Here is a 72089-nt window from a genome sequence, read left to right on the forward strand (position 1 = left end):
AGGAAATTTGATCCTCCTAAAAGGTACCATAGACAATAAAGTCATTTCAATATTGAATGTATGTGCACCCAGTGGGACAGCACCCAAATTCTTAGAGGAGAAGCTGAAAGAATTACAGGAAGACATAGACAGCAAAACTCTACTAGTGGGAGACCTCAACCTCCCACTATCAGATCTAGATAAATCAAATCATAAAACAAACAAGAAAGAAATTAGGGAGGTAAATAGATTGTTAGAAAAATTAGATATGGTAGACTTATGGAGGAAAATGAATGGGGATAGGAAGGAATATACCTTTTTCTCTGCAGTACATGGAACTTATACAAAAATTGACCATGTACTAGGACATAAAAACCTAATGATCAACTGCAGAAAGGCAGAAATAGTGAATACATCTTTCTCAGATCACAATGCAATAAAAGTCATATGCAATACTGGGCCAAGGAGATATAGACCCAGAGCAAATTGGAAACTGAATAACCTCATCTTAAAAAATGAGTGGACCAAAAAACAAATTATAGAAAGAATTAACCATTTTATCCTAGATAATGATAATAATGAAACAACATACCAAAACCTATGGGATTCATTCAAAGCAACTCTCAGGGGATATATTATAGCTCTAAATGCTTATATGAATAAATTAGAGAAAGAGGAAATCAATGAACTAAACATGCAACTAAAAAAATTAGAGAAAGAACAAATCAAAATCCCCAAATTCCAAATTAGAAATTTTAAAAATTAAAGGAGAAATTAATAAAATTGAAAGCAAAAAAAACTATTGAATTAATAAATAAAACCAAAAGTTGGTATTATGAAAAAAAACAATAAAATTGATAAACCTCTTGTCAATTTGATTAAAAAAAAGAAGGAAGAAAACCAAATTGCTAGTATTATAGATGAAAAGGTGAACTCACCACCAATGAGGAGGAAATTAAAGTAATAATTCGAAATTATTTTGCCCAACTTTATGCCAATAGATTTGATAATCTAAGTGAAATGGATGAATATTTACAAAAATATAAGTTGCCCAGGTTAAATGAAGAAGAGATTAAATATCTGAACAACCGTATCTCAGAAAAAGAAACTCAACAAGCCATTAGTGAACTCCCTAAAAAAAAATCTCCAGGGCCTGATGGATTCACAAGTGAATCCTACCAAACATTTAAGGAACAATTGGTTCAGATCCTATATAAACTCTTTGGAAAAATAGGGAAAGATGGAACTCTGCCTAACCCTTTCTATGAAACCAATATGGTACTGCTACCTAAACCAGGAAGAGTTAAAACAGAGAAAGAAAATTATAGACCTATTTCCCTCATGAATATAGATGCAAAAATCCTAAATAAAATCTTAGCAAAATGACTACAACAAGTCATCACTAGGATAATACATTATGATCAAGTAGGATTTTTTCCAGGAATGCAGGGATGGTCCAATATTAGGAAAACTGTTAGTATGAATATATTTATTATATTATATCAATAACAATTATATCAATAACAAACCTATCAGAAACCATATGATCATATCAATAGATGCTGAAAAAGCTTTTGACAAAATACAGCATCCATTCCTATTAAAAACACTAGAGAGTATAGGAATAAATGGACTGTTCCTTAAAATAATTAGCAGTATCTATCTGAAACCATCAACAAGCATTATACTCAATGGGGAGAGGCTAGAGGCATTCCCAGTAAGATCAGGGGTTAAACAAGGGTGCCCATTATCACCATTACTATTCAATATTGTATTAGCAATGTTAGCCTCAGCAATTAGAGAAGAAAAAAAAATTAAAGGAATTAGAATTGGGAAGGAAGAGACAAAACTCTTACTATTCGCAGATGATATGATGGTCTACCTAGAGAATCCCAAGAAATCATCTAAAAAACTACTGGAAACAATTAGCAATTTAAAACTCTAACTATTCGCAGATGACATGATGGTCTACCTAGAGAATCCCAAGAAATCATCTAAAAAACTACTGGAAACAATTAGCAATTTTAGCAAAGTTTCAGGTTATAAAATAACCCCCCATAAATCCTCAACTTTCCTATATATGACTAGCAAGAAACAGCAGGAAGAGCTAGAAAGAGAAATTCCATCCAAAGTAACCTCAGACAGTGTAAAATACTTGGGAGTCTATTTACCAAGACAGACTCAGAATCTTTTTGAAAACAATTATAAAACACTTCTCACACAAATTAAATCAGATTTAAATAACTGGGTAAATATCAACTGCTCATGGATAGGTAGAGCTAATATAATAAAAATGACAATTCTACCAAAACTAAACTATCTGTTTAGTGCCCTACCAATCAAAATTCCAAAAAAATTACTTTAATGAGCTAGAAAAAATTGTAAGTAAATTCATATGGAGAAATAAAAAGTCAAGAATTGCCAGGAGCTTAATGAAAAAAAAATGCAAATGAAGGTGGCTTAGCACTACCCGATCTAAAATTATATTATAAAGCATCAGTCATCAAAACTGTTTGGTATTGGCTAAGAAATAGAGTGGTGGACCAGTGGAATAGACTAGGTGTAAAATCAGGAGAGGATTATAGTAATCTGCTATTTGATAAACCCAAAGAGTCAGGCCACTTGGATAAAAACTCCCTCTTTGATAAAAAACTGCTGGGATAATTGGAAGTTAGTATGGAAGAAACTCAGATTAGACCAACACCTCACACCCTTTACCAAGATAAGATCCAAATGGTTACAGGACATAGACATAAAAAACAATACTATAAGCAAATTAGAAGATCAAGGACTAGTCTACCTGTCAGATCTATGGAAAGGGGAACAGTTTATGACTAAGGAAGAGTTGGAGAACATCACTAAAAACCAATTAGATGATTTCGATTACATTAAATTAAAAAGGTTTTGCACAGATAAAACCAATGTAATCAAGATCAAAAGAAAAGTAGTAAATTGGGAAACAATCTTTACAACTAATGATTCTGACAAAGGACTCATTTCTAAAATATACAGAGAACTGAGTCATATTTTTAAAACAAAAAGCCATTCCCCAATTGACAAATGGTCAAAGGATATGCAAAGGCAATTTACAGATGAGGAGATCAAAGCAATCCATAGCCATATGAAAAAATGCTCTAAATCATTAATTATTAGAGAAATGCAAATTAAAGCTTAGCTGAGGTACCACCTCACACCTCTCAGATTGGCCAGTATGACCAGGAAGGATAATGATCATTGTTGGAAGGGATGTGGGAAATCTGGGACACTATTACACTGTTGGTGGAGCTGTGAACTCATCCAACCCTTCTGGAGAGCTATTTGGAACTATGCCCAAAGGGCAACAAAAATGTGCATACCCTTTGACCCAGCAATACCACTACTGGGTCTATACCCTGATGAGATGAGGAAAAAGGGTAAAAACATCACTTGTACAAAAATATTTATAGCAGCCCTGTTTGTGGTGGCAAAAATTAGAAATCTAGTAAATGTCCTTCAATTGGGGAATGGTTTGGCAAACTGTGGTATATGTATGTCATGGAACACTATTGTTCTATTAGAAAGCAGGAGGGACGGGATTTCAGGGAAACCTGGAGGGATTTGCATGAACTGATGCTGAGTGAGATGAGCAGAACCAGTAAAACACTATACACCTTAACAGCAACATGGGAGTGATGTTCAACCTTGAAGGACTTGCTCATTCCAGCAGCGCAACAATTGGGAACAATTTTTAGCTGTCTGCAAAGGAGAGTACCATCTGTATCCAGATAAGGAGCTGTGGAGTTTGAACAAAGTACAAGGACTATTCCCTTTAATTCGGAAAAAAACCCCAGATGTCTTATGGTTTGATCTGGTTACCTCTGAGAATTCTGTTCTCTTTAAGGATATCATTTCTCTCTCATCACACCCAGTTTGGATCGAGGTACAACATGGAAACAAAGTAAAAACTGACGGAGTGCTATCTGTGGGGTAGGGGTGGGGGGAGGGAAGCAAGATTGGGGGAAAACTGTAAAACTCAAATAATATCTTTAATAAAAATTTTAAAAAAAATTCTGAGTTCCAAATATTCTCACTTTCTTCCTCCCCTCCTTCCTCCCTGAGACTATGAGCAATTTGATATACGTGTAAACTGCTCTATTTTCATTATTTTTTTTTTTTAGAAATCAACATTTTTAGCATATTTTGTTTTTGCTGTTAGATCCTACTTCTTTTTCTGGACATATATGCCTGACCCCAAATCTACAATTTGTCAGGTTTTTTCCTTGAGGTGCCTTTAGGGTAGAAACAAGACCAAGATTGGGCTTAAAAATTTCATTCTCAAGGCTGGGGGAAGTGTCAATAGCCAGGGGTAAAGTTCCTATATGTGGAACTTAAAGTTCAATTTAGTAGCTAGAACTACTTAGAATGAGGCTAAGTAAAACCTTATTAACATTTTTAAAAAGATAACAGGATTGATACAGGCCCACAGAGGCATTTTTAAAATCGCAAATTATCATAAAAACTCTCAACTTGGGGGAAAAAATGTCACAGCATTACAGTATCAAATTAAAATATGCAAGAAAAATTCAAAATAGAATCAGGGGAATGAAAGGAACTAATAAGAAAGAAACTTAAGTTTGAATTCCTGGTCCCCTAAAACATCCCTTGTACCCTCCCTAAAGGGGCTTCTTTAGAATCTATTCACTCAATGAGCATTTATGGAGTGCCACCTCTGGGGCAGGCACTGTGCTAGCTGCTAAGGATAAAAGAACAAAATCAAAAAAATTTCCTTTCCTCAAAAAAAAGTTTTACATTCTATTGTGGAGAAACATATAAAAAGATAAATCCCCCCCTCCCCCAGTCAATGCTAGTGTTTAAAGACTTATAGAGAAAGACTCCTATTTGACAATATAGATGATTTTATAACTCCATCGAGCCCCCAATGAGGGCTCCTCAAGGGCAGAGACTGTTGTCTGTCTTAGTATCCCCATCGCTTAACAATGTCTGGCATACAGCAGGTGTTTAATAAAGGTTTAACTGACTGATATGGTCCTTCCACAACATAACTTGTGCTCCACAGGACTGTACCTGCAGAAGTTAAAATTCAAAATTCTCAAGAAAAATGTGCAAATCTCCTCCTATAGCATCCCAACTCACTGCTTCATGAAAAGTCATAAATATAATAAAATAATTATATTTTCTTTTGTGGGAAATAAAAATATATAGGTTGAACTTTAAAGATGACCTTTAGAAAGTGGTTCTTTTGCTCACTGATCACTTACCAAAGAATAAATAATATTTTACTTATGCATGCAGATCTTGCTTTTAATGAGGGTCTATGAAAAAAGGGAAAATCATGTCACCTGTACTTTCCCTCCTCCTTCCTCAGAGACATGATGATCGTATTGCCAAAGTTTAGGAGGAAGACTAGAAGAGATTCTTTCATATGATATTGCTGATTTTACTATAATTAAAAATTGAGATGGGGAACTGGAACTATGAGTTAATCATCATGGTGAAATTAGGTATGGAAATTTCTTCGATATGATGCAATAGAAAGAAATCTGGATTTGGGTCAAAGGACCACATTCAAACCACAGCGCCACCATTTATCTCTTATGTGACTTTGGGCAAACACATCTAACTGTTCTGGATTTTATTTTTTTAATTGTAAAATAAGAAGAGTTGAAGTAGATGACCTCAATAAACTCTTCCAGTCCTAAATTTATGAGATTGATCATAACATTAGTAATTCATCTTGACTTCCAATCCCTAATTCTTCCACTATTTGGGGGAAAAAAATCTTACTAAGTCTACTCTATCCATGGTGTCATGAAACATATTCTATACCATTTATTTTGTGACTAACACAATGCTGATTCACTCTATATGTAAACACTTGATGAATTAATCTGAATTCTGGGGTCAGTAAAATTATCTTTGTAGATAAAAATGATAGCACATTCTGATAATCAAAAGTTATTATTGGCAGGGTCAAGTGCAAGAGAGGAATAGAAAAGAAACCCAGTACCTTTTCAATGGGCTAATTAGCAATCTTAAGAACATGACCAGTTGTGGAATCATAGTTGAAAGAAAAAAGGGATGAAGGAAGTTTGTATGGAAGAACTAAGTGAAATTGGTTGATGAAACCAAACTATATTTTTACCCTTCTTTTTATTGTTTAGCCATTTCAGTCATGCCTAAATTTTGCCCATTTGGGGTTTTGTTGGCAAAGATACTGGAGTAATTTGCCATTTCCTTCTCCAGGTCATTTTTATGGATAAGGAAACTGAGACAAATTGGGTTAAGTAGGTAGTAAGTGTCTGAGGCCAGATTTGAACTCAGGAAAATAAGTCTTCTTGACTTAAGGGCCGACATTTTATCTATGTGGTATGTAGCTGCCTTAAATTACTTTAAATTTTAATTTCAGCATTGTTGGAAGGCAGTGATCTTTATTAATCTGTTTAATGTTATAGAAGCGTTTTTTTTTAAATGATGGTGTTTTTTAAGTTGGTTTTTTTTTTTTGCAAGGCAATGGGGTTAAGTGGCTTGCCCAAGGTCACACAGCTAGATAATTATTAGTGTCTGAGGTCAGATTTGAACTCAGGTATTCCTGACTCCTGGGCCAGTGCTCTTTCCACTGCACCACCTAGCTGCCCCTTAAATAATGTTTTAATGGTGTTTGGAATCAACAGAAGAAAATATTCATAAAGAAGATAAATTCCTAAGTTGAGTAGAAAATTCATGAACAAGATTAAAATTACATGGCCAAACTTCATGAGTCCCATCCCAAAGTCCAGCACAGATACAACCAAAATTCTTAGGATTTTTCTCCAATATTTCCAAGTGAGTCTTTTCTCTTACTTTTAGCTATTCTCAGGAAGGTTTTGCAGATCATGCAAAATATGTGACCCTTGTTTTTGTGATCCCCCTTCTGATAATATCTAGGTTTCAAGAAGAATGTATGAAGAATTTTCAAATGTAAAAAATGTCAACAAAAACAATGGATAATATTAATGTAGGGTTCCAAGTATGCAAAATACTTCACACATATTTTGAACAGTTAGGTGGTAAAATGGATAGAGTGCCAGGCCTGGAATCAAGAATACTAATTTTCCCGAGTTCAAATTTGATCTTATAAACTAACTAATTGGGGCAGCTAGGTGGTATGGTGGAGGGGCAGCTAGATGCCACAGTGAATAAAGTACTGGTCCTGGAGTCAGGAAGACCTGAGATTAAATTTGACCTCATACACTTAATAATTGCCTAGCTGTGTGACCTTAGGTAAGTCACTTAACCCCATTGCCTTAAATAAAAATAAATTTTAAAAGAAAGGTTAGTAGAAACTAACTGTGTGACCCTGGGCAAGTGATATAACCCTATTTGCCTCAGTTTCTTCATCTGTAAAATGAACTGGAGAAGGAAATGAATGGCAAACCACTTAAGTATCTTAGCCAAGAAAATCCCAAATGGTGTCACAAAGATTCAGACGTGCCTGAAAACAACTGAATTGAATTTATATAATTTTCTTATTTGATCCTCATAACTATCCAGTTGGGTAGATTCAGGTTGTATTATTATTTCCTTGTTACCTTCAAGAACAATGAAGCTGAAAAAGATGAGGTATCTAGAAAGTAAAGTAGATAGAAACTAACTTTGGAATCTGGAAGACATGAGTTCAAAGACTTCTTTGGCACTTAATAAATGTGTGACCTTAGCTAAGTTTTTACCACATCTAATGGGGTTGTTGACAGAGTCCTGTAAAATCACATGGATTTTAAGGCTTTGCAAGTCTTAAATTGTTATATAAAAACTAGATATCTCTATTAAGTGAAAGATACATGACTAGATTAAGAGTAGGATCTGAACACAGATCTTTCTTGAATGCAAATCTAGAATGTGGAAATTTTTCATTCAAAATATTAAGACAACATATTTTATAGCCTAGGATCTTAATTGCCTAAAAATAGATGCTGTTGCTATACATAGAATTCTTCTAATGAATGATTTTCCTCGTACCATGTCACAACTCTGCTCAAAAATCTTCTATGGTTTCCCACTGCCTAGTTTATAAAGTACAAACTTCCTTGTCTGTCTTTCAAGTCCTTCACAATCTGACACCAGTTTTTTTCTCATATTTCTCTCAGCTCCAGTAAAACATTTATTCTTCTCCTGAAAAATACTAGCCCCCTTTCTCCACTTTACTTCCTTTGCTCATAATATTCCCTATGCTACCTTAATCCTCCATTCTTCCACTGAATGCAACTTATCTTTTAAATTCTAATTCAAATGTCTTGAAACCAAATAATCATGGAACTGCTCATTATCCCTAATAGTAATGACCTTCCCCCTTGGACCTTACATGTATTTTATAAAGCACTTCTCTAAGACATTTAACATAGATGATAATGTATGTATCATATTCCTCTATTAGACAGTAGGCTCCTTCAGAGAATGAATTATGTCTGTCTAATCTTTTTTATCTCCCTTAGTACCCACATTCTGCATTCAGTTAGAACTCGATAAATACTGGAATTTCTTTGACTTGTTTGAATTTATCTTTTAGGATATATGAATATATTGCAAAGGTCTCACTGCTGGGGTCAAGCAAATGCCTGCCTTCATAGCTTCTGCTCTTTTTCCTCCTCTGAAAGGGATCTCTGAAGCTTCCATGTATCTTGGGTCCTTTACTCTTTTACCTCCTATCCAGTTATTTGGTCTACCCTAGTCCTCTTAAATTTGAACTTAGCTGCTAATTAGAATTCCTCTTCTCCAAGTCTCACACCACCAAACTCATACAGCCAATAAGTCACTTAACTGAATCTTGCAAGTGTGCATTTTTTAATCTACTTATTACTGCTTGCTCCAATAAAAACTCTTCCCTGTAACAATTCTCATCAGTGAACACCATCACTACAGCAACCATCACCATTTATACCAGAAGGTACATATTTAGAAATTCATGAATGTATTGAATGAAAACTGAAAAAGACTAAGGGATATTATACTCACCATTACCTTCTTGTTAGAATTCTGATGCTAGTTTCATGGTTATTGGCAGCAGCAATGACATTTGGGGAATTCCAAGGTTTAAGATATACATGACATCAATAAAATTACTGCCCCTTAAGTATTTATTCAAGAAACAATGCAACATGAACCTTGCCAGGCTTGAGCAGGTCAGTATAAAACTTTCTCAGCAAATATCTCTCTTCTGGTTCTCAATCCAACTGTGAAAATGTGCCTGGAGAACTGTTGAAAAAATAGGGAGCTGACTCCCTCCAGCTCACCTGCTGATTAAGTCTTACTCCCTTTCTATTTCCATCCCATGATAAGATAGAATCAATGATAAGATGAAATGATGGGCCATCAAGCTCTGACAGCTTTTGCAAAATCCCATGGGGGAAAGTGGCAGTTATTTTAGTGATATCTCAGTTGGAAATCAGCCTATAGGTGAGGCTGATAACTCCCTAACTTTTTCTCCCTGTGTATATTGCTTGGAAAAATGAAAGATTTATAGCATCAACTTAGAAAGTTCTAAGAAAGCACCATGATCTAGTGATTAAAAAACATTGGGCTAGCAGAAATCAGGAGATCTCAACTCCAAAACGGAAAGAGAACTTCCCACAGAGGTCCTAAGACCAGAGAATTGCTTTGTTTTTGTGGGGCAATGGAGGTAAGTGACTTGTCTAAGGTCATGCAGCTAGTATGCATCAAGTGTCTGAGGCTGAATTTAAACTTCAGTCCTTAAGACTCCAGGACCTGTGCTCTATCCTTTGCACCACCTAGCTGCCCCACCTAAGACAAGAGAATATTAACCTAGAAGAGTTCTTTAGAGCTTAGTTCAGCCTCATTTTCCAGATGAAGAAACTGAGCTAACTTGATCACATAGATAGTAATTACCAGAGCTGGGATTCACATGCAAATCTTTTGATGCTAAAACCTTCCCTGTCCAGTTATAGCTCTGATGTTAACTAGTCAAGTTACTTAGCCTCTCTATGATTCCTCATCATTAAAATGAATAGATTCAGCTATTCAGGTTCCAGGATTCCCTTTAACAATGACATTCTATGATTTGATGGCAACAAACTGAAATCTGTGGCATAATTCATCAGTCTTTCCCAGGTCACCAGATACCTTCTTAGGATATCTTGGAATTTTAAATGAGTAGAATTAAAAGTAAAATCATTCCCTTTTCTTTGCTCCATAAATTGATTATAAATTGAACAGATTAGTCATTCAGTGCTGCTGCCTTCCTACAAGGTAAAGGAAAACTTTCTTTGAATTTGTTATTCGAAAATAAAATGGACTGTCTCTGGAAATGATGAGCTCTCCTTCAAATTGGTCTTTAAACAGAAATTGGATCACTCGTTGGAAATGTTTTATCTCAAAAGTTTTTTGAGAATTCAATGAGGTAATATGTATAAAGTGCTTTGCAAATATTAGAGCACTCCATTAGACATTTTGATGATTATAAATTAAGTATAAAAGACCTATGAAGAAAAATGCTATCTGGATCCAGAGAAAGAACTGATAAATAGAAGCATATATGAATGATTTTATATACATACATATATGTATATGTATATGTATATATATATGTGTGTCTGTGTGTGTGTGTGTGTGTGTGTGTGTGTGTGTGTAATGGTAATCATCTCTAGGGTGGAGAAGTAGGAGAAAAAAAGGAAGTTATATGATAACTTTATTATATATAAAGGAATAACAAGTTGTACATAATAGACCTGCAGTTTCATTTGCAATTATCTTTTTTAAAAATTCTACTATGTTATGGCAATGTTTGTATTATTTCATAAACTAAAAATAAAAGGCATAGAGACACTAGTTGTGAGCAAGTCACTTAACCCTGTTATCCTCAGTTTCTTCATCTATAAAATGAACTGCAAATGGATATGGCAAACTACTCCAATATCTTTGCCAAGAAAACCACAAAGAGTCAGACATGACTGAAAACAACTGAACAACAGCAACAAAAGGATTTGAGATAGCTGTCCTCTGAGGACCTTTCTACCTGAGTTTCTATGATTCTATGGTAAAAGAAATTAATTATGATGATGCTTGTATTATAATGCATATATGACCTACAACAGTTAGGAATGAGTATCAAGAGTAGAAAGTGAGTATCCTGCCACAAGATGATTATATAAGCTCAGACAAATTAAGTCTCAGGATTTTGTATGGAGTCTTAAGTTTCTTCATTTTAAAAATAATGAGGTTGGATTAGCAGGTCTCCATGGTCTCTTTCAGTTCTACTCTGCTAGGATTCTAGGATTCTGTAAATAAACCATCTGTTACACTAGGCTCTTATTACATATGTATTTTATGAACAAGGCACAGAAACCAAAGAGAATATAAAGAATCACTAATGCAATGATTTAAAAAGATAGATAGATGATGCTTTTGAAGCAAAGATCTGGGATCAAGAGAAAGAAGAATATTTTATTTTTTATTAGGTTTTTGCAAGGAAAATATGGTTAAGTGACTTGCCCAAGCCACACAGCTAGGTAATTATTAAATGTTTGAGGCTGGATTTTGAACTCAGGTACTCCAGGGTCAGTGCTCTAACCATTGTACCACCTAGCCACCCCAAGAAGAATATTTTAAATTAATGAACTCAAAGGTTGTGATGGCATACTGGAATGACTGTGATCCTTGAAAGATAGGATACTTGAGTTCAAATTCAGATTTTACTTACTGCTTTGTGACTGTGTGATGCTGGGCAAATCACTTTATTATTTCAAGTGTAACTTTCCTCATCTGCAAAATCAAGATAATCATACTTTGACAACCTAGTTCACAAAGGAATTACAAAGAGGTTTGATCATATTAAAGTATTATAAAAATAAATCAAACAGACTGCCCCCCTAGACTGAGGTCTCCAGCAACCCTTCCCCCAAGATTCACTGGTGTATATAAGTGGGTTTGGAGGTGTTACTTTCTTTGCCATTGGCTCAAGCTCCAATTTTAGAGATCCCTTGCATTCCAGTTCCATTTATTTACTTAATAACTAGATTAGTGTTAACAGAAGAATATTTACTTCAGGGGAACAAACAATATGCACATCCTCTCCGGTGGGGAAGGGGGATAGAACATAATCTTCTCTTATATTACCTCATTTTCTTAGAGTAGTGTGGGAGGGAAGGATTAGTTTTACAGTTGAACCCAGTTCCTATATGGATGATGGTCCCACCAGACTTTCCTCTTGTGCTAGCAGCAGCATCCAACCTAGAACCCTACCTAATAGGTTTGGGAATTCAGCTACCTGACCCTAAAAGTAGAAAGGACAAATGAAATAGACTCCATCCTTAAGCCTCTTTCTCTAGGCCTCCAAGTGCGTTGTGATTAGTTCAGGATATCCATGCTCAGATGAACAGAACCTTCAACCCATCCCCACCCTTCATCCCCCTGCCAGAGGCTGTTAGAAATAGCCAGTGCTACTATCCCATATATGATAAGAATTTTTTGTTTGTTTGTTTGTCTGTCTGTTTTGTTTTGGCAAGACAATTGGGGTTAAGTGACTTGCCTTAGGTCACGAAACTAGTAAGAGTCAAGTATCTGAGATCAGATTTGAACTTGTCTTCTTGATTCCAGGGATTCTAGGCCCTATCCACTGTGCTGCTTAGCTGCCCATATTCCATAGTTTCAAATTCAAATTAGTTCCAGCTCTTCATCCAATGGAAAAAGGAAGCTTCTACCTCATCCCAATGTAGATCCAGTCCATCTCACACATAAGTGCCTTCAAATTAGGTGATTTGAGCATATACACAAAGCCTCTTAGAGTAGATTTTTTTAAGTTAAATTAAATATATGTTAAGTATTTATGGTGTGCAGAGCACTGAGCTACATTACAATACATGGTCAGAACAGGAGAGTGAAGCAGAGAATGTAAATTAACATGGAAATAGAAGAGATAGCTAAGAAGAGCTGCAGAGGTTTCATTTCTGGGACCAAATACAAAATGGTGTTTTTGGTCTTCTAAGCCTTTCATATCCTATTCCCTTCCTCCAGTCTTCTTACACCTTACTTCCTGACGTGTACTTTTTGATCCAGTGACATTGGCCTCCTGGCTGTTCCACAAACAAGACTAGCTCTGGGTATTCTCTCTGGCTGTCCCCCAGGCTTGGAATGCTCTCTCTCCTCCTATCTAACTGCTGACCTTCCAAGCTAAATTTAGTGAAATTTCATCTTCTACAGGAAACCCTCTCCAACCCCTCCTATTTACAGTGTCTTTCCTCTGTTAATTATTTCCTATTTTTTCTGTACAAAACCTGCTTTGTAGATTTTTTCTTTTGTCTCTCCCATTAGATTATAAACTCTTTGTAGATAGAAACTATGTTTTGTCTCTTTTATAATCCTAGCACAACACAGTATCTGACTCTTGATAAATGTTTACGGATTAATTGAATAAGGCACACAAGTATCTGTTTTGGGATAGCTTAGATGAAGACAGCTAAGTAGTATAGTGGATAGAGTGTTAGATCTGGAGTCAGGAAGACTCATCTTCTTGATCCCTGGAATCAGGAGTTCAAACCTCAGTATTTTTATTAGCTATGTGACCCTAGGCAAGTCACTTAACCCAGTCTGCCTCAGTTTCCCCATCTGTAAAATGAGGTGAAGAAGGAGATGGCAAACTATTCCAGTGTTTTTGCCTTGAAAACTTCAATTGGGGTCATGAAGTCAACTGAACAACATCCAGAATTTTTCTGACAACCTTGGGTTTCCTTTCATTTACACTGAAGCATCTTCATTATGAAATTAGTTACAGCTCTTCATTAAACCAGAGAGCCATCCAAGAGAAAAAAACTGGTGATTAATCCTAAACCAATCAAGATTATTCTTTTGGTCATCCTTGCCTCTACATTTAGGTATCTAGTAATAATAAAAGTTAATATTTATATGGTTCTTCTTATGTGCAGACACTGTGCTGAAAACACTTTACAATTATTATCTCATTTGATTCTCACAAAAACCCTGAGAAGTAGGAGCTATTACTAAACCCATTTTAAATATAGGGAAACTGAGGCAAATAGGTCACAGGGTCACACAGCTAGTAAATGTCTGAAGGCAGATTTGAATGAACTCAGTCTTCCTGACTGCAAGCCCTGTACTTTCTCCAAGATCCACTCAACTATTCCCTTTCATTCCCTTGTTTATTTCTTTTTTAAGCACCCCCACCCCAAAAAAAGGCTTTTTTTTTTGCACACACAGCAATTGGCACTTTGATAGGAGATAACAATTTATCAACAGAATCCTGAAAGTATTACTCTCCCCATTTTACAGAGGTGAAAACTGATAATAAATTGCTGGACCTCTCTATAAAATGGGGGAAATAGCCCCTTCAATCTCAGAAACTTGTTAATTCAGGTCATCTAAATAAGGTAGGAAGACTTGAAAGGAACTATGCAAATGTCAATTGTTTCAATTGTTCTTGCTAAATGGAATTGTGTATTAACTTGCCCTGACAGACCAAAATAAATTATGCTGTTAAGGAAAAGTGGTCCTGGATGTGAGATCCATTCATTCCACTTAAATTAATGTTCCCCTCTTACAGTCAGCTTCAATGGGGCTGTAAAGCAAAGAAAATCGCAGCTGTTTAATCCTCTGGTCCCTGTGCCTATTTTTTTTTTTTTAACACACTGGCTCATGGTTAGGGACACTGTTTTTTTGTTTGTTTTTAATTAACTGGCTTGTTGCTTGAGAAGTGTCAAAAGGAAGCTTGGCCAGTTCTGTCTTCCACGTGTTCCTGAAATGAATTGACTTTCACAGCTTTGTAATTATTTCCCTCCTCTGCAGGGCCTTATTTCTGCAACCATCCAGGTCCCAACAGGAAGGAAAGTGTGAATTCTGTAGGCTGCTGGTGGGCCCGAGGCTATCCCATGATTGCCTGAGCCTTTGACACATGATGAGGAGGAGACACCCATATTATCAGATGTGGTTAAGAATTCACAAAGAGAGTCACCATGGGGCTTGTTCTGGTATCCTCCATTTGACCAAAGGAAAACCCCCTGAGCCTTAAAATAGCCAGCATCTTTGAAAACCTACTCAGGGACCTGCTATCTCTGTTTAATTAAGGAGATCCACAGAGAGGGAAATTGTTTTGCTGTTAGCACTGCTATCTGTGGCCAAAAAGAAAAAAAAAAGAGAAACATTTGGAGTGGGAGAAGTTATATTTAATTTGGCACTTAACATATGCTGCCTTGGGTTGTTGCTTCTTTTTGGCCCATTTGCTTCAACTTTCCATATAGATCATAAGCTCTTTGAGGACAGAGCCAGAGTTTTTTATTTGTATGAAGAGTGTATATACAGAGAGAGAGAGAGAGAGAGAGAGAGAGAGAGAGAGAGAGATCTATATTTGTATCCTACACAATAAAAAACAAAATTGATGAATAAAGGGCAGGCCTTGGTATCTGGACAATGGTAGATTCAAGTTCTGTCTCTGACACTTAAAATTTTTTGTTTCTGGACACATCACAACCTTCTAAGGCCATACAGTGAGGTATAGTGAGGGTTTCTTCAATGAGAGGCTCCCATGGTGAAGAAATACATTGAAAAATTTTGTTACAGTTAAATCCAGAGAGACAGAGATGAGGAGAGAGAGAAAGAGATCTCCCAGAATAGATATTTTATATGTAGAAGACTTTCATTAAAGAGATCTTGATAGTTTAATTGTGATTTCCTCATCTCTGATGGCTCAATATAGTAGAAGTCTTGTAAAGATTTGTATACTGTGGACTTTGCTAAGACTGAGTACCAGTTGAAAAGCAAACCACAGCACTGCTGGGGGTTCCAAAATTTAAGGATGCATATTTTTCTGGACCTAATTCTTGCTTCCTTCCCTCTCCCTCCCTGTCCCCCAAGCTGCTTATCTTCCACTTGTCCTCCAGATTCCTAAATAAATACAAATTCTTTATGTTTTGTCACAGTTGAGGATTGAGACAGTGTAGCTGGAAAAAGTAACAGACGGAGCAAGAAGATTCTGTTTGTTGATTCTGTTCTGGAGTTTGCCAATCACTCAGACTCCTGACCCTCAGATAATTATAATTCAATCCCTACCCTCAGATAATTTACATTTTTTTTTTTTTGCCAGGCAATGGGGTTAAGTGGCTTGCCCAAGGCCACACAGTTAGGTAATTATTAAGTGTCTGAGACCGGATTTGAACTCAGGTACTCCTGACTCCAGGGCCAGTGCACTATTCACTGCACCATCTAGCCATCCCAATAACTTACATTCTATGGGGGGAATGCAACATGATTCCACATAAGAAAAATGAGGAGATACATAAAGATCTACATTCAGTCATCTCTTACTCTTTGTGATCCAATCTGGGGTTTTCTAAGTAAAGATATTAGAGGGGTATGTCCTTTCTTTATCCAGCTCAGTTTTCAGATGAGGAAACTGAGGCAAACTGATTGCCCAGGGTCACAAAGCTAGGAATGCCTAAGGTCAGATTTGAGCTCAGATTCTCCTGATTCTAGGCCTGGCATTCTACATACTATCTAGTTTCCTCCCACATATAGAAAAAGATGTAGATTAAATAAATAAAGTGATTTACTAGAGTAACCTAAGAGCTGGAGGAATAAAAATGTTCTCATCAAGAAGGTGACACTTGAAGTGAGCCTTGAGGTAAACTAAGAATTATAAGGGGCAAAGACAAGAATGAGCATTCCAAGAATGAGGGATAGCTTGGGCAAAGGGAGAGGGGCAGAAAATAGAATGTTGTATATGGAAAGAACATAGATTGATTTGGCTAGAGCATAGTGACTATGAGGAGATGTGTGGATAAGCTGGATCCAAGGTGTAAAGGATTTTAAATGCCAGAGGACTTTATTTTCCCCAAGAGTTAATGGGGTTATTGAACAGAGAAGTGACATATTCAGACTTAAGATTTTGGACTACAGGCAAAGAGATGGCATAGTGTATAAATAAATTCCTGCACTAAGAGTCATGAAGATCTAATTTCCAATCTTTCCTCAGATCAATCGTTCTACTTGTGAGACCATAGTCAAGTTACTTAATTGCTCTGTGCCTCAGTTTCTTCACATTGTCAAATGAGAGGGCTGGACTAGATGACCTGGAAACCCTCTTCCAGCTCCAAATCTAAAATCACTGACACTACTATCATTGGGTCCATTGTAGGGAAGAGAGATGATGCAGGGAGGCTAATTAGGAGACTTCTGAAAAAGGCTTTTTTCAGGTGCGAGTCTATGAGCACCTGAAGCTGTGATCATGTGAGTAGAAAAAGGGAAACAAATATGAGAAATATCGAGGAAGTCGAATTCTTGATTGTTAAAAGACCATGCTACCTAAGGGACTGGGAAGAAAAGTCTCAATGTTTGAAAGATTCTATATAGGACATACTTTGTGCCTATTTTTTTTCATCTGTCTCTTTTGTACTAACCAGACTTGACTATTCTATGACTGATTCTATGCAAACCTTCCCCTTACTGTGTAACAAATCCATTCTTTCCTTGCTAACATTTCTCTTTAATATAAATATACCAAGAATCATGATTTCAATAGGTGTTGACCTTGGTAATCAAAACTATTTATTACCTGATGAACAATGTTCTGCCAGTGAGATTCTCTGAACTTAGCTAGGTTGGTCCTTAGATGAAAGACACACAGCCTTTTATCATGACCCTAATGACAAACTTATCAACTCATTTGCTTATTGTTTGGATTTTGATGACTCAGAATAAGTTCTGTTCTGGTCAGAAATTCTAAGAGTCTTACCCTCCCTGACTGAATCTTTTATGAAAGCAAACTAGGTCATCTTTTGTCTCTCTTCTGCCTTAGCTTTTAATCACTGAGTGGGTATTTCCACAGACAAATAGAAATTGGGAAAGTCCTTTGTTTAAAAAGGTCAAAGTCTCCTATTGCCTCCAGGGCCATCTCCAATTGTTCCTACCTATGTCTTGTCTCTGGACTACACTGACCCTGGAAGAGAGAGTGAGGTTAATGACTTTGCACACAGCTCTAGTTCACTTAAATCCAAGTGCAAGTCAAGATGCAAGTCAAGACATCACCCTTCTGATGCCATTTCATCCTTCAGTCTCAAAGAGATCGAAGGATGAACAACTTGGTAGATCTGGGCAGAGCTCATCTTCACTGGCAACAATCCAGGAATCACCTGCACATCACAATTAAGTATTGGAAAAGGTTGTAAAGATTTCGGTAATCTACTACCTTGTTAAACAAAGAAGTCCTAGGGAAACTCAAATATCCTTGAGTCACCTCCCAAAATGAGACCTGTGGTGATGACAAAAGCCCCTTTTCAGTGCTGGTCCAAATGTTCCACCACCATCCTCCCTTATTCACTTGAATCAGCAGCAATTCCTGAACCTTGTTCTGTGCACCAGGTTCAGGATTCCTTCTCCATTTCTCCCCCACTTCATCCTTGGTTCTGCTTGACCCAGATAAGAACCCTATAAAAACTCACAAGACTTCACTGGTTTTGACTCCAATTCCCCCAGAATCCCAACAGACATGACCTGTATCCATCTTTCCTGACTGCTCCTTCTTGCTGTATTTACCCTCAATAAAACTGGCTGAATTTACTTTCTTTCTGTTGATTGTATTCTATTTTATATTCTTTAATTTCTCATGCCACACTTTGGATTAGAAGTCTCAAGTCAAAGAGCTTTTGTAGAAGACCTTTTTCTCAAGCATGAATTTGCTTTTCTGAACTGGGGTCAAATCACAGATCAAATATTTATGATTTCTGTGATTACTTCCCTCTCCAAAACCCATCTCTCTTCCTCAGTTTCCTCATAAGCAAAATGAGAGAATTAGTTTGGATGGATTCTAATTCCTTTCCAGATTTAAATATAAGGTCCTAAGAACCTCTACCCCCCCCAAAACAATGGTCACTTTAGGAAAAAATGTTTACATCATCGTAGAAGTCTAGAGGGGAAAAACCCTGATTGTCTCAGCCTCTAAGTGTTAAAATATCCCTTAGTATCATGGAAAGAACACCTGGTGAAACTCACTCTAGTCATTCAAAGGATCACACCCACTGATCTCTAAATGTGTTGCTGGCATGAGTCAAACCTCAAGATAATACCCAAGTGATATATTTCTTTTTATCTGCTTTCACAGTATTGTTTAAACTAGGTGTTGATGTTTCTTTTTGTGTTGATTTTTTAGAAGAGAGAAAAAGCATAAACAGCCTGAACCAGAAGTGGGGGAGCAGATAAATAAAACAAACACCAGAAAGCAAACCCCACATTTAAGCAGAGAGTAACTATGAAATGGACTGGACAGATTCCGAGGTAGTTTTTTTTTAGGAAAAATCCATGGATCCATGAAATCCCTACTTCTGGGTAATCTCTAACCCCCCATTACACAGTCCTGAATGCAAATTTGTGGTGGATGCAGAAAGATCAGCAGCAAGGTGAAAGCAGGATAAAATACCATGGAAAGAGATGACAGAGTGGGGCTTCCCACACAGGGCTGGCTCCAACCTCCTTGTAGCCTGTGCTAGTCCTTTCTGCAGTATGGTAAGCAAATAAAGGTTTCATGAATCCGAAGAAACAATCTGCAGAATTGAGAGAGGGAGTTGCTGCTGCTGCTACTGCTGCAATCTGAGAAGCTGTGAACTCCACTCTGGCAAGCAGGCTCTCCTTCCTTCCCTAAGGCAATGCAAACATACCCTGGGGCTCTCAGCCTTAGGGATTTCAAAACTGAGGGTTCCATTTTTGGCATCCATCAGAAAACAGAAGGCATAGTGGAGGGGAGAGGGAGAAGGGAAGATTTCTTAACATTGATCATCTGTACTTGGCCTAGAGATAGCTGATTCTGATGTTAGACCAGGAACCTTCACAACTACTGCTATTTAGACTTTTAAGAGGCTAGCAGTCTGTTCTCCACTTCCAGATGCAAGCTGAGCTGAGAATTATTCTGACATTTATGAAAAGACTTGTTGCTCTGGGGAAGAAGAGCTCTGCATCCTGATGTCTGAAATTATCTTCAAGGAAAACAAATAAAAATAACCATAAAAAGGCAGACAGGGTCACAAGGAGACATACTCTTTAGGGGAGGTGTGAATAGGAAAGGTTTTTTTTAATTCATTAGTCTTTCTGGAATGCTAGTCTAGAGTATTGCAGAAGATGTGAGAAGTATGAGCTGAGCCAAGCTGATCATGTGAGAAGTCGAAGAACTGTATTACTGGTATAAGATTGGGGACATGGAGGGAAGAAGAGAGGAAAGACTAAGGATCTTGCACTCTTGCCTCAGAATGAAGAATTCTAGTCTTAATAGCTCTGTAGAACTTCTAATGGACCAGTTATAGGAAATGCAAAAGAAGACAGTGAAGGGGGAAAATGGAATATGTTGGGACACCTTTTGGAGCAGCTAACAGAAGGAGTGGTGAGTCCTTCTCTCTCCCTAGTTCCAGGCTACTCATCCATTCAAACACCTATAAAAGAATACATGCCTTAGGGTCCCTTTTTCCCTACTTTTCTCATAATGATCCCATTGATCATTACTTTCCTAATTGGACAAAGACTATATATTCAAACCCATTCCTGTGGGAGGAAACAGAGTCTATTCTATTTGTATCATCAGGTTGGACTCTTTCAGGTCACCTGTTCTCATAGCTACTCATACCATTGAGATTGGCAAAGAGTCATCAACTACAACACTTCTATTAATAACCAAGATTATAATTTTCCTTGCCACTGTATCCTAAGGGCATCTTGACACTGTTCTTTGCCCTCCAGACTCCTTGGCACAGAAGTCCTCCTTTAAGATACCTGGACTTAGTATCCATCCTGCCACTGTACCTCCTATATGTTGTTTCCCCTAATTATGATCTGAGTTCCTTGAGAGCAGGAATTGTCTTTTTTATTTGTATTCTGAGGGCTTAGCACAGTGCCTAATACATAGTAATTATCATACATATCTTCCTACTTGCCTACTTACCTACCATCATGTGTGTGTATAAAGAGCTATTAGTTCCTGGAATTTGTATAGACAGAGATTCTGTAAATTTTTCATCCTAAACTCTAATTTTTGATATTTAATAAATTACTGGTCAATGAGGGTTGGAAGAAGAAATTGAAGCCATAATATTGAAAGGAATCTACATATGGATTGCTCTGGCAATTCTCTATGACCACCAATCATTGCCTTCAAATTCTTAGTGAACATTAGCACTAAAATAGAATTTACAATGTACAATAAACAGTACAGGTTCTGTTCCCAGTGAATATATAATCTAATTCAAAGATAAAACCAGCTTTAGCCCTAGTTGGCTGAGTTAAAAGTACTCTAATTTTAGAAATACAGGGTCTCTCTACCTCCTCCCACCCTACACCATCACCCATAGCCAAGTACCAATGCAGTAAGCCAATTCAGGCTTTTAATGACACTGTAAAAATAGATGGTTATTCTTCTCCCGGGAGGAAGCTCATATGCACAGAGTTGGGGGGGGGGTGCAGGTAGGAGAGTTGCTGGAAAAGGTATGTAAAGCCCCAGGATGAAAGGGGAGAACTGGTAAGGAATCTCAGCAGCGAATGACTAGCTGGACAGGGTAAACTGAAAGAAAATGGAAAAAAGTAGGGGAGGGAGAGAGGAAACAGAGACAGAGAAACAGAGAGAGAGACAGAGACAGAGAAAGAGACAGAGACAGTCAGAAAAACAGACAGAAAAAAGAGAAATAAACAGACAGAAATAGAGAGACAGAGGAAGGGAGACAGAAACAGAGATACATAGAGAACAGAAAGAACAGAAAGAGAAAATCAGAGAAAGACAGAAAGAGAAATACTGAGGGAAGGAGAAGAAGGGAGAAAGATACTGGAATGGGAATATGGTAGAGAGAGGGAAAGGGAGAGAAGAAAGGAATGGGAGAGGGAGGGAGGAAAGGCAAAAGAAAAGAATAAAAATGGAAAGAAAAAGAAAAAAGTGAATTACATATTGTAAGTCTTATCAGATGGTAGGCAGACACTCAAAGCAGGAGCTATCTGACTCTCTCCCCAATTCTCTACTCAAAAGGAACATTGTGTGCTCAGCAAGAACCTAAAAACAAAATATCTGTCAGATTTCTGTTTCGGAAGAAAAAACCCAGCAACAACCTTATTTTCTCCCTTGTCAAATCTCCTGGAATATGCACATGTGGCCAACTGCAATGTGACTCTGGATGCAGTATTAAGGGAAATAAAGTGCTGGTAAGAATTTTTGACCTTCCTGTTTCAGTAGGTATGATGGCTCCCCACAACATTATACACTCAGGAAAGATGATCCCCTCTTCTCATGGCTCTTTGCTTGACAATCAATAAAAACCCCCATTTAAAATTCTGTTATTTCAGGCTTGTTCTACGGGGGAGATAGATACTTATTGTCTGACTGATTGTAGACACTACTTTGTTTTTATTTATCTTTTCAAGTACATCTTCCACCTCCACAACTAGACTAGATGTTCTGTGAGGGTAGAGACAGGGTCCTTTTTCCCCCCCATTTATTCCTCAGCTGTACTTATTTGGACTTCTCCATTAATCCATTGCCCCATGGACTTTGCTGTTATCCTTCTCCTTTTCAACTTCTTTTTGTGTGTTGTCTCCCTACCTCAGGTCCTGTTGGATTGTAAGCTCCATGAGGACTGGAACTGTCTCTTTTCTCCCTCCTTAGAGAGCATAGAACAAAGTAAGTCTGGAATGGTGTATTAGTTTTGGTCTGCTCACTTTAGAATAGATGTTGTCAAAATGGAAGTTAGCTAGGATGAAGAGGGGACATGAAAGCATGTCTTATGAGTCCTGGTGGAAGGCACAAGGGATTTTTATCCCCCCAAATTAGGGGGTGACATACAAAATAGCAATTTTCAATAACTGAAGGTCTGCAAAATGGAGGAGAATTTAGGTTTTTTTCCTTGATTGGTTTCAGAAAACAGAACTGGAGCTATATGTAGAATCTGACTTCAACTCAATATGAGCAAGAATCTCCTAATAATTAAATTGGAATGGAGTTCCCCAGATGGTATTAAGCACCTCAATGATGGAGGTATTCCAGTAGAACCTGACTGATCACTTATTTGTCTGGTGGGTTGTTAGGGATATTTTGTTTCTTGCAGTGGGTAGACTAAATCAGGGCTTCTTAATCGTTTGGAGGGTCATGGACCCTTTTGGTAATTTCATGACTCTGCAGAATAATGTTTCTAAAAGCATAAAATGAAATAGATAGGATTATAAAGGAATTCCATTAACAAAATATATTTTTAAAATCAAGTTAAAAAATAAATAAAAATCGTTTGATAAACCCAAAGAGTTCAGCTATTGGGATAAAAACTCCCTCTTTGATAAAAACTGCTGGGATAATTGGAAGTTAGTATGGAAGAAACTTAGATTAGACCAACACCTCACACCCTTTACCAAGATAAGATCCAAATGGTGACAGGACTTAAAACATAAAAAAAACAATACTATAAGCAAATTAGAAGATCAAGGACTAGTTTACCTGTCAGATCTATGGAAAGGGGAGCAGTTTATAACTAAGGAAGAGTTGGAGAACATCACCAAAAACCAATTAGATGATTTCGATTACATTAAATTAAAGAGCTTTTGTACAGATAAAAGCACTGTAACCAAGATCAAAAGAAATGTAGTAAATTGGGAAACAATCTTTACAACTAATGATTCTGACAAAGGACTCATTTCTAAACTATACAGAGAACTGAATCATATTTTTAAAACAAAAAGCCATTCCCCAATTGACAAATGGTCAAAGGGTATGCAAAGGCAATTTACAGATGAGGAGATCAAAGCAATCCATAGCCATATGAAAAAATGTTCTAAATCATTAATTATTAGATAAATGCAAATTAAAGCTTCTCTGAGGTACCACCTCCCACCTCTCAGATTGGCCAATATGACCAGAAAGGATAGTGATCATTGTTGGAAGGGTTGTGGGAAATCTGGGACACTATTACACTGTTGGTGGAGCTGTGAACTCATCCAACCCTTCTGGAGAGCTATTTGGAACTACACCCAAGAGATTATGAAAAAGGGTAAAAACATCACTTGTACAAAAATATTTATAGCAGCCCTGTTTGTGGTGGCAAAGAATTGGAAATCAAGTAAATGTCCTTCAACTGGGGAATGGCTTAGCAAACTGTGGTATATGTATGTCATGGAACACTATTGTTCTATTAGAAACCAGGAGGGATGGGAATTCAGGGAAGTCTGGAGAGATTTGCATGAACTGATGTTGAGTGAGATGAGCAGAACCAGAAAAACACTGTATACCCTAACAGCAACATGGGGGTGATGTTCAACCTTGAAGGACTCGCTCATTCCATCAGTGCAACAATCGGGTACAATTTTGGGCTGTCTGCAAAGAAGAGTGCCATCCGTATCCAGATAAAGAGCCGTGGAGTTTGAACAAAGTTCAAGGACTATTCCCTTTAATTTAGAATAAAACAGATATCTGATCTTGTTATCTCTTAGACTTCTTGTCTCTTCTTTAAGGATATGATTTCTCTCTCATCACACCCAATTTGGATCAAGGTACAACATGGAAACAAAGTAAAGACTGACAGATTGCTTTCCGTTGGGGGTGGGGAGTAAGATTGGGGGGGAATTGTAAAACATCTTTAATAAAAATAAATTTAAATAAATAAATAAATAAAAATCAAGTTCATAGATCTCAAGCTAAGAACCCAAAATTATTTCAGAGGTTCTTTCCAGTATTTAAGGATTTATCTGCCAAACATTTGCTGAGCTCCAGGGCTGATGATATAAATGAGGAGGAAGAGGAGGAGGAGGAGCAGGGAGAGGTTAACAAAGGTAAATGATGATACCTCCAATTCTGGAATGGTCTTTAGGATGATACTGCATGATACCATAAAAAAAGACACTTGATTTTGGAATCAGAAGACTTGGGTTCTAATTCTGCCTCTGGAATTTACCATCTGTGTGACCCTGGACAAGTCTCTTAGCATTTTTGGCCTTGGCTTCTCCTAAAAAATGAGAAAGTTGAACTAGACATCTTTGATTCCTTCTAGTTCTAAATTTAAGATTCCTTGGTCTTCTTTGCTTAAGCCTTCTTTAAAGGAGTTACAGCAAACAAACTATGTATGATGGAAAATCATGGTTTCATATACATTGCTCTCTGTTCTTTTATGTATTGAAATGTGTGTTCATTGAGTTTGTAATAAAAATATTTTTAAAGGAGCTAGACCCTTCATTTAATATTAAAATAAACTCTAAATTTTACTTGGTCCTTGAGCACTTAATTTTTCAAAGCATATTGTTTCAGGCCATGATTCCAACAGACGGCTTGGTTTCCACTATTGTGGGTTGAGAAAGATCAGGAATGTTTTTGAAAGTTAAAATAAGCTCACTGGAGTCTTATAATCTATTTATAAGTTTTTCCTCCCTGCCTGCTTGATTGTCTCTTCCCTAAAGCATCTTTGGTCCCAGTTTATATAATACTGAGAACTGTTCACCTGTAGTTTGTAGCTCTTGATAATGTCTAAGCAGCTCATAGGAGTCTTTTATCAGACCAAAGTACAGGTGGATTAAAATCACCTTTGGGGGAAAAAATAGAAAGAAAAGAAAAGAAAAGAAAAAGTTCCATATATTTTTAAGAGCAAGTTAGACGCAGAATCATGACTCGTCATCAGGGATCTTTTCCTTTGTCCACTGGAGTCATGGGGTTGATAGATAAATTCAATGCAGAGCCTGGAAGGCATGGGATTAATATTCCCCACCTCAGCTACTGTCTCATCACAACTTCCAACACACACATACACACATACACACATACAGACAGATACACACACATTCACAAATACACATATATACAAACTCATATATTCACACACACACAAACAGTGCCTAACACATACACACATATACACACTCATACATATTCACACACATAAACATTCACATATGCACATACTCATACACAAACATTCATACACACAAACACACATAGACATGCTCATACATATTCACACAAATAAACACATACACACAATCACATATATACACATTAGCACACAAACGCATTCACACGTACACATACTCACAAACATTCATACTAATGTATAAATACACACACACACACACACACACACACACACACACACACACACACACACAAATGCACATCACACCAGAACCTGGCTTACTGGGATTCAGAGCCACTGTTAAACAGCCACGCAGCAAGTTCCTAATTGGTACCAAGAGCTCAGACTCAAGAACAATTTAGAGAACTAGGATCCTCTGGTTTCCTAAGTGGAATGAAAGAATAGAGATTTTCAAAAAAGTAGTAGAGAGGTATGCAGGATCCAGTTCTAATCAGCTGAGAGAAGAACCTAAATATTAAATTTTCAATGTGAGTATTTACACCTTCAAAAAATGCAAATACTACAAATTAGTGCTTGATTTATTATTTTTTTAGATTAAAGAAAACAAAAGCAAAGCAGCAGCTAGATGGTGAAGTGAATATAACACTGGTCTTGTTGTCAGGAGTCCCGAGTTCAAATCAGAGCTCTGACTCTTACTAGATGTGTGACCCTATGCAAGTTACTTAATCCTTTTTTGACTGAAAGATAATATAACCTGATGGAAAAAAATGTTATTTTGTGTTGTAAGGATTACATGAAATAATATTTGTAGAGTACTTAGCACCAAAGTCAGGTATTTAATAAATGTTTTTCTTCCTTTGTAATTTTATTAAATGCAACAAAGCTGCCAGGTAGGGAGGGAGATTATCTATCTTTCAATTTTCTCAGACAAAGGAGTGCAGATTCACAGAAAATTCAATGGGATTATCATTTAAGTGACTGGTCAGAATGGTCAATTAAAGAAAAAGCAGTGGTGGGAACCCATTTTTTTTTTCTTTCTAGAAATTCAACTCTTACCCATGTAGAGTTTACCCTATGCCTAATTCATATATTTCTGTATTTTTGTTCACAACAAAGCCTACTCATCCTTTAAAACCCAACTCAGATGTCTCCTACCATGAAATTTTTCCAGATTTTCCACTTGATAAGTATTTCCTCCCCAATGTAGCCCCTGCCACATACTTTTATTGCAACTGTCTAATAGGTTTACTCCTTCTTTTTGTTTTTAATTCTCCATTAAAATCCTGCTCAAATACTTGTTGTGGCATGGATGTAACACTAAATCAAAAAGGCTTTGAATATGTACCCAATAACAGATAAGTAGGATGGAAGCTCCTAGAGGGCAGGACTTTATATTTACATCTCCAGAGTTTAGCACAATGCCTGATACATAGTTGGGGCCATTTGTTTGATTGATCTAGTAACTCATTCAAAAATTAGCATTCAAAAATCATCAGACTGGGAACCAGGAGTTATTTTGACTACAATAACCCATAAATATTGTCAACTAAAAAGTGGCATATCAATACCAATTAAGTCATGACTCTCTTGAAAAATAAAGTATTAATGTTATGTAACCTCTCCCTATAACAAATAGTAAGCCCTATAGAGAATTAAATAAGCCTCGATGTAATTCAATTCAATAGACATCTAATAAGCATTCCTTATGTACTCACCCCTGATTCACTTAGGATACAAAGAGAAAATAAAACTTTTCTTGTACTCTAGTATAGCTTATTTGGAGGAGCATGGGAAGAGAGGAGGGAAGGGAGAGGGCTATGAAGCAGCTGATGCTATGTAGTTCTGAGGAGTGGACAAGCTATCAAATAATCTATAAGTTTATATTAAGTTCCTATTATGTGTCAGAAACTATACTAAACACTGAGAAAGAAAAGACAAATACATAACAGCCCCTGCTCTCAAGATGCTAACATTCTAATAGAGGGACAAGGTTTTAAATAGGGACATGTGTGTATTTGTATATAAAAATATACATATATATGTATATAAATTTTGAAATATTGTACTGTATGTATACTGATTAATATATTTTTATATAGGTTTAAATATTTTATTTTTATAAAATATATAGAAAGTAGTTGGAAGGTAACATGGGGGGGAGATGGGAACAGGTAGATGGCACAGTGGATAGATGGCACAGTACCAGGCCTGCAATCAGAAAGACTCAGCTTCCTGAGGTCAATTCTAGCAGTGTGACCCTGAGCAGATCACCTATCTTTGTCTGCCTCAGTTCACTATCTGTAAAATAAGCTGAAGAAAATGGCAGAGTACTCCAGTATCATTGCCAAGAAAATTCCAGATAAGGTCACTAAGAGTCAAATGCTGAAAGAATAGCAACAACTGAAACCTAATAGGGAAGTCATCACTAGCAGTGGGAGTGGGGGTTGGAGGGAGATAATCAGGAAAGACTTCTTGCAAAAGAATAGCTCTACCTATCACACCAGGAAAAGTCCAGGTGTAAAGATAAGTCAACCCCATGACAATGAATGGAAATGCCCTTAGGGGTAATAACCTTTCTGGATCTCTGATTTCTTTCCTTATTTTTAACCTGCTGGTTTCTCTTTCTTCAAAAGAGCTAGAGAATACTGGTGGAACTCACCTTCTGACCTGCAGCAGAGAACAAAGATTTGGAACAAAGGCAGGAAAAAGGAAAAAAAAAAGAAAAAAGAAAAGAAAGGGAAAAAACTACTTGCATCCTATAGAGGGCTCCCATGTCAGGGAAATTTGACACTTTGCCAGATTGTCAGTCTCCTAGGCAGCAGTGAGTTTGGAAAAAGAAGAAATTCATTCTTCAAATGATATTTTTGCTCTACTATAAAATTAACAGCTATTATGTGGTATTTTGATCTGACGATAGGCTATACTCTTATAATAAGATGCTTTTTAAAAAAACTAGAAATATAACTAAAAAAATAATACTAATTACAGGTCCCACTTAGGTATTATGGTCGTTGAATTTGGAGGGGGAAGTCTACATTCAAGTTGATTAAGTAGTTTGATTCTGTCTGTACTGTACTGTACTGTCAAACTTAACAATGTTCTGAATCATCATAAAAGATGATTTTAGGGGGGGTAAAATCTATAATGATATTGTTGATTTTTTTAGTTTATCTTCTCCTTCAGTAAGTAGAGATCCCAATATTTGCTGAATTAAAACCCTCTGACAGCTGTTTTGTTCCATATGCACATCTGGCCTTTGCCTCTGGTCCTTCAGAAGTGTTATGTCCTCCTCCAAAGCTTGAGGAGTTTGAGGACTTATGGTGGAGCATCTAGACCTCCTTGAGACTGCTACCAGATCTGCAACTATGGTCCCTCCAGACTGGACATCTATCATCTAATTGAGGATAATGAACCAGTTATCTTCTGTTTCAAACAACTTAATTCTTTATTTTTATGTGGAAATTATATTTAATAAATGAAGACTTTTATAAATCAAAAGTGTATTTGAATTTTAAAGCATTTGTATTTCATGCCAGAGAACCAAGCCTAATTAATGCTTTCATTTTTTAAAAATATCACTTCTGATCAAGGTTGATTAATAAAGCCAATCTTAAAATAACATTTAAGCTCAAAAACTGCAGCATAAACCGAAAGCAGTTCATAACCTGGATGATTGTTCTTGTCTGCTGAATGTACACACCAGGACCTTTAGCATCCCCTCAGGTGCCATGAAACCCCAGCATTATTTTATGACAATGAATAAATCAAATCACATTCTCCAAAGGGCAATAGGATAGTCAAGATATTTCCAATTTCTGTCATTCTTCTCTTCTGTAAGAGAAGTAGATTCCCCTTAATATCTAAACATTGAAGCTCCAGGTGCCATGGCCTCTTTTACCGCATCTATCCCTTATACATTTTTTTTAAAAAAAAACTTGGTTGATTGTAAAATATGACATAAAGATACATTTTTTCACATGCATCATGCTTCTAAATTCAAGGCAGTTTCAATTTGACAGCAATTTTATTACTTAAAGATATCTTTCTTTACATGACAATATATTGCTTTCTCAAGGACACTATTAGAAGACCAGTGCTATCTTCTGATTTTTTTAAAAATAACTTTGAAATCCCTTGATGGAACAAAATATCTCCTTAGTGGTACAGAAAACAAATAAAACAACAATAATGGATAAAAAATATCTCCATGGCCTAAAGAAACAAAAGGCCTGCCAATTATGGCAGAAAACCTCTAAAAAAGGTATGACCTAATGTTCATCAAAATAGAAACAAGAGGGGACACAAGCAGACAAAAACAAATTCCCCCAGGACCAAAGGGTGAGTCAGACCTAGGAAATGACAAGTCCAGGAAATGGGAAAGTGATGATTTTTCTCTGCCAGCAAGGAAGCCAAAGCAAAGAAGTCTCATTAAAAACTCAGCAGGAATTTCTTTTGCCTCTTGTCTGTTTTGTAAGTATAATCCAGGAGCTTTTTAAGCTTTAAAATTAAAACATCTGTTTTTTTTTCCCTGAAAGAATGAAAGAAGGGAGCTCCTTAGTGGTGGCAAGACTGAAAGAGGTGGCAATATGCACACTATAAGAAAAAGCAGAAATAAACTAAGTGTAACAAATTTCTTGATAGCCTAGGAAGCATCAACTGTGGAATTCAATCTATAGAAAAGCAGAGTATTTACACTCATATCCTTTTCATTTCTAAGGTTGTTGCTTCCAAGGCATATTTTTTTCCATATTTAATTTTTCCTAATCATACTGAGTGAATATTCTTACCTCAGTTCCCTTTCAGAGTCCTGTCTGTAGTGAAAGGGTAATAGGTAAACTTCCAAAGGTTATCATCACTCCAAATCACTAGCAATCTCAAAGCATCTCTGAGATTCCATTTCACACCCATCAGAAAAACAAAGTCAAAAAAAAAAAAAAGAAAAGAAAAGAAAATGGCAAATGTTGGTGAGATTATAGAAAAACAGGAATATTAATATACTATTACTTTGTGTCATTCTGGAAATATACTCTTAAAGTTATTAAATTCTGCATATCCAATGACCATTAATAAGCCAGTATCTAAAAGAGATTTTAAAAAGACTAAAAGGATCTATAGGCACAAAAATATTTCTATCAGTTCCTTTTGGATTGGCTAAGAACTGGAAACCAAGGGTATGATGGTCAATTGGTGAATTGGTAAACAAATTATTGTACAGGAATTGTCAAAGAAAAAAAATTAATATTTTTCTTTGTATTTAGGTACAAGATCTTTCTGAAATTACTTTGTTTATTTTAACATTGATATTCAATCTAGTTCTAACCTAGAGAGAGAAATGTCCAAACTGCTATCATTCCCTATGACTTGACTCTCTACTCATGATGAACTGAGGTAACAATAAGAATCTTGAACAAGTAAAGGATTATGTTAAATAATATATTAGAATATAGTTTGAGGTTAATATCCTGGAATAAAAATTATTCAGTTTATTCCTGTAGGATTGAAAAAAGTTCTTCTCTTAGATCAATATCTGAATCTGTACTACCAAAAAAAGGATACTGATCTTAGGAAGGTCTTAGTGCAAATTATAGCTAACTAGGTGGGGTGGGGTTGTTTGGACATCACCTCTAATGCATTTCTCTATTAAAATCACGAGTTTTTTGTTCTACCCATTTTCCTGAATGAAAAAAGTCTGAAAAGGACTTTAGGTAGAAAAAAATTATTATTTAATATTTCTAATTGAATTTATAAATTTCTTCCATAGAATTAAGGGACTACCATAGAGCCATAAGAAATGATGAAAGGGATGGTTTCAGAGAAGCCTGGGAAGACTTACATGAACTGAAGCAACGTGTAGTGAGCAGAACCAGATAAATAATTCATACAAGAATAACACTGTGGAGACTGGGAATCTCTGATCAATACAGTATCTAGCCACAATTCCAGAGGACCAGTGATGTACCAAACTATCTATTTCCTTAAGGAGAGGTGATGTACTCAAAATGCAAAATGAGAGCTATTTTTGGACAGACCAATATAAGGATTTGTCTTTTTCCTTTTCCCAATGAGAAATAAATTTGTAATTTGTTTTTTAACATGTAAGAATCAGAGTTGAGGAAAAGATAGAAACAAGAAGCCCCAAACACTGAAAACATCTTCTGAATCAGAAGTTTAGCCAGTCATTTTGGTATCTCTGCCAAGACCTGTATTCCTGTTCTTATAATGGACTTACACACACACACACACACACACACATATATACCTGTAGTCAAAGTCCCTCAATCTGATCACCAGGTTAAACCTTCAAAAGCATGACCCCTTAAATGTAGTGGAATGCTCTCTGAACTCTGGAAGTATACATTGAGAATACAGATTACCCTGATCTTGTGGTAAGTAAGGATTCACCATAGATCATATTCCCCATGGGTATATTTGACCTTATACTACTCCAGGGAACACATCAATAGGCACAAAGGGAAAGATATTAAGCAATATCTTGTGTCCTGCATTTGTTCCAAGATCCTCTCTCAGACTTCTTATCAGTATTTCTGCCTCTGTGTCTGCCCCCCCCCCCTCTCTCTCTCGCTCTCTCTCTCGCTCTCGCTCTCTCAGCTCTGTCACTATTTGAACACAGTATTATGACTGGGTCATTCATCAGTCTTGGAATCACTGCTTCTCCTGGCTTATATGTTGCTAGCTATATGTAGCCCAAGTATAGAAAACACTGGTGAATACCCCCAAGGCTATTTGACTCCAGTGTCTACTGACCCATTCCCATATTTCAATTGCTTTTCCTTCCTTACTATGATAACATCCTCCTCTAGACTATCATGAATTCATTCCTGATTCCCTCCTCCTGGGTTGGAGAAGGGGGGCGGGGTGTTGATTATTTGTTTTCCTACCACTTTAAGGGCTCTATATAGGATGGCAATACCATTCCTTATCAAATGAAGAGAAGAGGAGGGGGAAAGGATATATATATGACAGAATGGTGGCAAAGAGAGAGACTTTCTTCTGGAATGTACTACTTCTATCCTACTTTTGTTACTATTTGGAATAATCAAAGGAGATCATAATTTAACAACTCATAATTTGGCAGAGTAGGAATGAGAGTAATAAAAAGAAAGCTTTTCTTTTTTCAAAAAAAAAAAGGAAAATAAAACCTTCCCATTTTAAAAAAGGATAAACAATTATTGCCTTTCTTTACATATTGCTTTAGGGGCCAGCACTTTTCCATTGCTGTGTTCCTTTAGGGAAATAGATTATATCTTCTCCATCTGGGGACAATTGATTGTCTCCCATTCTTTCCAAAACAAAACATTCCAACTTGTCTGAGAGTTCTCAATCTCTAGTTAGATCTTTTGCTAGAGGTTAAGGGATTGCAAGGAAGGAAAGCAATAACTCCAATTCTCATCCTCCCCCCCAGAAGTCCTTGGATCATTTTGTTCTCACTCATTCTCTGCAAATACTGGCCCTCATTTCCCAGGGGAGTCCCAGGTCCCTCATCTGTTTTCCTTGAGTCAGCAGTCCAATTCTACCATTTGCCACCCATTTCCCTTTGCATTATCCCCTTCCAGCAAACTTTATTATACAATAGCAAGTGCTTAGACACATCTTTCCTTAGCTTCCCCTCCATCATCACATGTCAAATAAACAATAAGCATCCATTAAAGGGTTTATGATCTACTATGTACTTTGCTAAGGGGTGGGAATATGAATAGAAGCAAGAAGAAAGACAGTCCTTTATCTCAAGGAACACATAAAGGGTATCTGAAAAGGGGAAAGGAAATGTGGGGCGGGGAGGGTATGTTGGAAGGATGAAACCGACTATTCAAAGAAAGGGACCACAGGTAACAGTGAACTTGGGTGGCAGGAGCTACAATGGCATAAAAAATGTCTGGGCCATAAAGAATATCTGTTTAGCAGAAGAAGCTTTATCTTTCATTGAGTGCTGTACATCATGTTAACTCTGGGTTCTTTTGAGATGTTAGGCTCATAACCCGACTGGATTTCTGCTAATGGTGCTTGTGAAACAATAAATCAAAGATTCTCACTATATGCCAGTCACTTAAAATACAAATGGAATGGTGAGACAGACCTGGTCCTCAAGGGACTCACATGATGCAGCATGTATCAGTGAGCAGTGACCCAGGGAATGGAGCTTTGATCTAAGTAAGTAAATACCTAGGTTGTGAGCAGAATCAAAAGGGCACAAATTGCTGTACCCTTTTCAGTAGTGGCAATAATATTAATTTAATTTAATTTATTATTAATATATTATATATTATATATAATATATAATAAATTAATTTAATTTATTATTCCTCCAAGCAAGAGGTGGGAAATGAGGAATTATGGAAAGGGGGGAGGGAGAGATGAATTCCAAAACTAATTGGATGACCTGTCCTCTCTTTTATTATGGAAACACTTGATATAATGGGTCTGATCCTAAGGTAAAAGGGAAGTCAAGTATCAGATTGGGAATATAGTGCCCTGTCTCTTCTCCCAGGCTTTTTTATAATGTGACTTGTAGCCCTGAAATACATGGCAAGACCTTGGCATTGTACAGGCTATGAGCCTGCATTAATACTAATAATGGTACTTTGAGCTCATTAAAAATGAGGCAATGCATCATTACAAAAAAAAAATGACATTGTTAGAATTATTCTCAATCAATCCCTGAGAAAAGTACACAGGTTCATAGGAAGGTTTCAGTCCATCTCCAGAGAGATAAAAAATGTATATACAACCAAGGACCTCAGGGTTCAATGAGAACCCTGAATAAATGTCTCAAAGCTCTCCAGAGATGACATGTTTCTTTTTTGTCCTCAAAACACAGTGATTTCTTTAATCACTCAATTTCTCTCTCAAGACAAACCAAGATAGGTTTGTCTTTCTCCTCCCCCCCCCTTTTTTTTGTTTTCCTTCATTTTATTTCCTGACTATTGGGCTGGGCATCAGCAAACATTCAAGGCCTACCAATGGATCTTTAATATGATTTCATTTTATTACAGAAAGTACTCCAGAAAGAGATCATGAAATTTTAGAGCTACAGGGGACTTTAGAAAATATCCAGTCCCACCCATCCAATCCCTCTTCATTTTATAAATGTAGAAAAAAGAAGTCTAAAGTGACTTGTCAAAAGTCATGAAAGTTAATGACAGAACTGAGACTAGAACCCTGATGTCCTGAATTGTCTCCCTCTGGAATTCTTTCCAATATTCCCAGTCTCTGCTTTCCCTGTAATTTAGAAATGAGATTCACAATGGGAATAAACTATATTTACTTTATACACAACAGTACTCCCTGGCACATCCCTCACTCCCATTGGTAATATATTTTAAACCTGCCATGGGGTACCCTTTTGTGAGGCTCTCTGATGTGCCACTGAGTAGAGAAATGCCAAGTGTTTCCACTTCAGTAGGGGGGTACCCAGAGGTAAAGAATCATTTCCTCCACTTCATGCTTGAATGAATCCTTGGTAGGTGTCATCTGGTTCCAGACTTCTAATAAGCTAGGCACTCCCTAGCCCATTGTTAGAAGAAAGTTAATGCCAAAGCAAACCCCATATGCAGCAAATTTTCTCATTTCCAATAATCAACATCATTGCTGCTGTTTAGTTATTTTCAGTCATGTCCTACTCCTTAAGACCCCATTTTGGGTTTTTCTTAGCAAAACACTAGAGTAGTTTGCCATTTCTTTCTCCAGTTCATTTTACAAATGAGGAAACTGAGTCAGACAGAGGTAAGTGACTTGCCCAGGGTCATGGAGCACTCTCTTCCCGTTTGCCACTTACTGCCCGACTGCATCAATAGAAAGCACTTGAAGAGAACTCTTGCAGTTGAAAAAGTTACATTACATATATTTTCTCATTTGATACTCACTATATTGATTTAACTTAGGGTGGCAAAGGTATTATTATTCCCATGTTTTATTTTGCTTTGTCTGGAAGGAAGGAGGAGTTTGCTCTGAAGGTATTACTTCATCATTGTGGGAGAACTTCCAGTATGGAAACTCATTCCACCACCTCAAGAAATTTCTAGTCTTAGAGAGTTGTCTGGGATCCTGAGAGAAAAACGACTTGCCCAAGGTCATATACCTAGTATGTATCAGAAGTAGAACTCAAACTCAGATCTTCCTAACTCCCTCTAATAGCCACAAACTACAACCAGCTGACTCCTATGTTACATTTTCATGTTGTGGAAGAGGAATCAGAGGCACAAAAGAGATTTTTGCCTGGCTCACCACTCAATAGAATAATTTTGTTTATACAATATAGCTTTCACAGCTGACCCATCATTATCACACTACCCCCACCCCCACCATCACTCCATACAACTGTTTTGTGCAGGCTCTTTTCAGCATCTCTCCTAACTGAGCATTCACTTGTACTGACTTGTCTTTGCCACAGCAAGATCTCTTTCCAGTTGTGCACCCTGCCTTTGATGTATTCTACCTCCTGGTTTTGACCTCAGTTTTCTTCTTTCTGTTTCCAGTTTGGATATTTTAGCTTTCCCCCCATTCCCTTCAACAAACTGCTGCCAACCTCTGGTCAAATGAAAAGCCTGTCCCATGCCTCCCCCAAGGCCATTGAGTTTCTTAACAATAATAACCAGGGCATGGTGGTGCAGGCTTGTAGACCCAGTCACTAAAGGGGCTGAGACTGGCAGATCTCTTTAGCTGGGGAGTTCTGAGCTGTTCTGGGCTGTGCACATTAGGTGTCCTCACTTAACTTCTGTATTATTATAGAGAGCCCTCCGGAAAAGGGAGGGGAGCACCCAATCGCCCAAGGTGAAACTAGGTCAGAAAAAGAACAGGTCAATTCTCTCATAATCAGTATTATATGACTAACCCCTGAAATTCTAGCCTGGGCAAGATAGGAGACCCAGGCTTAATTAAAAAAAAGATCAATGACAGATGGTTTTAGAGAGAGGACTTCTTTAAAAAGCTCTGCTGTTTCTCAGTAAGTGCTGATAGCAGTGATTTGTGCTTATCATCTTGTCCTAGCACAGACTCAGAAGTTAGTCAATAACTCACTGACATTCCAAAAAGTGCCCTCATGTTAGCAAGTCTAATACTGGGGAAAGTCCTGACTGACAAAGATGCTTGGCAATGGCCACCCTTTGGGGGAGAAAAACATGGTTAAAAACTGAGTGGTTCCAGAAGAACTCAAAATTTTTGCTTTGCATTTGGAAGAGGAAAATCATGAATTACACATACTAAGATGAAAACAACTATATGTTGTGGTGCTTACAGTGTTGGAGTAGTAGTTAGGAAGACTTGAGTATGAATTCTGCCTCAGATAATCCCTAGCTCTATAACCCATTACATGTCACAACCTCAGCCTCAGTTTACCATATGTAAAATAGAGATTGAACCTGATGAATTCTAACTATTGAAAAACAAAATAAAACAAAAAATTCTTAACTATACCTAACGATATGACCTGATGATCTTGAAGGTTTTTCTCTTAACAGGAACCTCTTGATATGATCAGAATTTAATATTAATGCAAGTACTTAAAAGAATTTTTACATTCTTTTTATTAATACAGCTAATTTCTAAAAAGAAATTTTATTGGAGATTTCTCTGTTAAGATTTTTACCTAAGGTCCTTTCAACTTGAAATGTATGATTCTGTAATGTTATGAATCTGAACTATATCTGAAGCAATGATATAATTCAGAGGTATCAAACAAGTAACTTGGTTGCCCAAACTAGATTTAAAATGTAATTGGAAAATTGTTAAGAAAATAAATAAAATAGAATATTTATTATTACTGGTGTTTCATTCTTTGTGATCCCATTTGGGGTTTGCTTGACAAAGATACTAGAGCTACTTGCCATTGCTTTCTCCAGTTCATTTTACAAATGAGGAAACTGAGGCAAACAGGGTTAAGTGACTTGCCCAGGGTCACACAATTTGTAAATGTCTGAAGTCAGGTTTGAATTCAGGAAAATGATTATTTCTGACTCCAGGCTGGGAACTCTTTTGCACCACCTAGCTGTCCATAATAGAACAAAGAAAATATTATCTTGTGGTTTTTCTAAGTCAATATGTTGCCTGTTGAATCCTTTGAGATACTTTTGTATGATTTATTGGCCCCCATTTCTGTTTGAGATTGATACCACTGATTTAATGGACTCAGAAGAGGCTGTTTCAAATCCACAAAAGGGCCCAGGATGTCTTAAAACCAAAAGGTAAATTACTCTTTCATTTCATTTTAGCAGTTGTAAATGTAGTGGGGTCTGCACAAAAGTCTTTCTCTCCTCTCTTGGTAGGCCACTCCTTGGGTAGAAGTGCTTATGTAGGAAACTGGCTCTTTTGCTTTGGCTCCAACGATTTAAGTGTTTTTTAAAGCAACAGTCCATTGGTTATGAGTGGCCCTGGAAAAAAGAATAAGGACTAAAAGTACAATGGAAGCTAGCAAAACAGGTACTTCCTTTCTCACCTCCAAAGTCCTACACACTGACAAATGGCTCAGCATCTGGAACCAATGTGGTGTAACATTAAAGAAAAGTGATACCATCTACTTTGCCATGCATCCTAGGGTGGACCTTCTGCTGACATGCAGTAGAAACCCTCGATATGTGTTAACAGTCCCATTAGAATGTGAACTCCTTGAGAGAAGCAACTATTTTACTTTTCTATTTGTATCTCCAGGGCTTAGCACAGTGCATTGCAGATAGTAAATGCAAAAATAATTGTTTTTCCATTCATTCATTTATTCCCTTTCTTTCCTTTCCCCAGTAGACAGTTAAAAACTACTTTCATTTCCCCCCTTGGTTATTATATCTCACTGTCTGAGTACTTTGTACAATAAAATCTTGTTGAATTGAATTTAATTGATCAGTGATGAGGCAGGACTTTGGCAGAGTGAGAAAATAATGAGGCAAAGAGGCAATCTAATGGTAGAGGATGATCATTGTGTCTCTCCCACACATGGATATGAAGACTCACAAGAACTCTATAAGGTCTAGGGAGGGCAAAGGACCCACTAAAAAAGAAAAGGATTTCTCTTTAATTAAGTTCAGATATTAATCCCTTCCATTCCTTTTTTCTTTTCATCTTCTTGGAGTTGGACAGAAATTCAGAGTGATTTCACAGTGTAGAGAACTCTATCAAGCAATATAGATCAGTAGCTCACCTGTAACTTAGCATACCTATGAACAAAAAGTTAGAAATCATATTAACAACCATAACAATAATAGCAATAATCCTGTAAAGTATGTGTTATCATCTTCACTTTACAGTTGAGGATACTGATAGACAGGTATTAAGTAACTTGCCCAGGGTCACAGAACTAAGTCAATGCAAAGACTAAATTTGAACTCAGTTCTTTCTGACTCCAGGACCAGCAATCTATCCACTGTACCAACTAACCACCAATGATTAAATAGCTGGTATGTATCAAAGACAGAATTTGAATTCAAGTTTCCTAACTCTAGAGCTAGCCCTCTATCTACTATCCCAAGTTGTTTCTGTGGTTCCACATTTTAGCTCTTCTGGGTCACATCACCCCCCCCCCAAAAAAAAACCTTGGTCTCTAGAAGATCCTTATGTAAATAAAAAGGTCCATGTGAACAGAAAACCTTTGTGAATCTGAGTGCTTATAAGGAAAGCTGATAGACATCATTGCAGAAGAGAGCAGTGACTAAAGTTCTCAGTTTCCTAGGTGAGATAATCCATTTATGGAGATAAGTCAGATAAACATTAAAACATTTCTATGACTATGGCTGAATATTAACAGCATCATAAGCATCATTTTGGATAGCATTTACATATACAAAGTGCTTTATAGTTCACAGGTGTTTCACATAGGAATATCTTCCTTGGCTCATATAACTCATGCTATAAATGTATTTTGATGAAAGGTCATAAAAGTATTATCACCTTCATTTGGAATAGGAATAAACTGAGGCATAGAGAAGTGATTGTCCAAAAAAAGTAAATGTTGGATACAGAACTTGAACCCTGCTCTTCTGAATGAAAGTAAGATATTCTTTTCCCTAGAGCATAATTACCTACCTAGACAGTGGATATAGTGCCCAGGCTTGGAGTCAGGAAGACCTGAGTTCAAATGTGACCTCATATACTTACTAGGTATTGGACCCTGGGCAAGTCACTTAGCTCTATTTGCCTCAGTTTTCTCATCTGTAAAATAAGATGAAGGAGGAAATAACACACCACTTTAGTATCTTTGACAAGAAAACCCTAAATGGGGGGGGGGGGGCAGCTAGGTGGGGAGGTAGAAAGAGCACCAGCCCTAGAGATAGGAGGACCTGAGTTTAAATCCTGCCACGCTTAATAATTAACTTAGCTGTATGACCTTGGGAAAGTCACTTGATCCCATTGCCTTGCAAAAACCAAAAAAGAAAAAGAAAAAGAAAAGAAAACCCTAAATTCAAGTCATGAAGAGTCAGTCTTGACTGAAAAATGAATGAACAATAAATGAATAATTTTTAGGATTATAGTTAGCTTTTTTGCAACACATTACATATACTGTCTTTTGATACAACAATCCTATGGAGGTAAGCTCTGTTATGCTGCCCATTTTGCATATAAGGAAACTGAGCTACAGAGAGGCTGTATGGTTTACCCTAGAGTCAATGAGCTACTTTGTGTTTGAGGATTTGAGTTTAGCTCTTCCTGACTCCAAGTCTCAAACTCTACCAACCAAACTGACTTTGCACACATTATTTCACTTGATCCTCCCAACAACCTGGTGAAGTAGATAGCAAAAATATATACCCATTTATACAAGGGTGTTGGGAGCCAGGGTCTCTAAGCTGTTTGACACAGTTGCAGCAAGAAGACTCAAGGCAGTCACACTGCCTGATGGAACAACATTTCCTTCTTCAATATATATAGGGATTTCATGCATACCAATATTTATAGGTTTATTATTGATTACAATATTTACTCACCCTAATACTGGAATGACTATAAAGTAAGGATTTCAGAAAAATTCCTTGAATAAAACAGATTGTAAACTCTGTCCAAATTTAACAGGACTGCCTCTTTCTGAGGCATACAAAAGGCTTCAACATTATGAAATCTCTGGAAAACCCAACACTGGGAATTCCAAGGAGATGCCAGAATATATAAAGGGAAAACAGATATAAGATGGGTCAGATAGAATTCCAGGGAAATTAATAGTTTTTCCTCCCTTACCATACACAGGAATATATGAAAAAGATGGTGAGAAAATAGTTAGTGCAGGTGACCGATATGTGAACTCCAGTAGCCTTAGTTTCATGGGAAAGAATAAAAAAGTCACAGAAACTGTGGCTTCTACCAACTAGGCCAGAAAGAAAAATTGGTTATTGTAAGAGTTAACGGATGAGTGGACAAGCATAAAGACCCTCACTACAGACTGTTAAGGAAGTGTATCAAAAAACATTACCTACACAAAAAAATATAAAAAACTTTCCATTAAAAGAATTGCTTAATAACCCTAAATGAATTAACAATTATACAATGTAGTAATAAATGGTAACAGACAGGTTAAGGTCATCATGGTCCGAGAGGGATAAGAAATTAACTATATGATTATTACTTAAACTTGTAATCACATGATTAAAACTTGTAACCATATGAACTATATGATTGATTATGAAAATTCTACCCTCTTGTAACCAAGGAAATGATCTCAGCTTGCTTGCTTGCTTGAAACATACATGATTCTGAAACTATAAAAATAAATCCAAGCAGCTGACAGTCAGTCAACCTGCTCCTGCCTATACCCACTTGTTGACTCAACTCATTTCGCCGACTCTATCCCTCCTGTCAGGTTCCAAGGACCCCGGCAGAGGCTGGACCCCTGCACAAGGGGAAACCAAAGTTCAGAGTGATTAGACCAATGCCACAATGCTAGATCATGTTACAGTTAGGATTTGGATTCACAACTTTTGAATAAAAATCCATTGGTTTAGTTGGATTTTTTTTAAAACTCTATCATATGCTTTCTCCCTCAAAAATCAAGTGTAACCATCAGTTTGTAGAATCTAAATTTCAGTTCTGTTCTTATACTACCACAGCCTTAAGTTCTTCAGTTAAGTTTCCCTCCCTCCTTCCCTGCTCTTCACACCTCTAAATACTTTTACATAATCATAGATTTAGAACTGAAGGACTTTTAAAGGCTATCTAGTCCAAATCTCATTCATTTTACAGATGAGGAAATGGAGGCCCAGAGGACTAAGTAATTTGCTGGAAGACAAGTGTGAGATTTGAACCAAATCCAAGATTTTGTATCATAGGTCATGCTTGAGCTATGTCTCTAAACTTTTATCATTTCATCTCAAAACTTAGTGTTTTTGGTCAAGGTCATTCACTAGATGACCCTTGAGAACCAGAAAAAAAATCAGAGAAGCAAAAATCAACTTTTTGTTTAATTCATTGGAAGCCCATTTCTGGTTAACAAAATTGATCAGTCTCCCTAATCCATTGCCTTTGATGCAATTGCTGAGTCTCTTCCTGTCCAGATTCCTATGCCTTCTTCACCTTTCCTCACCTTGTCTGCAACACTTTTTCTCCTTAGACTTAATATAATGCTTTGCTTTTCACCTAACATATTAATCCTATATTTTTCAATAGTATGGTTATCTTTATATGTAAGTTCCATGAGGATATTGATGATAACTTATTTAAACTTTTCAACTCACCTAAGCAACTAGCCAAATGCTCCAAATTCACTGAGTGCTTTACTGAGACAATGAATTCATTCAAACTGAGGCACTAATATTCACATCTTGAAGAGAATCAATTACTGGACTGATTTCTAGTTAACCTCCACTTTTCTTAGCTTATCTATAGTCCTAGCAACATAAATGCTACTTTAATCATATTTAGAGGAAAGGAAAAAAAGGAATGGAAATTTGAAAATGCTTGGCAGCACATGGATGTTTGGAGACAGGATAGTCATATTGGGAGGGGGTGTTGTTTAGCAACAATCTGTTCTTTTGTTGGTAAAAAACATTTGACACCTGACTCAGGTTTATCCATTTGGGATCTAGATAATTGTCTCATAAGCAGAAAGACAGAATTCTCCCTCCTGAATCCCATAAGGTCAGGGAAGGAATAGAAAGGTTTTTCTGTGAGTTCCTTGGGCTTTTTTCCTCCCACACCAATGATTTTATAGAGGAAGCTCTTGAGTCTGTATTGGCTTCAAGGTCAATTCTCTTGGCATCCTATCATATGCTTACTGTGCTACTCCTCTGGAAACTAAAGTTCTCCAGGACCTCAGTCATGGAACTTATGTTTTCTCTCCAATTCTTTTGACTACCAGAGAAGAGGGTGGGGGTTACTAGCAAGGCAATAAAGAGCAGCACTAAAATACAGCTGGACTTGGCTAATTTCAAAATGTAATCAGCTTCTGAATCTTCCCCCCTCCCCCAAGGAGTTCTCACATCATTGCTTATAATTAAACAGAAAGAGAAGATGCCCATTGGACCAACCCCTTGATGAGGCAGCACCAACTCACTTAAAGTGCTTGGTGGTTGCTCTCTATGATCTCACTTGGCTTAGAGCCACCCTTTCCGAGTCATTTGCAGACAATTAATTGGTTTTGGGTTGAATGCTGTAAGAGAGGAAAACCAAACCTACATCTGCTGAGATGAAATCAAATGTTTTTTTTAAGGAAAAGACCTTGAACTTGGGTGACTAGGTACCAGAAAATCCATGTATGCAAATCCAGTACCTCATGCAGTTAAGTGTTCAGAACTAGTTATCCTACATATTTGCAGACATGTCCTCAAGATCTTCAACTTAGTTTTCTTCTTCCCAAGATCTTTGGTAATTTCAGAATTTTTCCCCTGATTATTTCCCTACCTCTAGCTTTCTGACTCCTTTTCCTTTGAATGCAGTTTTCCTAGGGAATGGATCTTGAAGTTGTTTCAGCCTCCCTCTATGCTAAGGATTTCCCTTTTAGACCATCCTTAGACTTTTGCCCAAAGTGATTTCTGAGGTGACATGACAAGGATTATTAGCTGGATGCCAGTCCTCTTTCTTTTAAGTATGGTGGGTAGCCATATACACAGAGACATAGATACAGACAGACACATACACAAACACACACCCAGGACCCATCTCTTCTGTTCCTCAGTTCTCTGGTTGAGCAGAATGAGCTGTCATGCTGTCATCCCAGGAAGAGTAAGTATCTGGCTTCTGACTTCTGGCTTTCCACAATGCTAGGAAAGAGGCAGGAAGCAGAGCTGAGATCTGTGGCAAGTCTGGGGTTAGTTTGTAAAGCCCTGCCAATGCATGGTGTTTGATGGGGGAAGGGTGCTCAGTAAGCAAGTTGAAGATTAGAGCTTAACTTTCTCTTCTGTTAGTTCACCAGGTAGTTACCCACTTAGGGCTTTTGGTGCTCTAGACAGTTAAGGCAGTGGAAACAATTGAAATAAAAATTGTGCTATTTCAAGAGTTTGAGAATTTGTGAGGAGTGGAAAAAAATATATCTAGTATGTCATCTTGTTGGTCATATGCTTTTTACAATAGCTTAACCAATCCCACCATGTCAATTTGTTAAACTCCTTCACCTTTGAGATGCTTTAACATTTGGAGAAATTTTGAAAATAATAACTATTGGTATCTACAAATGCCATAATGTATTTTAATTTTTATTTTAGCCAATTTATTAAAAGTACTTATTAAATTGATTAAGAACTGCATCATCAACAAGCCTTTACTAAGGACTATATAAAAGGAAAGGTAAAAATACTATTCCCAACCCTGCAAAAAAAAGTCCTTTTATTTTTTTCTCATTTTGTTGTGGAGGAGATCCTGGAGCTATACCACTGAAAAGAAAGCTCTAACAAGTTCAACTGAGCTAGAAAGACTTCAAACACAAGCCTAGTTAAAGAGTTTATTTATCAAACAGCATGTGAGCTAACTAAATTTGGAGAAACCTAACCATCAGATGGTTGAACACCATCAAACAAAGTTTATATGTTAATGTTAAAATGCAATTTTGCAGAGAGTACTGTTAAAATTAATTATCTGTAATAAAAAGAAGCTGAGGGCTAAGCATATATGATTTAATTTGCAAAGCTAGTATTTGCATATCAAACCAGGTCATCCATCTCCTCATATGTCAGAGATCCTAAATGATTTACAGATCTAATTTTGACAATAGAAGAGAGAAATAAAAAAGAAAATTTACAGAAACTGACTAGTTAGCTTCTCCTAGATTTTCTTAATTCTACCCTAGAAGTCCTTGACCTACAGATGATCGCTTTTGTAACCAGAAATGCTTCTTTAAAGGAACCTACATATAGAAAGGGAAACTTTACTTTATGAAGACCAGGAGAAAAGGGAACTGTGATGGAAAAAAAGGAACCTGCGGTTGGAAACAACTTTAGTAGATTAGATTGCTTAATCTATATCTGTTGGGAAAAGGAACTTAACCTTTGGTCAACTCCCCTTTCTCTAGTTACTAGAAAGAGGCATCTAGCCTTTAAAAAAAAACTTTATAATTCTATGATTGTTTTATTCCTCTAAATTTTCTGTAAATAAATGATAAGGCCTTTATCTATTCACTAAATCTTTAGATAACCTAGACTTAAGAGAATATCCATGTTAGTTTGGCTTAATTTAGGGCTTGTTTTTCCTAAAGAAGGGAGTTTCAACCTAAAATCAAACTAAAAAAAGATCAAAGTAGTCAAAAACTAACTTGATTTCCTTTTCAATACCCCATTCAATAAGAAGCCAAATTAAATTCTTAAAGTAAGTTTCACATAATTAATCACATACTCCAACTGTCCTCTGCCCTCCTCTCAATGCCTCAATGAACCCTGCCTTCCCATCTCTCTATATCTTCTGGAATCCCTATTTCACAGAAAACCAACTCCTCTTCATCCTGAACCTTTTTTCTCAAACTTTTCCCATCTATTAGCCCTTATAGATATTTGATTTCCCTTTGACAATATTGCATTCCCAGTTATTCTCTTCAGCACTCATGTATCTTCTCTCATCACCCTCCCCATTCCCCAACACCCCCCCCCAATACACACAAATATTCTGAACCTATAAAAGAAAGAACCATAATACTCTTTACTCCTCACTGTCACTTTCAGGCTACCCCTTTGTTTCCTCCATTCAGTAACTTTTCCTCTTTTGAAGTAGGCACAATTAAAATGTTCTACCCAATCAAAATTCTGACAGTTGTAGAATAATGACTTGCTTGGGTCACATAAAAGTTTCTGACTGGAATTCATTACAACATAATGCCTCTCATAGGCATAGATATTCACAGCAACCTAAACCAGTTACATCACACACAGTAAAGATGAGACCAAACAGAATCCACCATCCATCCCTATGCTAACTATCATAATAGTCTGAGTGACAATGTCTCCCATTCTCACTAGATTTAAAGAGACTTTTTTCCCTGATTCTCCTCTAAAGCAAGAGAGAGGCTGAACAAGGTATTCAAGGATAAGATAACAAAGAGTTATTCCCACTGAAGATGAGTTCCCCTCCACCCCAGAATACATGGTCAGTGTGAGTACGAGAAGCCAAATCACACTGCTGTGAAATGTTTGATTTGCAGAATTGACAATAGCATCATGTCTCCATAACTAAGCTATGAAGAGGAGAGCCAGGAATGCTCCCTGTGCAACATTAAAACAGTATTTGATGAACTTTACTTTCTCAGTTTTTCAGATCCAAAATTTATGGATAAAGCCTGAGGGTGAGCACACCTCCAGGCAAAGTAGTCACCAAGTGGTAACTAATAACTGCAACAAAGAACTGAGGAGGCAACTCCTTCAAGCCATTCTATGCCAATCAAGCTTAATGAGTCCATTGGGCTGGGATGCAATAAGTTTTACAGAAGCAAAGATAGAACATACAAATGGTCCTGTGGTAACCTCTCTGCTGAATCTCACTCTGCTACCAAGGGTCAGAATTTCCCCTTTCTAGAAAAATAATTCTAAGAAAATAAAAGAGCCTCCCGGATGCATCTGGCAAGCTTCAAGAGTCCTAAATGGTATGCTGTAACCTCCTGGTCAGAGTAAGACCAGCTATGATGGCTCAAAGTCTCTTCTGCCTGCCAGGAACTGGAATATCAATTAGAACCAAATTCTTAAGGAATCTTCCCTCCATCAACTGGCTCTGATTTAGCACTCCAGGTCCAAGTTCCTAGTTTCTCTCCATATGCTAAATCTAGATAAGATCCTGATTTAAAAAAAAAAAAACACCTCTATAAATACATGGAAAGATTTACATGAAATAATGAAGAGCAAAATGAGCAGAAGCAAAAGAACATTGTATACAGGTAACTGCAGTATTGTTTTAAGAACAACTAAGAATGACTAAGTTGTTTTTGAGTATAACATATACCCAAATTAATTATAAAGGATATATGAAGAAAGGATATGTGATACACTCTCTGTATCCTAAGAAAGAACAGATAAATAGAAGTATATATAGAAAAATTTTGTATGAATGTATGTATATGTATACATACTAGGAAAAAAGAAATTTACATGATAATTCTGTTGTATATCTGAAGGAATTAAATTCTGCATAGTAGATTTATAGTTTCATATACAACCATCTTTTTTATTGTAGCATCTTATGGAAGTGCTTGTTTTATTTCATAAATTAAAAATAAAATTTAATAATTATTTTTAAAATAAATGAAGATTTTATTGGTTAAAAAAGAAAAACACTCTAGACATTACAGCTCAGAAGAGGCTGATTTTCTCCAGACCCCAAGCATTATACCCATTTCCACCCAGGGTTTCCTCCACTCTTCCTAACTGCTTTTTGTGAATATTATTTCTCACAAGATTTGGCTTACTTGACTGTTTTGTTTTGAGCACCATATTTCCTTTCAATGTGCCTGGGTGTCTCCAGAACCATCTTGAATATAAAATATACTAATATTTCATCAAATGAGGATTTTTTTTAAATTATAGGTCTGAAACACATGAAAGTAGTAGAAGCACAAGAATTGTGAAGTAATTCTTCAGTTACAGTTTGTGATAGCATATTTTAGAAGCCATTCTACATCTAAATATGCCTGTGAAAAAACTTAAAAAGAGATGGAGGTCTAATCAGAAAGATGAATGATTTGAAAACAAAATCTTTGAGAAAAGATCAAAGGAAATAGAGTTATTCACTCATGAGAAGGGAAAGCTGAAGGTTTAATTGCAACCTTTATATATACAGAGGATTCCTAAATAAAGAAAAATTACCAGATATTTACCAATTTTAGAAAAAATTCAAAAGAGCAAACAATTAATTGTAGCATGAGGGGTAACATAGCAGTATAGACCTAGGTTGGTGACTTCTGACACATACTGGCTGTGTGGTCCTAAGGCAAGCTTCTTAAATCCTGCAGGGGGAGGATGGGGACACGCCCCTCCACTTAATGAATAGAAACTGGTTAATGATGTGTTTATATATGTATATATATATATATATATATACATATATACACATCAAATTGACATTGCTTCTTTTGTTTGATGAAAGCATTCCTAGGCTGGAATAAGTCAACAGAATTTAGCCCCATTAGCAATAATAGAACTGAAAGGTCTTTGTGTTCTATTTCTCTAAATTTAAAAAACGACGGGGGGAAAAAGGAATTTACAAGATATTTAAAAAAGAATAGCAAGTTGAACATAGTAGATTTGCAATTTCTTGTACAACCATTTTTTTTTTATTATACTATGTTATGGGGGGGGGGATTCCTCCTAAAAAAAGAAATTGAGGTACAGAGAACTTTGGGGGAAAGGAGAAGATTCAAGACTTTAAGTTACAGTCAATACTATTAAAAAGCAACCTTGTAGAGGTTTTTGGGACCAGACTTAAAATTTCAATGTTATAATAAATTCTTATTTAGGAAGCTCCTTCAACTAACGTCCCTTCTGAACTTTACTTAATTGTAGAGAATTTCCTAAGAGATTAAGGGATTTGCCCAGTTGTCACACATTCAGTATAGCAGAGGCATGAATTGCACTCAGATTCATTACTTCCATATCAGTTCTGCATCTATTCTATGATTCTATCTATAAACTACTTCAACTTTTGATAATTATAAAATGATTGGTACAGAGGAGATCTGGAAAGGAGAGAATCCTTATAGATGGGAAGGATCAGAAAAAAAATCAGAAGACAAATTGAACCTGAGCTGGGACTGGAAGAAGAGGATGGCATTCAAATAAGCAAGAAGAAAAGGAGAAATCATTCCAGATAGGGTAAATAATTGTCCTTCATTTTCAAAGAGGGTGAAAGACATCATGGTGGATGTCTTGACTCACTTGTGTGTGGGACATGGCATTTAAATAAATTTCGGAGATCTCTCAAGGTATGAAGAGAAAGCTTTATTCATTTCTTGAGGAATGGGACACAGTCAATTACAGAGATTGAGGCAAAAGCAAAAGGCCCAAGAATCACATTTATCCTAACTCGATTCCCACCCCACCTCCACTGACCCACCCTCATTAATGAGGAATGTGGTTTTACAATCTAGACCAGCAAACTAATCTAGGAGGGAAAAAGCATAAAATTCAAACTGAAACCAGATTATCTCTTCAACCCCAGGGATTGAATGGTCATCCGGACTGCAACAGATAAAGTGGGGTCAGCTCATTCTTCACCAATATCCCAGAGGTTGCTTGGTCAAGGGAGGAGGGATATATAGTTAACTATTCTCCAAGCTATAATATTCTACTGAAGAAATCTCAGACTTTATCCCACTCACTTGTGAGTTGGATTTAATTGAGGTAGAATTGCAAAGTCATCAACCTTACTCTCTTCATGAGTTATCAAAATCCAGTAGCAAAACAATACTCAAGGCCAAGGTTATGGCCTTGGATACAGTGAATAATCTTGGTATCTCTAATGTCTGATCAAGATCTCATATCACCTGCTTCACTTGCCCTCTTGGCCTTTGGGATAAATTGTTTTCATCTGCCCATTTAGTGACATGCTTGGAGGAGATGCCTTAAATCACCAGTGGGTTTGAGGCACTTCAGTTAACTTCAATCTGGTTTAGCTGGTCATCCTGATGTGGCCATTGTACATACTTTAGCTTCTTGGAGTCACAAATTGAGTGTCAAGCAAACCCCACAAATGGTTGTGTAGTTCTGAAAAGAACTCAGCAATCCCTCACACCTCCTTGAATATTCTATATAACCCTGATAGGGGAAATAATATTAACAGAAATGAGATGTGGCAATTCCCACAAGTTATACAAAACAAAAACAGAGAGTAGCCAGTGAAATTAATAAGGAAATTGTTCCTTTAGGAAGGGCTGAAATGCTTAACAATAGGATCTTCACAAACAAGGCACGATTAAGTTTAACCTGCATTATTAGTTTCTCCATCACTTTAAGTGGAGAGTCAAGAAATCAAGCCCTGATTTGTAGCATTTGCCAATTTCTGTGGTGTAAAAACTCACACTGAAAATTTAACAAGCCTCTCACAAGCTGTAGCAGTAGATTCTACAATAGCCCTGCCACTATCAAGGGATCTAAAGCCTGAAGTCCCCATGATAGATCTTAAGAAGGTGATTTCATGAGGGCCTTGAAATTGGATGGCAAAAATTACATCTTCATTTTCTCTAACCTCAAACTGAAATTTAGGGCAGTTACATAGAACAGTGGATAGCGGACTAGGTCTGAAGTCAGGAAGATAGATCTTCCTGAGTTTAGATCTGACCTCAGACACTTTTCTGTGATCCCAGGCAAATCTTTTCACCCTGTTTGAACCAGCTTCCTCATCTGTAAAATGAGCTGGAGAAGAAAATGGCAACCATTCTAATGTCTTTGCCAAGAAAATCATCCCAAATGGAGTCACAAACAATTGGACAACTGAAACAATTGAACAAAAACAAACTGAAATTTGCCATTTTCATCAATTATGAATTTTTAAAAAAGATGGGGTAGTGATGGTGGAGATAGACTTTATCAGACTACCAGACCTCCACAGACAAGGTACCAAGACATTTGTCACTAAGTCATATAAAGTGTAGGCAGAAAAGAACAAATTAAGGGAATCATATTTTCAAGAGACCTTGCAAAGTTGTTGTTTCCATTCTTCAAGAGGACTAATTTCATCATAGGGTTGATGTCTTGACTTGCAAGTGAATTGAATTTAAGTGAGGCAGGGTTGTGCAAAATCATCAGCCTCACTATTTCCTTCAGGGTCATCTAAGTGTTGTGGCAAGACATTGGTAAGGACACCTGATGCTGATTCCTGATCAGTGGGAGACCTTGGTCTTTTTAAGTTCAGATGTTTTCCAGGTCTCAGTTTGTTTGAGATAACACCCATTCAGTGATTAAGAAATGAAGTTTACTCAAATAAATGCCCCCCCACCAAAAAAAATAAAACTAGAAGGAGAACACCCTCAAGATTTCTGACCAGAACATAAACACTTATAGTTAAACTTATCAGAGACAATAAAACTCAAAGAGCAAGGTTTTTGGTCTAATTTCCTATTATTATTGGCCAATCAATGAAAGCCAGGATGATTTGGGCTTAAAGGAATAAGCAAATAGTTATATTTGAATTCCACTGGGCTTTACCAAAGCCTAGATTTCCAAAGCTCTATTTCAAGAAACCATAAAAGGGATCAAAAGGGCAGTGGAACTGAATGATACAATATATGCATAAGGACCTCAAATGCAAATAGGTTCTTTGTGCTGTTCAAAAACAGCACAAGACAAGATTCCAAGGATAATATTCTCTTAATTCTACCACCTTCCCCTCTTTGACTCTGGATAATCTACAAGCAAGTTGAATTCTCTAGTGCCAAAGAGCTGAGAAAAAATTTTAAATCCTTTTGAATTTAGGAATCACAAATAACTCTGGGTATGGAGGATGCTCACTGAGGACTGACTACTTAGTGCTCAAGCATAATTTGAGATTGATTTTAATTATTGTTAATATCAATAGCAATAAGTGGTATTAATAGTACCTTCTGATTACTTTGGAATGGGGGCATAACAATGCATGCCCACCCCTTGGATGCACAATACCTTCCAAGATGATGAGTTTTTGTTTGTATTTGTCATTTCAGTGTTGGTGGGAGTTTCTTCTATCAATTCATGTCAGCATCTTCAAGGACAACTTTGCTGAAAGCTATCTAGGAAACTAAGTTAACTGATTTACTCAATACACTAATTAATACATGTCAAAGGTAGGAACCACAACCAGAATTTTCTGCCTCAGAATAATTGATGCATTAACATTTTAAATCTATTAAGTGCCAGGCACCTATAGTCCTGGCACCTACTAAGTACCAGTTATTTCTCTAGCCATCAAGGCAGATTTCTTGTGATTGAGTCAAGGAAATCATTTTCTATATCTATCAGGGCAAGCTCTCCTTAATTCAGAACTGAGCTGTTCTTCAAAAAGTGGTAGCATCCTCAACTACCATCAAATTGGGCAAAGCTAAAAAGTGCAGAAGATAAAATTTCATCAACAACATTCAAGATACAACAAGGTAATTATATGTGAATGTACTGCTAGGTATGGAAAAATCTAGCGATGAATCATGAGCTTGTTTTTTTTTTCCATTTCTTCTTTCCTTTGAGATTCAAAGGAGGACCCAGATACATCTCTTCAACTTTGGGGAAGGAAAATCAGCCTTTTTTTTTCTGGCAAAGAAAGGAGCAGCTGGCAGAAGGGGAAGTAATCTGATTCCGTCTTATTTTCAAGAATGTTTATGTGTCTGTTTTTATAATTATAACTAAGAAAGATATTTTCAATTTGCAGAAAGCATTTCTGATAGATTTACATATGTGTATTAAGGTTAAAAAAAACTCACATAAAGTCTGTGAGTATACATTTCCTCATTAAATGTCTGAATGTTTGTGTATCTCAAAGTTACAATTATTTTATTGACTGAGTTTGAGTCAACTCAATTCAGTCATTTTCTAGAAGATCCCAAGAGTTGTTACCTGGGAAGGGGAATAAATTAAGCCTTGAAATCCCTTCCCAGAAGAATGTTGGCAATAAGTATTCCAGGGCTACATTCTTTTCCCATCAAATGCAAAAATATATAATGAATATGCAGGCAATTTTCACTCTTTTATTAATTTATTTGTTTTTGCCATAGGGGGTAAAAATCTATTTTCTTTTTATTCCAACCCCCCCCTCCCCAGCCCCATAGGGAAAAGGAAAGAATAAACAAAACCCTTGTAAAAACATGCAATCAAGTAAAATTGGATCTGCAATGGCCATTCCTCCCCCCCCCCCCCAAATACAACACATTTTATACCTTAAGTTCATCAACTGTGTCAATAGCAGTGTTCATCATCATTCCTCTGGAATTATGGTTGGTCATTTTGTTAATCAGAGTTCTAAATCTTTCAAATTTGTTCAGTTGTTTTTCTTTACAGTGTTACTGTTGTTTAAGTTGCTTTGCTGCTTCTACTGACTTGAGTCTGCATCAGTTCACAAAAGTCTTCTTTGAAATCATTTCTTTCATAACTTCGTATGGTGTAAGAGTAATCCATTACATCCATATAACTTTTACTATTATTAAATCTGGTAATACTGCCTTCTCTCTGACAGAATAATTTCAGATCTGGTAACATTTCAGCAAATTTTCCTTTGAATATATAATATCTTTTTTTCAACAAATTTTTGTTGCTCTTCAGTTGGATCTGTGACTATTTGTGACCTTATTTGGAGTTTATTTGGCAAAGATACCAGACTGAGTTTCCTTTTCCAGCTTGTTTTTACGGATGGGAAAACCAAGGCAAACAGGATTAAGTGACTTTCTCAGGGTTACACAGCTAGTAAGTGTTTGAGGCTGGATTTGACCTCAGGGCTTCTTCATTTCAGGTCTGGTCCTCTATCTATTGTGCCACTTAACTGTCCAAACAAATATGCATTGTGTGTATAAATTCATTATCTTTCTCCTATTTTTCCACTTACATAGTGATTTTTTTTTTCTGGAAAGAAAAAAAGAAATGCCTTCTAACTTTGTAGTAAACCATGAGCATTCATTCAACATACAACAAATGAATTTTTAAGCTAATCAAAGGAGGCTGCCCCCCATCCATATGACTGGGAACTTACCAGGCTCCATATTAGAACAGGGCATGCCCAGGAGCCCCTTAAGGCCAGATTCATGTTAAAACTGGGCATGCTCGGAAGCTAAAGCTACTAATTAGCTGGCACACAGGAACCATTTAGCTAAATTGCCAAACTCTGGGTAATTTGAGAGTACACCTGACTTTGTGAAAGTACATTTTCTTTCATAAAACCACTGGAATCAAACTAAGAGCCGCCACCAGTAATGTAGAAGTAGTATCTAAATTAAGCAATTAAATACTCTGCCTGAATAAACTCTACAATACCAGAAAATAATTGATTCTATTAAATACTAACATTCAAACTAGTTTCAACAAAATTTATCAATGACTACCAATTAGCACATAAATATGAACTTTTAATAACATTTAATTGTATGAATAAAGTTGATTAAACTACTCTTTTATGCTTTTGTATTACTGTGGTATAGCCAACAGGTCATCCTTTCACTCTTGCTTTTGATGATACAAGGCACGTAATTGCACACAATAGTAACTCTGTAACTCACACTTGAAAAATCTTGGAAAGTCCATTCTTAAGACTTGTGTAAGGCCAGGGACCAAATTAAGAATTGATTCTGGGGCAGCTAGGTAGCACAGTGAATATAGTACCGGCCCTGGAGTAAGGAGGACCTGAGTTCAAATCTAGGCTCAAAGACATAATAATTACCTAGCTGTGTGACCTTGCACAAGTCAGTTAACCCCATTGCCTTGTGAAAAAAAACAAAAAAAAAACATAATTCATTCCTCAGATCTGGAAGTCAGAACTATGAACTAACTACTCTCGGTGGTCACATGCCTCTCCTTTTTTATCATACATTATTGCCTTATCAAGCCTATATTAAATGCTGACTTTGTGCTAAGCACTGGAGATTTAATGAAAAGTAAAAAAAAAAAAATCCTGAGCTCAAGGAGCTCACTTTCTAATTGGGAAGAACAACATGAAAACAGTTATGTATAAACAACAGAGCTACAGAATAGACTGGAGACAATCTCAGATGGAAGACATTCATCAATGAAGGGATCTGCCTCCTACAGAAAGTAGGATTTGAACAAAGAAGTCAGGGAAGCTAGAAGAGGAGGAGATGAAGAGGGAAAGAATTCCAGATTGTGAGGGAAAGTTGATAGAAAGGCAAGAAGTGGAGTTAAAAAATGAAGCATCTTGTGCAAAGAATAGTTTGTGTTGCTGAATCTTACAATATGTAAGGCGAATAAAATGTAGGAAGCCTAGAGAAGTGGGGAGAGCCTTAAAAGTCAAATGAAGGATTTTGTATTTGATCCTGGAGGTAATAAGGAACCAATGGAATTTATTGAGCAGGAGCTGGACAGGATCTGTTTGGTAGCTGAGTGGAGGGTAGAATGAAGTGAAGAGAAATTTTAGACAAGGAGACATAAGGATATTGCAGTGTAATGGGAAGTGATGAAGGCCTGCACCACAGTGGTGGCTTTACATATAGATGTCCAATATGAGCAGGAAATGGCAGTAGTAATACTATGCACATTAAATAGTATCTGTGGAAGGCAAAGAGGTTGGGAGAGTGTGAATAGTTGTTCAAGGATAGAATATTGTATACGTTGGCAGCCATTGTCTCTATATTGGATATTTTGCTTGGTTTCCTAAGTCAAAAGGGAGAACATACAACTGTATATAAAGACAAAAAATGTCAATAAAACTTTTTTTTTAAAGAAAAGAAAGGGGGGGTGGCTAGGTGGTGTAGTGGATAAAGCACCAGCCCTGGAGTCAGGAGTACCTGGGTTCAAATCCATTCTCAGACACGTAATAATTACCTAGCTGTGTGGCCTTGGGCAAGCCACTTAACCCCGTTTGCCTTGCAAAAACCTTAAAAAACAAAAGGAAAGTGCAGAATGTTTCTTTATGCTGGACATGAGTTATTCATAATCTGGAATTTCATAGACCATTGAGTCTAGATTTTGGACTTTGTTGGAATTACTTCCAAATTAAAAGTTAAAGGGTAACTAGGTAGTGCAATGGATCACCTTCCTGAGTTCAAATCTGGTCTCAACTACTTTCTAGCTGTGTGACTGGGCAAGTCATTTAACCCTGTTTCCCTCAGTTTCTTCATCTGTGAAAGGAAATGCAAATTACTTCAATATCTTTACTAAGAAAACCTTAAATGGAGTTACAAGGACTCAGACACGACTGAAATGGATGAAGAAAAACAACATTCTATTCCAAGGAAATCACAGGATCGGTATTTACTTTATAGAAGATACCTTTAAACCCCAAAGAACAGAGCATATTGATAATGGAGAACAGGGGGGAAAAAGTGGGACAAAGGCTTCAGGTGCATGGTCAGCATGAATAGTGAAAGTTTAAAACATGAAAGGGCACCCTGGTAGTCAAGACATTGGCCTATAGCAGGAGGGGGGGTGGAAATATGGAGTTGCAAACAAAATTTAGGAAATAAATTTGGTGACTCATGATTCTCCAAGGGCACAAGGAGGGGAGAGAGAGAGAGGGAGAGGGAGGGAGGGAGAGAGAGAGAGAGAACATTTGTTATTTACTATTTTCCAGGCTAAAATATAAATACAAGCAGAATGCTTACCTACCCTCAGAAAGAAAGACAACCTAATCAACCATGGAAGTGCTTGAAGACAGCTTGAATCTTCCCAAAACTTCTTCGGAGAGCTCCAGTTCAAAGAGGAAAAATTCGTTTTTCACAGGGAATGGACTCTTCTAAATTTCTATCACTAACTCACTTTTGGATGCCTCATCTTACTCTTCTTAAACAGTGAAATACAAAGTTGGCAGGCATGAGTTAGCCCTGACAGAAATTTCAGGGGAAAGTTCAGAATTCAGTAGCAGTAGTGAGGTTGAAAAATTAATCTTGACTACAGGACACCTTTTTATCCAGACCTTGCTGATTGTGTAGATGCTCCTAAGAGATGCATCCAGAAAGTTTAAATCTTAGAAGCAGCAGGAGAAACTGAATTCAAGAAACATTTAAGTTCTCATTATGTTCTGGATATGGTGCAGGACTCTCAAGATACAAAGACAAAATTGAAACATAAGAGATCTCACATCCTACTTCAAGTTGAAGGAAGAACAGCATGTTCATATGGGGACATTCAACAGCATTGATCCTTTTATTTCCTTTCTCTCAACTAGGCAGTCTTATAGACAAAAAATGAAAATAAATTCAGACAAAGAAGACCCTTGGAAAAAATTTTTTCTCAAGGCAGAATATTATAAATCTACATTCATATCCTTATGAAATGCATAGTTGCATCCAGAGAGCAAAATGAAATTGATTGTTAGAATGCTGCCTTAATCTGATTTAAAGCAATTTGCTGAATTAGGAAGGGAAAAAAATGAATAAGTCCTTTGTGACCCTCCTGCAAATTCACATTTTTTTGCACCTCCTTCCACAGTCCCCTAACCATCTCTCCAGGCCAGAGGAAGTCTCCATCAAAAGGTAGTCACCCAATGGAAGATTGATAGAGATACCTTGCAAGGGCAGCCAGGAAAGTCAGATGGTGAAGTTCCCAACAGAAAGATGGATTGCCCTGATTTGCAACCAATGTATCCAGAACCAGCAAAATCATGTGCCTCATCTTTTAGGCCTGAACTGTTTTTCAAAACCCCAGGCTAAGTCCCCACTGGAGTCCTTTCCAAGCCAGCAATCTCCCTTCCTACAGAATGAATCCACCTTGCTGACAATATGACAAACACTGGGTAGGCTTTGTCTCTAAAAAAAGTAAACTTAGCCTTGAAAAAATCAAATACAGAAGAATTTTGATTGTCTGTGTGCCATAAAAGTCTATTCTGAGATTACCTTCCATTTACACTGAATGGAGCTTGCTTGGGCCAGTTATTTATGTTCAGTCTCCTTCATTAAAATGTTAGCTCCTTGAGGGTAGGGAATATGCTACCACAGTGCCTGGAAAGAGGGAGGGAGGGAGAGGGGGGAAGAAAGGAAAAAAAGGAAGGAAAGAAGGAAAGAAGAAGGAAAAGTAGATTGAGCATAATAGATCTGCAGTACAATTGATGCAGGGAAATGATGTAGAGAATTATGAAGGTAGCAGAAACAAAATCTGTAATCTTTTAATGCTGTTAGAATCAGGGAATCTTATTAAGGGTATGGGAAGGTCTTTGCTCTTGAGATATAAATTGACCTCTATTGTTTCATTATTTAATGTAAAATTTGTATCCTGATCTCCTCAGTCTTCAACCCTCTACCAGAAGGGCTCTTTTGTCCTCAGTGCCCAGATAAGGAGCAAGGCTGTAAAACCTGAGTTGGACCTACACTCCCCAAGTCAACTCTGGTTGATTGTTCCTTATCTCTGTTTCTCTTTACCTATCCCCTTCTCTCTGTCTCACTCTCTACCAGGCAACCATGCCTGGTCTTAAATGCTTGCTGCCCTTCTGGAGGAATTTTTTAAAAATAAATTTATTACTTATTTATTTTTGAATTTTACAATTTTTCCCCAGATCTCGCTTCCCTCCCCCCCACTCCCCTGAGAAGACAGTCTGTTAGTCTTTACATTGTTTCCATGCTATACATTGATTTAAATTGAATGTGTTGAGAGAGAACTCATATCCTTAAGAAAAATAAAATAAAATATAAGAGAGAGCAAGATTACATAATAAGATAATGGGTTTATTTTTTTAATTAAAGGTAATAGGTTTTGGTCTTTGTTCAAATTCCACAATTATTTCTTTGGACACAGATGGTATTCTCCATCACAGATACCCCCAAATTATCCCTATTTGTTGCACTTATAAAATGAGCAAGTCCATTAAGGTTGATCATCAACCCTATGTTGTTTAATGTATATAAAGTTCTTCTGGTTCTGCTCATTCAGCATCAGTTCATGCAAATCCCCTCACAGAGGAAAAGTTTTTTTAACCTGTTTATTTGCAATAATTTGCTATAATAAAATCCTGAGCAGTTTTAACATCCCAGAGAGCTCGAATTCCTTTGCCTTTTCAATGGCCTTAAATGTTCTGTCTTCAATCTCTAAGTCTTATAGGCAACACAATCATTCCTTTTTTAATTCTAGTTGTGAAAATACTTGTTTTATTTCAAAAATTAAAAACAAAATAAATAAAATTTTAAAAAAGAAAGTCAAGGCATAGTTCCAATGTCTTATCTTATGTATTCTTGACTATTCCAAAAGCAGGCTTTCACCCTATGATAATAATGATGTTTGTCCTTCATTTTTTGAAGAAGACTATGACATCAGGGAAGTGATACCATGACAAGCAAATTTTGAGTGAAGGTAAGTGTTGTGCTAAGTCACCATCCTCACTTTCTCCTCTAGAACAATCTAGATCCAGTGACTAGATATGAATTAGGAGATGGCCCTGGATTTGAGACAGAGTTAAGTGATTTGTCCAAAATCACATAGCTAGTGAGTATCAAGTGTCTGAGACTAGATTCGAACTCCAGTCCTCCTGACTCCCAAGGTCAGTGATCTATCCACTTTACCATCTATCTGCCCTTTCTTACCCTATACATGTGGGGAGAAAAGGTGTCCAGAATCACATTATTCTCTCATAACAGATCATCTTTTAGTTCTAAATAGGGATATTATTAGAAGAGAAAAGGAGAAAGGGTGGAAGAAGGGCCTTCTTACAGGAGGCCTGGGGTTCAAGGACCCTGATAATGCCAAAAAGTGCTAAAAGTTTAAAACTTGAAGGGAGCATCAGTGAGTAAAGTCCTTGACTGTGGCATTATGGAATGCAAGAGCAGAGAGAACACAAAGACATGAGGAGAGGAGAGCCAAAGCAGACTTCCAAGAAGGACAGGTTGTGAAGTTGAACAATTACTGCTTTTCTCTTTGCAAATTGTCCCTTCCCCCTCTACTCCACCCCACCAGTATTCTGAATCAGTCAGAGAGATAAATCTGGTTTTTCAGAGGGAAATACCATTTTTACCTCAGAGTTTTAGGTGCCTCATCTTGTCCTTCACCAAGGGTGAAAATCAAAATTTCTAATTTTCGATTGTCTTTGGTAGGAGTTTCATAAATTTTTGCAAAAGCTTCCAGGAGTCTAACCTTTTGTCTGGAAGCCCTAAATCTGGGGAAATACATCTTGCCTGTTTACTTCTGTAACTCCCAGAATCCATCGAGTTAACAATACCCATAGAACAGCCAGCTCACAGAAAGCTATGTAGCCAACCAACCTGGGTGAAGAATTAGCCTTTAATTAAGGTCGTAATTAAGTTGCTCATCTAGAACTTCTCTTGTCCTAGCAGAGTAACAGAAAGAGAAGAACTGCAAAATATAGCAACAGAAATTTGTAAGGCGATGAGAACAAAGAGAGGAGGCAAAGAAGAGGGTCCTGAAACAGAGATGGATGGAAATCTTACTGGCACAGGATCATAGGGTCATAGATTTTGAGCTGGAAGGGTCTTGAAGGTCATTGTGTATACACACACACACACACAGATCAACACCACTGTCACCATCATTTTAAAAATGGAGAGATTCAGACAAATGGAAGTTAAATAATTAGTCTCAGAGTCAGGAAAATCCAAATTCCAATCCAGCCTCAGATGGTTCCTAACTGGACAACTCTGGGGAAAAAAAATCACTGCTTACCTCAGTTTCTTCAACTGTTAAATGGGAATAATAATAATAATAATAGTACCGAGCTCCCAGGATTGTTTTGGGAATCACCTGAGATAATAATTTTAAAACTCTTTGATAGTGCTTGATATATAGGAAGTTCTATATAAGTGCTAATCATCATCATCATTCTTTTCTTCTTATTATTATTATTACTGTGCAAATTACAATACATGGTTTATATTTGAAGTGGGATTTGAATCTAGCTCTTCCTGACTCCAAATCCATTGCCCTTTCCACTACACTAATGAAATATTATTAAGAAAATTAGACTAACACATATAATACATTTTGTGATTTGAAAGCCTCCTTATACTAACAGGCAGTAAGCACAGTTAAGAGGAAGCTATCTCTTGCATAAAGTTCTTGGGCCTGGAACCAGGAAGACCTGAGTTCAAATCACTTACTAGTTGTGTCACCCTGGGCAAATCACTTAATCTCTGTCTGCCTCAGTTTCTAAACGTGTAAAATGGTAATAACAATAGCTCCTGCTTCTCAAGGTTGTCATGAGGATCAAATAAGTGCTTTATAAATGCCTTAATTTCCTCACCTACAAAATGAGCTAGAGAAGGAAATGGCAAACTACTCCAATAGCTTTGCCAGGAAAACTCCAAATGGGGTCATGAAGGGAAAGACATGACAAAAAAAAAAGATGGAACCCTGAATAACAAAAATCATTATCATCATCATCATTATCACGGTAGGGTAATGAATGGAATGCTGAACCTGAACTGTGGAAGACTTGAATTCAAATCCAGTCTCAGACACTTAATAGTTATATATATACATGGGGTTAAGTGGCTTGCCCAAGGCCACACAGCTAGGTAATTATTAAGTGTCTGAGGCTGGATTTGAACTCAGGTACTCCTGACTCGGTACTCTATCCACTGCGCCACCTAGCCACCCCACTTGATAGTTATATTAACAAGAACAATAAGTTTTATTGGTTGACGTTTAATGAGTGAATAAATAAGTATAAACACCTGGTGAAATGAACCGGTGCACCAACCTTGAGTTCTTTGACCAGCAAAGAACTTGTTCTCAGCTACAGTGAAAGGACGAAAGACAGGAGCCTCTTTTCGTAGGAACAAAAGACCAAAAGACCACTATATTGAGTATCCTTAACTTCTATATATCTTCCCAATGCCCTTGGACAGCACAGACATATCTCATGAGATATCAATGGGAGTCAACCATACAAAAAAGAACATAAAGTTGCTTGCCCAAATTCTTGAGATATTTCCTTATCTTTACAGTTTTGGTATAATCCTGTTACCTCAGGAGGAGCCACTTCCTGGGCAAACACAAAAGTAGGAGAATGAAGATGTCCCAAGATATCGAGCCAGCAGTATTGCAAAGCAACAGAGGGGCAAGAGGGTCTTGGAGATGTTTGTCCTTGTTATCTCACAGCTGTGGTCCTCAAGGATCACTAACACCTGGATAGTATAGTAGAAAAAGAACTCATTGTTCATATCCACTTCTTCTTTTCCTGGCAAAGATAGTGGAAAGGTTTGCTATTTCCTTCTCCAGCTCATTTGACAGATGAGGGAAATGAGGCAAATAGGATAAAGTGGCTTTCTCTGAGTCACACAGTTCAATAACTATCTGAGTTCAAATTTGAACACAGAAAGTTGAGTCTTCCTGACTCCAGTCCAACACTCTCTAACACTATGGCACCACCTAACTGCTAGACTTGGAGTCAAAATCTAAATTCAAATTCTGCCTATGACATTTACTAGATTTGTGACTCTGGACACTAAATTAAACTCTTACTACCTCAGTTTCCTCATCTCTAAAAAATGAAGGAGTTAGATTTGATGTCTTCTAAGATTCCCTCATGTTCCCCCCAACTTCTCTGAATCAATGGCTCTATGAATTTTATTCTCCTAGGAGTTGAGCTTTCAAGGAGGCTAGGCATTCGAAGGGGTAGAGGTAAGAAGGGAGAGAATTTCAGTCCAAGCAGTCATCATTAGGTATCATACTACTTCTGTCTCAAGTAACCAGGATATGTTTCAAGTGGATTATCTGAAAAGGGAAAGGGGAAGAACTATCACTAGGAAAGAGAGGGGTAGTGTAGAATCCTGCATAAGGCTCACCTGGGCTTGAAAGGTTAGTTTCCCTTTATGAAATATAGTCATGTCCTGAACTTGGGATTGTGTACTGGATATAGCAATGAAGACCTAGTTTCTATCATTGTGTTTTATAAGCTTTTCCTAGTAACCATAAGATAAATACCATTGTTGCTTAAATATTTATTTGTAAAAAGAACTGATCATTTGCAGTAGTAATTATGGGGGCTTCAGGACACTCAAATCAAGGTTTGATTTATTGCTTTGTTGATTGTTTAGGTTTAAGAAATGATGGAGTAAATATTAATAATGAAGATTAAATTTAAAACTGTGTCATGGGCACATTGTTTCTCTCTCCCAGAGAGATAACTGTTAAACATTTACCAGCACACCCCTGTTTCTATTCCAAATAGCACTGTTCTTTTAAAAGCAATATATGACACAAAGTACAACTTTCCATACATAATGGATAGAATATTTAACAAATTCAATTTTACAAGTATTTACCAAGTAACTATGATGTATATTGAATAGATAGAATATTTGCAGGTATTTTTCCTAGGTTTAACATTAGATAGAGACTCATTATTCCCAATGAGAAAAAAAAATGTTTTTTGAGCTTCTTTTGTATACAGAGCACTGGGTTAGATATCAGGGAGAAAGAAAGTTTACAAAGGTTCCAGTCCCTGCCCTCCTGGTACCTATACAGAGGAATGATGTTGATAGATAACTACTATACATAATATTAAATGATACAGGTCTAAAAGGGTTACAAAACAAAGTAGAAGGTCAATATTCCCTGAGGAGATAGATGAGATAGAATTTCAGTTGGATTTTTTTTTTAGATTTTTGCAAGGCAATGGGGTTAAAGTGACTTGCCCAAGTGTCTGAGGCTGGATTTGAACTCAGATTCTCCCGATTCCAGGGCCAGTGCTCTCTTTACTGCACCACCTAGCTGCCCTATTTCAGTTGGATTTTCAAAGGTCCTTAGCAAATTCAATAGTTTAAGAGAGGTAGAGAGAGTTTTCTAAGCATTTTCACAGCCTGGACAAAGGCACAGAGGGTAGAGATTGTAGATTTATTCCAAGGTAGAAAGAAATGCTCAGTGGGTGGTCTTCAGAAAAACCTGTGAAGACTTGAATGAACTGATGCTGAATGAAGTGAGCAGAATCAGAACACTATACACATTTGCAGCAACAATGTGGGATGATCAACTATGATAGTCATAACTACTCTCAGCAGTTCAGTGATCAAGGAGAATTCTAAAAGATTTGTGATGAAAGATGCCATTCATATTCAGAGAAAAATTGTGGAATCTGAACAAAACCAAAGTATTATAGTTTCACTTTTTAAAAATAGTTAATTTTTTTATTTTTCATAGTTTTTCCCCTTTGGTTCTGATTTTTCTTTCACAACACGACTAAAATGGAAATATTTTAAACATGAATATACATGTTTAACCTATATTGGATTACTCATCATTGTGGGGATAGGGGAGGGAAAGAAGGGAAGTAGAAAAATGTGGAACTCAAAATCTTACAAAAAGGATGAACATTGAAGATTATCTTTGCATGTAATTGGAAAAAATAAAATAAAATAACATTAAAAAGGAAAGAAATATTAAGTTTGGTTGGAGCCAAGATTGAATTGAAGAGACAGGTACAATTTAAGGCAGGAAAAGACAGGATTATAACAGGTCAAAAACCATCTTGAAAGTCAGACAGAGGAATTGAAACTTTCTTCTGAAGACAATATGGAGTTACTAAAGGTTTCTGAACTGCAGAGAGATCAGATCTACCATAAAGAAACAACAAGCAAAAAGATTATTCTAGCAGCCATATGAAGAACGGTGGGAATAATTATAGGTTTGGCACAGCTATAAAATTAACTGTGAGCAATAACACCTGCTTATGAAATGGTCCAACTTTAGGTTTCTCCCCCTCCATAAGGTCTGGTATCAATCAAATCTTATTTCCTGTTGATAGGATCCCAGGCTTAGCTTTCTAGGATGCAAAGCTCCATATAAAACATTAGTTGAAACAAAAGCACAAAACAAAATGTGACTTGCAACAGGTAACACAAAAACTGATTGTTTAATTAATTGGAAGACTTAACAATGCCCATGTACAACATTGCATTTTTAAAAGATACAAAACCTGAATCAATTTCCCAACCGAGGAAAGGCTGACAATATGATTCAGGATGAATGGCTTAATTCAAGGCACAACAAATCAATAATTTCACTTAGAGACAGTTGCAACTGGAAGAGACTTTAGAGATCCAATTTCTGCAAATTAGAAATGAAGCCACTGAGGTCAAAAGAGGAAATATGACATATCCAAGGTCTAGTCGCATGACTGGACTATGACAGAGTTGCTCCTTTCCTCCATTTCCCATTGTCTCTAATGGAACTATTTATTGAGAGACCATGTTGTATATGTTGGCAAGACTAGTACTAGCTGTGTGACCTTAGGCAAGTCACTTAACCCTGACTGCCTCATATCCAGGGCCATCTCCAGTCATCCTGACCCAGATGGCTCTGGAGGAGAAAGCAGCCCCTCATTAAAATCTAATTCATACTGTCATGGTATCACCTTCCTGATATCATGGTCTTCTTCTTCAAAAATGATGGACACACATTATTAATCTTTCTAAACCTGATTTTTCTCATCTGGAAAATGGAGTTAATAATTCTTATACCCTAAGGTGCAAGATTTCCTTAAGGAAAATGTTTGTAAATATTCTAATACAATATAAGCTCTTTGAGGGCAAGGATCAATTTCATTTTTATCTTTATATCCCTAGCAAATGACTTGACAAATAAGAAATACTGAATTGAATTACATAAACTCTAAGGTATCATATAACACTAAGAGTTTTGAAGTGATGATTATATGTCATTCATTTAATCTTTTTCTATAAGTTTCAGATAGTAATTGAAAAATGATTGAGTAGCAATTTATGCAAGCTCTGAATTGAAGGGTATGACCCTCTCTTGCAAATGCTCAGAAACAGGACATGGATTTGTAATAGATAAAACTGATAGGCTTCTTATGGGTCTCTCTCCACCCCAATTCTTTCTCCATTCATCTACATTTTCATACAGATATCTTCTTATCTTTGAATAAAATTTACTTTTCCAATTGTATGTAAAAATAATCTTTACCATTCTTTTTTTTAAATGAATTCTAAATTCTTTCCCTCTCTCCCTCCCTTCCCTGAAATTTGATACAAGTTATACATGTACAATCATGCAAAATATATTTCCATATTAGTCATGTTGTAAAACAGAAAAATAAAGAGAAAAATAATACTTTTCAGTATGCATTCATACTCCATCAGTTCTTTTCTCTACTTCTCTCTACTATGGATTATTGAACAGTTAGATAAAATAACTATCTTTTATAATTAAATAAAATTATTAGGAAGGTATTCCTGGTTCGGTTTCAGTAACAGACAAGAAAACAGGAATACTGATGATAATAATGATTGATGAGATTACTGTTCACAAAAGTTTCTCCAACTCTGTAAGCATTCCTAATATTCATTGCAGTCATCAAACTTTGTATTCATTCAAGATGCAACTCATTAGCTCATTTTTTCCCCTGTCTTCTAATGTTAGCTTTCTAAAAAGGTAAAAATCTACATAGTAATAATATAACTATAATCAAAGCTTAGTCAAGCCAAGTTTCAGGGAACTAAGGCTACAGAGGTGTAACACTCGCTATGTTTATAAGGAAAATTGTCCTCCAACTCGACCTAGTTCAGAATAATAGGAGTTTATTTGTAAAAGGTGAAAGACTCAATAAACATATGTAGAAAAATATTGTGAACACTTTTATAGCTTCAGCAAAACACTAGTCTTCATTGATTAAGTCTCTAAGTTCCATGGACTGCTGAGGATCACATTGCAATTATATACTTCCTGCTGTCCAGACATTACCAAGGCTCTGTTGTCCTCAGGCTTAAATACTGAACAGAAATAAGGGACCATTTAGTAATGAATCTGGGATTGCAAGTGGTGGATTTCCATGCATTGCAAGTTAAGGGGAACACCCTTCAAAGGGAAGCTAAAGGGTTACAGATATAAATTAGGATACTTATAAACTATGTGCACTGTTTCATTTTGCTTTATAAAATCTGAGGAGAACAACACTTGGCCTTGGGGATAGCCTTGGAAAGAAGTGAGGATGTTTGAAATAAACGGTCTTCAAATTGGGTGATTTTCCTATTCATCATCGGATGCCTATGAAGGCAACTAGGTAGTTTACTGGGCTTGGGGACAAGAAACCTGAGTTCAAAACTGAATTTAGATGGCTGTGTGATCCTTGGCAAGTCACTTCACCTCTATTTGTTCTCAGTTTTCTCAATTGTAAAATAAGGATAATATTAGCACCTACCATAGAGTTTGTGAGGATCAATTGAAATAATATTCATAAAACACAAACCAAAGGGTTTGGCATATAGTAGTTGAATAAATAGTTTTTTATTTATTATATCATATATATTATTTATTTATTATAAAAACTTTGTTTCTTTTTCATTATAAATCTTTTATAGGAATGTATATAATTTCTTCAGCATAGGAAACTCCCAGAGTGCAAACTTCCTGCAGGAGGAAAATTAGCAGCCCATTTATGGCTCCATTCAGTCAACAATTCTGAAACACCTGCTGTGACCTGTGCCAGACACTGAGGATAGGGGTGGGAGAAAGAGTGGAGAAAGGGAAGTAGATCTGGCCTGGAGAGTTGCCTGAGTCATAACTATAGTCACACAGCTAGTAAATGCCAGAGACAGAATTTGAACACAGTTTATTCTACCTACAGGCCCAACATTTTAACTACTAAACTTTATTGTAAAGGAGTGAGTCCGTCACTCACTCAAATTATCCTCACTGCCCCCCCCCACACACACACACATTTATATATAAAAATCAGGGCAGGTCCCCTGGCCTCAAAATTCTATGGACTGTGAAGTTCTTTTAATGCTATTAGCTCAAGCCCCTGAACTGGAATGTTCCCACCATACCATTTGTCAGTGCTGCTTATTATCTCTTCAATACCTTTTGATACAAGTGATTAACAATACAGATAAAGTCAAATCAATATACCTGTACAATATTCCCCTAAATCAAAGTCTGCTTGACCAGCTACCATCTCTGTCCAATTGTAGAAAGCAGGATTAACCTTAAAGTACTTGCCCTACTGTGAATGGACTTCTGGATATGGTTTAACCTATGAGAAGGTCATATTCTTGTAGCATCTCAGTTGAGTTGCATTCCTCAGGGTACACTTTGAGGTTGAGGTAGCTATGACTATAGACAAAGTCTATTGGCTTTCCTGATTTTTTGAAGCTCAAAAGGTCATCCTATCTCCAATTCTCCTTCACCTAAGAATAAGAAAGAATAGACACAAAAGGGATAGAAGCAAAAAGTAAATATGAACATATCCACAAACTCATTAACTTTATTGAACATGGTTGGAGACAGTAATGGCTTACATTTAGATTGTAGTTTCCAAAGTTCTTAATATAAATCATCCCAGTAGCTCTCATAATAACCCCAAGAGTTAGATTCTATTATATTACTGTTTGATAAGTTGAGAAAACAGAGGCCCAGAGAGGTTAGGTGAATAGTCCATGGTCACACAGCTACTAAGTAATAGAGGCATAATAAGAACCAAGGTCCTCTTGACTTCAGGATTTTCCACTTCATCGCACCATTGTTAATTGCTTCATTAAGTCATCTCATTCTTTGTTAAGTACACATATATAAAAATCACTTTATTTTGTGGAGAGGAACTGTAATACTCATCATGCCCACAATGAGACAATTATGAATCCTTAAGGTACTGGAGAGAGCCAGTAGTAGAAAGAGAGCTATATCTTTTGGAAAAGATTGACTTAGTAGTCAGTTGAGGCTGTCTGGCAATAGAAAGATTAATCAATCAACCACCAGTAAACATTTGTTAAGTACATAGGTTCAGTTATTAGCTATACCATTTTACTGGTTAAAATGACCTCAACACTGGTTTCTTTCCCTGGAGAAGGTTTTCTTTCTGTTTTTAATGAAATACCATTCCCAACTTCAATAAAATGTGAAAGCCACATAGTAAAGAAGGAAACATAGCATGAATTATACAAATGACCTCATCCATACTCCATGATGACCGTTTCAATGTATTTTTTTTAGAGCTGACTTCGTACAAACACTTCTAAAATGGGACAAGCCTGAGGAGAATATTTTAGGAAGACTGACAACAAATTACAAGAATCAATATTGCAAATGACAAAAGCATTCATCAAAGCTGCCAGATCCAGTAAGGTAGAGATTCCAGGGAGATTATATTAATAGAAAAAGAACCCAGATTTTACACATTGGCCCAGATAGGCTTACTCAGGAGTAAATCAAACTGACCTCAAGGACACTGCCTAAACATCTATATTTAATGCCAGCCATCTTTCAACATGAGACAATGGTGAAACAAAGCAAATAAAAGAATTGGGGCAATATTTTGCTCTATTTTCTTCTTCCCAAATGAGAATAGGAGTCCCATAAGCCTGATTGCCTCTGTGACTAAAGATAAGTATGCTAAGATGTGGTTTGCAGAAATGGGAATCAAAGACAGAGGAATCAGTGGCAGTGATAACAGGAAAAACAGGAAATAATGAGTAGCCTGAGTTATATTTGTTTCCCCTCCTTTAATCATAGTGAAAAGAATAGCCTTATTACAGTGCATGGAAAATTGAAAAGTAATTGTTGTTGGATGATGATGATGCTTTATGTGGTATAGTCAGTCAAGACTCAGCTTCTATGAATCCATGATCCTGTCTTTTAGGAGTCTATCTGTTTAGCCTTCTTGGAAATAGCATAATTATTACTGGTCACTCAATTGCCTTCTAGTTGTGCAGGAGATCAGGAAGAAATAATGATCCACTCCTCCTCTTCTTGGTTTCAAACAGAGCAATGGATCCCCAGTGTAATTCGTGAATGGATGGAGATGGTATCTTTCTGTTCATTTACAGGAAGGGAACCACAACTCCAAGTTGACTTGTCCCTTGGAAAAAAATTTGTTTCCACTGACTTTCAGAACTAGTTCTCATGACCTGGAAAGCAAAAGGTGCATGCTATGGTTATCACTCTTTAGTGAAGATGAGTTAAAGAACAAAAGCATAAGCTTGTTAACTAGCCATGAGACCTGATTCCCCATGAAGTATGGGCACAATCTAAGCTTGGATTTTCTGAAGACACTCACTCTGGGCTTTCCCAATTTTTTTCTTTTTCTCCTAACAAACAGAACAGTGAGATTCAATGCATATTGTCTACTCCACCCTGATGGCTATATGAGCCAAGGTAAGACACTAATTAACAATTCATTCTCATTCTCTTTTTCAACGTTTCTGGGAAATGCATCTTTGAAGTTTTTAAGGATGATATTATCAAATTAAATAAGTCATTTTGATGATTGTATATTTATGTGTATTTGTGTTGCTGTTCAATCCTTTTGAGTTTTCTTGGCCAAAATTGGAGTACTTTGTCATTTCCTCCTCAGCTCATTTTACAGAAAAGAAACTGTAGCAAACAGGGTAAAATGATTTGTCCGAAGTCACACAGCAAGTAAGAGCCTGAGTATAGATTTGAACCCAGATATTCTAGACTCTAGGACTAACCCTCTATCATGGCACTTATCTATATTTGTAATGGACTAGAATTTTCCCTCACTTTCTATGTGCTTCCTTATTTCCTCAAAACCTATTTTTGTGTCTTTCATGCTTACTTATTGCAGCACAATTCATTCTTCCAACCATACTATTGTTCATTGTCAAAAGAGACTTCTAGGAAGAAAACATGTTCCATAACAGAGCTAAGGTGCTCTGATCTCTTTAGGACATCTGACCCCAAACTCAGAAAGAGAATGGAATAAGAAAAGGAATATGGGTCTAAATAAGAGGAAAGATTTGAAGCAGTCCCTGTGAGGGGTAATTTATATTTTCATTTGGTTAAAAAGAAATTGTCTGAATACTGAAAAGATGCTCCTGAAGAATCAACTTTAGAAAAGCAATTCAAAAATTGATCTATTTATAATAGAAATGAGAAGGACCTAAGACACTTCAGGTTTCTAGAAGGCTTTGAAATGGTTTTGAGTTTTATGAAGTGCCAAGAAGCAAGTACTAGATGAGAAATAAATCTCAGAACATCTATGCAAAAGAGTTTATTTAGAAGGAAAGTTTCTCTGAATACTAACATGATGAAGCATGTATTTGAGATAGCAGTAGGATATTCATGTAAGTGCCTAACCACCTCTGTTTAGCATCTCTGGTTAGTGGGGTGAAAAAAAAGGAAAATGTCCACAATTACAGAGAGCTTAACTCCAGAATAATTTCCATCAGATGAGATGGTCAGTGGTCAATATGGTCAATATTTCCTTCTCTCGTTTTTTTTAAACTTGCACTCTCTATTCCCAACCACTTGGTCAATATCTGAAGCATTGTTGAATAATTAATGCTCACCAAAGACATTGTAGCACCATACAGACCCATTTATCTATCCATTTTTCACACTTTTCATTCTACCATATGGAAACTGACTTTGAAGGACCAGGTGGGTTCTTCATTTCAGTAAAAATTAGAAATTATTTTTCCCTACATGGTTATGTTCTTCACTACTCAAATATTTGACTTTCCTTGGCATCATTCAGCCTTCCTAATCACTTCATTGTGGAAAACTTCCAGAGGAAAAACAACTTCCATCATTGAAAGAAATTTAGCATCCAATTTTGGTTTTTTGGGTCTCCTTACTAAGGTTAAGAAATGAAAACTGATTTAAGTCTTGACTTGGGTTAGAGGATCAATAGTAGTCCCACCATGCATTATGTTCCTTCTACCTCCTCAAGGAGTCTGTGCTCTCCCTAACAGCAATATCCATTATTCTTTTGAAAAATAGTCTAAGTCATCAGTTTTTCCCTTCCTGTTTTGTCACATAGAAAAACTGATAAAATACTTTCTTTTCTTACTTCAGAAGTTATTCATCTTATTTTTCCTTTGTATAGAGGGATATATTTTAAGTTAAATGAGGAGACAGAAAAGTTATAGAACTCTTTTTGCAGATTAGCATCTATATTCTGATTTAGTTTCTCTCAGCTGCCTCTTAAAAGTATGATTACTACCACATCTGGCCTCTATGATTCAATCAAACTGGCCTTCTCCCTGGTCCTCACATATAGCAAGAATTTTTATCTCTCTATGCCTTTGCAAGACTGACCCCCCCCCCCCCCGCCATGTGAAATGTATTCTTTCCTCACTTGCCTCAAAGAATTCTTCTCAAGACCTAATTCAAGTGCAACATTCTATTTGAAATTTTTCCTGATTTCCATCCCTCTCCCCTTAAATGCTAGTGCTCACACTCCCTAACTGCGTTCTATTTATCTATTTGTATTTATTATCTTTATATTTATTCTATTTATACTTATTTAAGTACTTACTGTCTTCCCCCTTAGAATGTTAGTTTTTTAGAGTAAGGGTTATTTTACTGATTAAAGTTATGCCTGGGGACCATATCCAGGTGTCCTGATATATCTTGCAATTGGACCCAGATG

General features: G+C 36.8%; 1 long non-coding RNA gene across 1 annotated transcript; it reads left to right on the forward strand.

Annotated features, from left to right (window-relative positions):
- Positions 1-20156: 20156 nt before the first annotated feature.
- LOC141520205 (uncharacterized) lies at positions 20157-24459 on the forward strand. Its single transcript, XR_012477558.1, has 4 exons — positions 20157-20341; positions 21968-22140; positions 22543-22615; positions 24219-24459. It is a non-coding gene; the product is annotated as an uncharacterized LOC141520205 (long non-coding RNA).
- Positions 24460-72089: the final 47630 nt, after the last annotated feature.

The sequence above is a fragment of the Macrotis lagotis genome, chromosome 1 (assembly GCF_037893015.1).
Source record: "Macrotis lagotis isolate mMagLag1 chromosome 1, bilby.v1.9.chrom.fasta, whole genome shotgun sequence".
Classification (NCBI taxonomy): domain Eukaryota; kingdom Metazoa; phylum Chordata; class Mammalia; order Peramelemorphia; family Peramelidae; genus Macrotis; species Macrotis lagotis.